Source organism: Phocoena sinus, chromosome 15 (genome assembly GCF_008692025.1).
Source record: "Phocoena sinus isolate mPhoSin1 chromosome 15, mPhoSin1.pri, whole genome shotgun sequence".
Lineage (NCBI taxonomy): Eukaryota > Metazoa > Chordata > Mammalia > Artiodactyla > Phocoenidae > Phocoena > Phocoena sinus.
This window is the reverse complement of record NC_045777.1, coordinates 71,577,051-71,646,007: the sequence shown is the minus strand read 5'-3', so window position 1 is coordinate 71,646,007 and position 68,957 is coordinate 71,577,051. Positions and strand designations below refer to the sequence as shown.

The following is a 68,957-nucleotide window of genomic DNA, read 5'->3' as shown; positions in this document are numbered from 1 at the left end:
GCAGGGCCCTAGGGGCCAGGCGGGTAGGCCTAAGTGTCCTCTTTTCTGCTTATGTCCCACCCACCCTCCCTGCAGTCAGGAGCTGCCGCCCCACTCCGTGGAGGAGATACGCCATCTCCACCAGGAGTCTCTGTGGTCATTGTCAGAAGGCCTCTCTGTCACCATCCTTCTTACCATGGCTCCCAGCTGCCCTTTTGACCCAGTCCATATTCTTGAGTGTGGCATTCCAGGACCTCCATCACCTACCTGCGCCTTAGTGTAAGTGCCCTCTGGTTCCCCTGCTTCAGAGCTGGTACCTGGCACTAAGTAGGCGCACAATAAATATTCACGAATCAATGCGTCAGAAATAGTCTCGTTTAGCACAGGGAACTACATTCAATATCTCGTAATAAACTATAATGGAAAAGAATCTGAAAAGGTGGGACCTCAGGGCTGGACCTCTTGCTGTCCCTCATTTCCGGGCCTGGTTTCTGTTTTCTGGTCCCTCTTCATTCCTTTGTTTATTCATTATAGGTCATATGCACTAGGGGTTAAGAGTATGGACTCTTGTGACTATAGTTGATTACACTGTATTGTATAATTGAAATTTGCTAAGAGAGTATAACTTAAATGTTCCCCTCCACACACACACAAAGATAAGTATGTGAGGCGATGGATGTGTTAATTAACTGGATGGGGGTAATCCTTTCACAATGCAAATGTATATCAGATCCTCATGTCGTATGCTTTGTTATCTTTTTTCTTCCAATTTTATTGAGATACAACTGCATACAACACTGTGTAAGTTTAAGGTGTACAGCGTCATGATGTGACTTCCATACATCGTGAAATGATCGCCACACTAAGTTTAGTGAGCATCCATCATCTTATATAGACACAAAATTAACGAAATAGGAACAATTCTTTGTTGTGGTGATTGTTGTACTCTTTAAATAACTTATAATTTTATTTGTCAATTATAACTCAGTAAAGCTGGAAGAACAAAAAAGAGTGTGTACTCTCAAGCCATACTGTTTTGGTTCAAATTTCAGTTCTGTTACTGTCATTTAACCTCAGTTTCATACTCTGTGAAATGGATTGTTTTGAGGATTACCTGATTTTATGCATGTTAAGCCATTAGAACAGTGTCTGACATAGAGAGAAGACTCAGTAAATGCTAACTGCTATACCAGGCAGTAGAGTATAGTGGTTAAGAAAGCCAGATAGGGGCCTCCCTGGTGGCACAGTTGTTAAGAATCCACCTGCCGATGCAGGGGACACAGGTTCAAGCCGTGGTCCAGGAAGATCCCACATGTCATGGAGCAACTGAGCCTGTGCTCTAGAGCTGGCGAGCTGCAACTACAGAGCCCATGAGCCACAACTACTGAAGCCCATGTGCCTAAAGCCCATGCTTTGCAACAAGAGAAGCCACCACAATGAGAAGCCCACACACAGCAATGAAGAGTAGCCCCCGCTCACCACAACTAGAGAAAGCCTACGTGCAGCAACGAAGACCCAGCGCAGCCAAAAATAAATTAATTAATTTTAAAAAAAAGAAAAGAAAAGGAAGCATGGGGAATTTCCTGGTGGTCCAGTGGTTAAGACTCTGCACTTTGGGCCTCCCTGATGGCACAGTGGTTGAGAGTCCGCCTGCCGATGCAGGGGACACGGGTTCGTGCCCCGGTCCGGGAAGATCCCACATGCCGTGGACCGGCTGGGCCCGTGAGCCATGGCCGCTGAACCTGCGCGTCCAGAGCCTGTGCTCCGCAAGGGGAGAGGCCGCAACAGTGAGAGGCCCGCGTATCGCAAAAAAAAAAAGATTCTGCGCTTTCACTGCACGGGGGGTGGGTTCAATCCCTGGTCAGGGAACTAAGATCCCCACATGCCCCACGGTGCGGCCAAAGAAAAAAAAAAAAGCCAGACATCCTGGGTTTAAATCCCAGAGCTGCCATTTACTAGCTCTGTAACCTTGGGCACAAAATCTTAACCTCTCTGGGCCTCAGTTTCCTCTTCTGCATGAAATGAACATGAATAATAATACCTACAACACAGGGTTATTGTGAGAATTAAATGAGCCAATAGCTGAAAAATGTCTGGCCTATATAAGCATTTGATTAAATTTTGATTACAGTTTTATTCCATTTAGTGTAAGCTCCATGAAGCCAGAACTTTCAGTCGGCTTCATTCACTGTGTATCTCTAATGCCTAGAACAATGCCTGGGATATGCTGAGCTGCTCAGTAAATATTGACCAAAAGCAGCTACACTGTTTTCACTCTGTTCTTTCTCCCTGAAGTGCTCTCCGCACTGGATCTGACACAGTGCTCTTTCTACTACATAATACTATTTGACTCTGTCATGATTTTTAAAATCTAGTCTGTGATTTTTGACATTGGAAATCAACAGTGAAGGTAGATCCAGGCAGGAGAGGGGACATATGCTACGAGTGGCAGAAACACAGTTCAAAATAGCTGAAGCAAAAAAGAGGATTGGCTCCTGAAACTGAACATTTCAGAATTAATTACTTCAGAAGTGTCTGGATCCAGGAGCTCAAAGTAAATCGCCATCAAGATTGTCAGCTCCTTCTCCAGCTCTCAGCTCTACTTTCCCATGCATTGACTCCAGTCTGAGGCAGCATCTTCCCTCATGGCAGATTCAGCTTGACAACCTTCCAGTTTAGTCATCTCCGCCAAGAGAAAGCCTCTTTCCCGACAGCAAGTCCAGCAAGTCCCTCTCAGTGTGTTGTGTACCCATCCTCGAATCCTTCATTGTAGTGAGAGGTGTGGGGGCACCCTGACTGGCTGGGCCTGGGTCATGTGCTCACCACGAGGGTCAGGGTTGTCAGCCTCAGGGAGAGAGGATGGATAATTCCCCAAAGGAAAATCCAGATACTTTATTATATTTTTTAATTTAAAAAGAAAGAATAAAAAATAATTAAATTTTTTTTAAAATAAAAGAATGGTGGGCAGGTGGAAATGACAGACGTCAACTGCATCCCGAGCGAGGCTTTTCTCTCCTTATCCTCATACCTACTCGCCAGTTGACAATCTTTGCTTTATGAGCTCTCTCTCTCTATATATATATAGCCGTGCAGCCTGTGTGACTTTAGTTCCCAGACCAGGGATTGAACCCATGTCCCGGCTGTGGAAGCGTGGAGTCCTAACCACTGGACCGCCAGGGAATTCCCAATGAGCTCTCAATATTAATAGCACTTTCCAGTTTCATGAGCACCGGAGCACATGTTCATGTGTCCTCTTTCTCTGGGAGAAAGGTATTGCTATGCCCACTCTCCAGGTGAAGAAATGAAGGCCAAAGAGTGGTTGCCGTGTCTCCCAGTAAGTTACAAAGTGCTCTGCTTTGTCGTGTCTTCTCTGGTTTCACATCGGGTCAGTCTGCTGGGCTAGGCAGCTGCCTCTGTGGGCAAGGACCAGGGTTCCCACACCTTAACATTCAACCCTAATTCTGTCTTCCCCTCTCCAACCTCAGAGCAGAAGTATGGAAGGAGTGGACGTTGTTCAGACCAACACTGCCAACAGGACCCAGATGGCTGATAAGGTGGGTGGATGCTCAAGGTCTGGAGAAGACTCTAGGAGTTCGGGAAGGGCCTGGAATATGTAGAAAAATTGAAAGGCTAAGAGACTAACATCTATATCTTCGGGTTGTAACAGGGTCTTAGTGTAGGTGGCAATGAGATTGGACAGTTCTCAGAGACAGAATGAAGAAGGCATTTATGAGATGTTGAGACCTGAAGGAGGGACAAGGAGCCAGTTATTTGAAGAGCTGAGGGAAAAGTATTCTAGGCAGAGGGAACAGCAGGTACAAAGGCCCTGAGGTAGACATGTGCCTGGTGTGTTTGTGGGACAGCCAGGAGAACAGAAGAGGTCAATGGGAGGGATCACGAGGACACTGTAAGCCGCTGGAAGGGATTTTGCTTTCACTCAGGGTGAAATGAGGAGCCATGGGAATCAGTGAATCAGTTGTGCAGTTAGCCTGTTGGGACCCAGGACCAAAACTGAGGTAGAAGGAAGAAAAGTGGGTGAGCAGAAACATATATGTTGCATACATTCTTTTGCTCAGATCAGATGGTACATAAAAATATAAGCTGTGAGTGTGTTCCATTCCTGGGGAGTGAACTGGGGGGCTCAAACGCAGGGTTCAGGATAAGCAAGGGACACAGCAGTCAGGGGTGGCTGAGACCCCAAGGAGGCTGCCAGGTGAGGGCCCCCGGATTGGGTGGGGCCCAGTGTCAGTCTCAGAGCTTAGGGCTGCTGGAGGACCTGGTGTCTGCCCGGGGCCTGCCTGCCTCTCTCAGACACCTGGCAGGGCCTGGCCTGGGGCTCAGCCCGGAGCCTGTCTCCATTCCAAGTCCTCTCCATAGGGAAGCTTGATGAAGCCCCACCCAACTTAGGAAATGAGTCCCAACCAATGGTCCTGAGAGCTGAGGCTGTGCACACTGTGGCCCAGGGCCTGATTGGCTGTTTCCCTGAGGCGTCTGCTTCTGGCCGGAACTCTGCTCTGATGCGTCTCTGGGTTACCAGATGCCTTCTGCCTGGGGTCCCCCACCTGCACCCTGTACCTATCCGAACTTCCTAAGCTCTAACTGTAGGCTCTTTACCCTCTTCCTCCAACTCTCCTTTGGCTTTTCTTTGCCCACTGATGACAACCATCTCAAGTATTTATTAATGACAACTAGCATTTCTTGAGAGCTTCCTTGTGGGTCAGGCCTTATACTAATACCAATAGCTAAAACCTACGGTCTTACCACGTGCCAGCCCCTGTTCCAAGCACTTTATAAACAATAGCTCATTGAATCCTCTAAACAGTCTTATGAGTTTGGATTATTTTTCTCATGTTATAGATGATGAACCTAGGCACAGAGAGGTTAGTTAACTTGTGTAAGATCACACAGCTACTCAGTGGCAGTGCCAGTCATTTATATGCATAATCATCACAGCTGTCCTATCTGGCTGGTAGGAGTAGCGTCCCCTGCCGGATAGAGGAGCCAAGCACAGGGAGGTTTCCTGCCTTGACCAAGGTCACCCTGGGAAATGCTGGAGCTGTGAAAGGTCTGCCTGACTCCCCAGTGGGGCCCTGACCCTTGAAGCCCTGTACCTTCCCAATTTTGCCTTCACATCTGGGCTGAGAGGTGGGCAGGGCTGGGATCGCAGGCCTCATTTTCCAGATGGGGAAACTGAAGCCCAGTGTGCTTAGGCAGAGCAGAGCCGGGACTTGCACCGGGACTTTTCCCCCCACAGGCTGGTGTTTTTTTTCTCTGCAGCCCTGCCTCAGGAACTGTCTTCCTGGCACTCAACAGACCTGGCTTCCCACCTTCTCCTCACACCCTGCATAGCTCAGTCTTCCTGCCCCTGCATTCCTGTGTCATTTACATAGAACACCCAGCGATGAACATCTAGTCCCTGGCAAGGTGCCCCCTGCACTCCCTTGCTCTCAGCCCTCCGCGCACCGCACGTGCCTGCCTGGCTTTGAGAGTGCGGTGGTGGTGGGGGGCGGGTAGGAAAAAAGAAGTGAGACCGAGTGTGAGAAACCCTTTTCCCCTTCCAGGCTCCTCCCGCCCTGCCCCTGCAACCCCAGGGTCAGTAGTCCCATAAGAGACGCTGTATTTAGAGGCAGCCCCCAAGGTGGGTGGAAGGGGGTGGGGCACCCAAGCTGCCTTGCTGCGGCCTTGAGTGCACGCTGCAGAATAAACCCTAGGTGTGGTGTGCAGCAGGGCGCATGCGTACAATGGGTCCAGGGATTAGGGCTGGGATGCGGGGCTTTATTCACCTCTACTCTCCTGGGAGCGGGTGGGAGCTGTGCCTAGCCTCAGGGACCTCATCACTCGTGTTTGGGAGACTCGGAGGTGTGGCCCCAGCTCCAGCCTGGCCTCACCTCCCCCCAGCCTTCCCACCTTCACTGAAGCCCATCTTAGTTTCACCGAGGGGTTAGATCTGGAAGCTGAGATCATTGGGGCCCAGGGATTCCCCTCGCCAGCCCAAGCTGAAAATGAGGGACTGGAGTTCCAGTCTTCATTCTGTCACTGATCTGCTGTGTGACCTTGAACAAGACTTCCCCTCCCTGATTCCATCCTGATGTCACATCTGAGGCTTCTAACTTCTGCTTCCTGAACTCAGGACTCCCATGCAACCCCATGGAGTGCCCCACACGGCCAGAGCTGTAACAGGGCTTGGAAAAGAATCAGAAAAATTGGTGGATGGTTCCTCTCTCTCTCTCTTTTTTTAATCATCTGGGTTTTAATTTCCCTATGTAATAATAGTGGCAGCATTTGAAAATTGTGATCACTTTCCAATGAGGAAACTGAGGTCCAGAGTAGGCTAGTGACTCACGTGAGGTCACCAGAAGGGTTAGCTGCACACCGGAGTCTACAGTCCTTTCCAGCAGTTCTCATCCCTCACCACATCCCTTCCATTTCCTGCTGGCCCCAACCCAAGCCTCAGCCTACTAGCAAAGATCCACTTGTGGAAACAGGCCCAGGGGGGCAGAGATGGGCCAGGCCCATCCTCTTAGGATATGGACAGAGGCTGGCACTGCCCTCACTGACCCTCTGGCTTTTTGCCAAGGATCTAAGATCGTCAACCCACAGCCATGCAAAGTAGCCCAGGTGCCTCCTTACCCCCCTCAGCACCTGACTGAAGCCTTGGACAGACTGGGAGAAAGCTGACTGTGAGACTTCAGGACTCTGGCTGCTCCCAGACCTGCTGTTCCATCCAGGCAATTTACAGCTCACCAGCCATGAGCAGAACCTGGATTAGACACTTGTGGCAGAATATAGATTTGTTCAATGATTTATTGAGAACCTGCTGTTGTTAGCTACTGGGGATACATCAGATCACAGAACAGGCAAAAATTCCCATCTTTGTGGAACGCATATTCTAGCGCATGGAGACAGACCAAAAAAAAAAAAAAGAGAGAGAGAGAGAGAAAGAAAATGTTCAATATCTAAAAATGTTTGATATCTAAAATGCTATGTAGAAAAATAATGCAGGGAAGGGGATAGAGAGTTCCAGGGGCAGGGCTGCCCTTTTTCAGGGTAGTCAGTGAAGACCCCATTTATAAAGGAGATATTTGAGCAGAGTAATAAGGAGAGAGTGAGCTTTGCAGATATGAAGAAGAGTGTCCTAGGCAGAAGAAACAGCAAGAGCAAAGGCCCTGAGGCAGGAGCATGGCTGGAAAGGTATGAGTGAGGATAGAGTAGGCAAGATAAAGAAATGTGAAATGTCCATTGGAGACAAGATTTATGGCAGGAAGGGATGAGCCACTCAGGGGAGAAAGCCCATGCCAAGGGGTCTGGGCACAGAGAAGGCTGGGGAAAGAGAACTCTGGAGAAAGCAGTGAGGGCATTCTAGGCAGGGAGACCAGCTTGTGCAAAGGCAAAGAAGCAGTTGGTGCAGCAGGGAGAGGGCTGAGGCACGAGGCTGGAGGAGTCAGCTGCAGCCAGACCGAGAAGGGCTGAGAAACAGCAAGGGCTGGAAGGTCTCTGAGAAGGTTGGGAAGGCCAGGAGGTTGTAGTCAGAGAGTGGGAGATGGGGTTCAAAGTTTGAAAGGTAAAGCAGTTCTGGATGATGGCAAAGAGTCAGGAGCGGCTGTGGTTGGAGGGGTGAGTGGGTGGCCGTGCCTCCTGGACAATGGCAGGACTTGGGGATGTGAGGAAGACCAGCCAGGGCCTCTGCCTGTCCTCACCATCAGTCTGAAGATGGATGGGACCCCCCAGTGAGGAGCACCAGCTGCATGGCATGTGGGGGAATGGGCTGCCACCACTGGGGGGCACTGTAACGGAAACTGGTCTGGGCTAGGCAGGTGCCAGCGGCTCTTCCTTTTCCTTCTCCTCCTGCAGCCCTCTGGGATTGCTCCCCCGCTGGTGCTGGTACTTCCCTGGCAGTTGCTCCCAGGCGGCCCTGCCCAGGCACAGCTGAGGAGGTAGGGTATAGGAAGGGGAAGCCCCCTTGGTTTCTGTCTCACAGCAGGGACCCAGCAGGGAAACCCCATGGGTCCTAAAAGGAAAGTGGCAGCAGTGGGCTTGGGGGAAGACCAAGAAACCCCCATCTTCTCCCTGAAGATGGGAAATCCAGGGTGGGGCTGAGGGCGGGGCTGTGCTGGAAGGAAGATCTGTAACCAGCCCTGACGGCCCCTGACAGCCGTCTACAGAGCAGAAACACCAGAACTATCCTGGGACCTGGCTGAGCCCTGATCCTGACCTCACAGAACCCCAACCTGGCCACAGACTGAGCCCTGACCCTGGTCATCAACTGAGCTCTCATCCCAGCCCAAGCCTGAGTCCTGACCTGAGTCACAGGCTCAGTCGGAACCTTGGCCGCAGACTGAGGTCTGTGCCCCATTTGGATTGAGCTCTAAGCCCAATCCTAACTGGCCCCTTGCAGAGGCCCCAGGTCATTGATAGCTCTGACCCCAAACACAGGCAGAGGCAGGATGTTGGTCCCAGACAAAGCTCTGAGTCCAGCCCTAGACCAAGTCCTGATCATAGTTATAGACTGAACGCTAATCCTAGGTCTGCCTCTGGCTGAAGTCTGAGCTTGGCCCTGAACGAACGTGTTCTCATCCAGCCCTGACCCTGACTATAGACTGAACTCTGACTCTGCCCAGACTGAGACCCCACGGCCTCACACAAAACCCCATCCCAGCTACCCACTGAGCCCTGACTTCCCTGGCACTCCCTCCCTCAGCCATCTGGTAAACCAGAAGAGAGTAAGGATGACTCAAAACCCCAAGTCCCCTCTAATGGGCAATCCCCTTACCTGGCCATCCGTCTTTTGAAGGACAGTGAGCTGGTGATGGCACTAGGATGATGATGACAAGGAAGACAAACAGGAGGGGGTTAGAGTCTCTGGGATCTAGCAGCAAGCAGAGCAGGGTGGCTCACCCAAGAGTGGGGAAGTGAGGGCAGGGCTGGACCTGGTAGAGCAGCAGGGAGTCAGGAGCTGCGATTGACCGAAACCCCAGCTTCCCACCACCCTCACTGCACCTCCCACCCCCTCTGGGAAGGGAAATTACATTTCCCCATTTTAGCAAGGGGTGGTGAGAGGGAAGACTGAGTGAACACAAAGCCGAAAGTACAAGCAGGACGGAAAGTGAAACCGGGCGCAGCCCCCAGTATAAGACTCCCCCTGCCCGGGAGATGGCTGTCCAAAGAGGCTGGCCCCACCATGGGCCAGACGGCAGGCGACCTTGGCTGGCGTGAGTTTGAGGCCAGGGCTGGGGCAGAGGGGTGGGGGGTTTGGCTGAGACTGGGCAGAGGACGGGTGAACTTGCCTGCTGTGGATGGGCGCCAAGGGCTGAGGTGCTACTATGTGGGCAAGACTAAGGATACAGGATACAGCTGACTGGAGGATGGGAGTGAGCCAGGCATAAACTGGGGAGAGGGGATGGGGCAGAGGGGTAGTGATCAAGCCAGGGCTGGGCAGAGGATGGGGCAGGGCAGGTTGGCTGGCATGAATGGGGGGACAGCGTTCTGCAGAAGAGTTGAAGTTTGGTGAGGGCTGGGCTGAGGATGGGAAGACGACTGGCATGAATGGGGAGAGTCGGGCGGGCGCTTTGACCAGGATCAGGACCAGGCGCATAGATGAAGCGTTTATTTGGGGTGAATGAGCAGGGGCCAGTCAGCTTGGCTGAGAACTGGGTCTGGCTAGAGGAAGAGCAGCCGGAGCAGGGGGCTGGGGCCAAGGAGTCAGCAGCCTAACTGGGTCAAGGGTCTGGAGTTTGAAGATTGGGAGGAGGTCCAAGCTACAGATGGTGGCTGAAGAGCTCAGAGGCTGGAAAGGGAGCTCTAGACAGAGGAGCCGATGGTAGGGTCAGGGTAGGGACCAAGGGCTGAAAGACGGGGACAGAACCTTCAAAGGCCGGGCGAAGGCCCCAGGATTGGCTGCAGAGGGGAAGGAGAAACCAAGGGAAGGGTCTGGGGGCTCCAGAGCTCAGGCAGAAAGCAGGGGGTCAGTAAGAGACGGCACAGCTCAGTTCTGGGTGGGCACTATCCACCAGGGCCTCGGGGTGCCCACCCATAGAGCTAGGAAGAACCCCAGTCTCCCTTAAGTCTCCAGGGTGCCAGAGCGGCCCCCAAGCCAGGGAGCCTGAATGCTACAGATTGCAGGCATGACCCACCACCTGTGTTAAGTCCATGGGGGTAGTGGAAGCGCCCAGAATCTCCCCTTAGTCTTCACTGAGAGTACATTTCGAGGAGCAGAGCCCAGGGCCTAGAGATCAAGGATGGATAGGAAAGAGGCATGGAGAGAAGGGGGGGCAGGAATAGACTTCAACTTAGTGACCAGTTTTGGTTTGGGTTTCGAGAAGAATTGTGTAACTCCCTAGTGATTGCTAGATTTCCTCTCCCTGAAGAAGAAACTGCCCTCTTCCCAGAGCTCCAGCCCCACTGCCCCTCTTCCTTCTTTCCAGGAAATGCAGGGCAGGAAGCACTTTCAGAAATCAGCCAGTCTGACTCCCCCATTTTACAGATGGGAGCCTGAGGCACAGAGATAAGACATGACTTGTTCAAGGGAAGAACCCAAGTGAGAAACAGAGGTTCAGCCTCCCATTCCAGACCCTCGTCCCTCTCCTGGCACCCCGTGCTCCTCCCACCCTGCAGAGTGATCTACCTGCCTTGGGGGAGGCTGGACCAATCTGTCCTTCCGACTCCCTGGGATAGAGCCTCAGCAACATCAGCCCACCCCTGGGGCCCTGGTTCAGGTCATCAGAGCCGCCTGGCTGAGCCTGGGGAATCCTTGGCAGAACAGACCGTGCCCACGCCAGGGGAGGTGGCGGTCTCCTCTGAGTTCCCTGGGGAAGCATGCAGGCTCTGCATTTGGGCAGATCTGGAATCCAGTCCTGGTCCCCTCACCCTCTGGCTATGTGCCCTTGGGCAAGTCAACCTTACTGAGCCTCACTTTCCCCATCTGCAAAATAGGGAGAATAATAGCACCCGGGCTGCCACATACCCTCGTGCAGTTTGTTCACTGAGAAAGACACTTGGCCAAGGGAGATAGTGGGGTTCGAGATGCAGCCCGAGATCTGCTCGCAAAGGCGGGCACTCTGTGCAAGACTGTGTCTGCCTGGGGGAAGGGGCACTTCCTTTCACTGTACAGAGAGGCCATACGGTGTCTCAACAGCTTGTTAGTGGTTTTGAGGGGTCAGTGAGATGACACACAGAGCGTGCCTGTAGCACAGGCTCAGAAAAGGCACGGTCCCTTCCCTTTCCTGAGTTCTTTTCCAGCTCTTCCCCTCACCTTGCCCGCCCCCTCCTTATTGCTCCAGGGCTCAGCCTTTTGCTACTCTCCTTGCTCCTGGCTCGAGCTGGTGTCTGGGGATTCCCGAGGCCCCCAGGGAGGCCCCTCCGGAGCCTGCAGGAGTTGCAGAGGGAGTTCAAGGTCAGCCTGCATCTCTCCAGGAAGCTGCTCTCCGAGGTTCGGGTCCAGGCCCGTGACTTTGTGAGTCTCCCTAATGCAGCTGGCTCTGGGGATGGGAAGATCCCCAATCCCCTCGGGCCCCCACTAAAAGACCTTGCCCCATAGGCTGAATCTCACCTGCCAGGAGTGAACCTGGACCTTCTGCCCCTGGGAGAGCAGCTCCGCAACGTTTCCCTGACCTTCCAGGCCTGGCGTGGCCTCTCTGTGAGTGGCGGACTGGCGGGGTGGGACAGGCAAACTGGCAATAAGGCTGGGTTGGGGGGATGGAGATAAAGTTGGGGATTGAATTGAAGATGGATTTGCGGATAAATTGAGGGAGAGAATCTGGATGAGGCTGGGTAGGTCACTGAATATAAAGATGAGGCTGGAATAAAGAAATGGCGTTAGGAAGAAGGTAAGAATGAAGCTGAGCAAGGAAAGATGTGGGGATGGGAACAGAATGGGGTTGGGGTTAGAGGTTAGTATGGAGGAGGCGTGGAGCTGGTGTTACGAGTGAGAATGGTAAGAGGTTAGGGATGGGAAGAAGGTTGGGGATGAGAGTGAAAATGAAGTGGGGGATAGAGAAAGAATGGGGATCACTGGTGAGGATGGGAATGGAATGGGGTTGGGTAGAGTTGGAGATGGGATGGAGAGATGGTAACATTGAGGCTGGACACAAGAAAGAGGGTTGGAATTGGGATAAGCATGGGAACAAGGATGGGAAAGAAGTTGAAGACAGAATGAAAACAAGTGAGGAGATGGAGATGGGGTGGGGCGGTAGAGAAGGGAATGGAATGGGGTCGTGGGTAGAGAGTGACAGAAGGATGGAGATGGGGTTGGGGGTTAGAGATGACCTCGGGTGTGACTGAAAATGAGGTTGGAAAAGGATATAGGATAGAGATCAGACACAGTGGAGATGGGAATGGTGATGAACATAGGAAGGGAGTAGGGATGGAGATGTGGTTAAGGATGAGAATAGATATGGGTACGGAATGGGGATTGGAGTTCATGCTGGGAATGGGACCCAAATACAGATGAGGCTGGGTTTGAAGTGGGTCATCCTTGGCCTGAAGGTCTTTCCTGATGCCTTCCCTCCCCTTCCACAGGACCCAGAAAGACTCCGCTTCCTCTCCATGACACTTCACCCCTTCCATACCCTGTTGGGAGGGCTGGGGAGCCAGGGGTTCTGGACCAGTTCAGAGAGGTTGCAGCTGTGGGCCATGAGGCTGGATCTCCGAGATTTGCAGCAGCATCTCCGCTTCCAGGTAGAGTGCCCACCCACCCTCCTCGACCCCCAGAGACGAACACTCAAAATTGAGGCTCATTGGTTCCCTTTGAAAACACCCCCTGCCCAGAGGTAGGATAAGTCTGGAAGGAGATGCTCCAGATCCTCTGAGTGTGTGTGTGTGTGTGTGTGTGTGTGTGTGAGTGTGTGTGTGTGTGTAGGTGTACCAGGTCCTACCTCTGCCCCCTGAACCTCTGCCTTCTCTTGGGGTCTTGGTCTTGAATGAGAGAAGCCAGGACAGCATCTGGCATCAGCAGGCCCTACAGCAAACAAAGTATGTTCCCTTCTCCCTCATCCTCTGACATCACCAGATTCTCCTGAACATTTCAAAGGGAAATAGGAATTTTACCCTTAATAAAAGAATAGAAAATGAAAGCATAAAAACTAACCATATCACCTTTCTGCCCATTTCTGATCTTAAGACGACGCTTAAGAGAGGAACTTCCAGTTCCCTGGTGGCCTAGTGGTTAGGACTCCAGGCTTTCACTGCCAGGGACCAGGTTCTATCCCTGGTAGGGGAACATCCTGAAAGCCCCATGGCACAGCAAAAAAAAAAAAAAAAAAAAAGAGAGAGAGAGAAAGAGAGGACCTTCCAGAGTCCCCAGTCCCCCAGGCAATCCTGGATGAGTGAGAGCCAGTTCCATGAGCACCATCTTGCTCTGTGACTTCCATTTATTTGAACCAAAAACAAAATCAGGCAGCTCACATGAAACGATGACATAATGAGGATGCGAAGTAGGGGTTGTCCAGGGAAACCATGCCCTTGTGGTCTCTGATGTCACTCTGCACCACTGGGCACATAAAGAAATAAGGATTCATTCGGGGTCTCAGGCGGGCCATTCTCTGACCCATGGGTCTCTCCCCACAGGTGCTGGCTGCAGGATTCAACCTCCCTGAGGAGGAGGAGGAGAATGAGGAGGGGGAGGGGCTGCTCCCAGGGGCTCTGGGCAGTCCCTTGCAGATGTCAGCCCAGGTGTCCTGGCCCTGGCTCCTCTACACCTACCAGTCGCTACACTCCTTGGAAATTGTCTTGTCTCGGGCGGTGAGGGACCTGCTGCTGCTTTCCCAGGCTGGGAACCCAGCCCAGGCCTTGGGGTTCCCCACACCCAGCTCCCAGCCCTGATGGACGGTGACTTCTTAGCCCCTTCCCTCCACCCATCAGGACTTGAGGACTGGAGTCTGGGCCAGCAGACAGGCTCCGGCTCATCTGCCTTAGACAAGGCACGACTCCACTGTTCTCCCGCCCCAGACCCTATCCAATAACTTAAGGCCCCTCCAGTCCTTGCCAGATATTTATTTCTTAGATATTTATTTATTGTTTAGAAAAATGATTTATTTATTGTTTCGGGGACCTGCTAGTCATCCTCAGACTAGGCTGCCACGCTGGGTGCCTAATAAAGCACTCTCACCCTCTCTCTGCCTCGGCTTCTTTTCAGAGAAGGGGTCCTGACATGCAAAGGAGCCCTGGAACAGAGTCTGCAGCTTCTGGTTACCCTGGACTCCTCTCTGATCTTACATTTTTGGGGTTCCTGGCCTACCTTCCCCCACTCTGGCTTGTTCAGCTGGTGGCTGCCGTAGTAACCAGCAGAGTTCTGAGACTGAGCTCCCACTTTGGAAGCTCAAGGCAGCTGGTCTGCTTCTCTTTGGTTGCAAATGGAGCGCCACCGGCCCTCCTGACCTCTTCCTCCAGGCCGGCTTCAACCCCAGAGGTTTGCATTAGTCCTACACAGCTCTCCAGGGCCTGGTGGGGGGTTGATAATGGGGGGGGGTCGAGGAGTGGGCGCAGTAGAGAGGGAAGGCTGTGGGGAGAACTGTCTCTGTCCTCGCTCAGTCCTCCAAGCAGCTGAGACAGGTTGGGGAGGTAGACAAGGCAGGCCATCAGAGAGAAATGACCCCAGCGGGGCAGTGGTCCACCAGCCCCACTGGAGAGTCAGACTCCTTAAGTTCATGGTTCTCACAGACATCTGGTTCTGTCTGCTCCGTGAATGACACACCAAGAAACTAAGGCCCAGAGGGTGGAAAGGATGCGTCCAAAGCGGCAGAGGGAGTCAGGCTGAGCAGCGTTCAACCCAGCCTTCTGAGCCTCACGTCCCAGTCACTGGGGCTTTGGCTGGCCCAGCCTGGCTCGCAGCTCCTGCATCATGCCAGGGTGTGCCAGGCCAAACCTGCAGACGGAAGACAGGCCGTGGGAGCTGGTGTCCAGATGCCATCAGCCTCCTCCCCATCCCAGGCCGGTCACCTCCCCCTGTGCTTACCTCTGTCCCAGGGGCCCTCTGGATGGCAATGGAGTCCCTTCAGGGCTGGAGGAGCTTGGCTCCGGGGCGTGCTCTGGCTCGAGAAGTCTCTGTTCGGGGGCTACCAGCTCTTCCTCCGGTGGGGGGCTGGGAGGCTCCTGCGGTTGCTCAGGGGCGGGGTGCCGTCGGAAAGAGGGCCGGGAGCGGCGCTGTGAGGAGCTGCGGGAGAGGAGGGCTCGGCTCCTCGGGACAGAGACGTCCAGGAGAGCCCCGGGGAGCAAGGCCTACGGGGAAGAGGGCACGGGGTACCACAGGGCCGGCTTCAGCTTCGAGATTCTGCTCTGTCCAGCCCAGGACCCTACCTGGAGCCCTCACCTCACTCCAGCTGCTGTGAGCATCCCTGCATTGTCCAGGCTCAGCCTCTGCGGGGTCCTGGTTGGTTGACTGGTCCTCTTGGCCCTGGACGTCCTCCAGGCCTTCTGGATCAATCTCCTCAGCCTCTGCCTTTTGGTCTCCAGTCACCTCGATATCCTCCACCACAAGGGGCCTTTGTGCCTCTTCCTCGGGGTGCTTGTCCCCGTGCTGCCCCTCACTGCTTTGCCCCTGCTCTGTCGCTTGCCATCCTCCAGCCTCTTCTTCCCACAGTGTGTGCCCTCCTGGGAGGCCCTCTACCCTCACCACCTGGGAGCCCGAGGTAACGCCATCCATCCCCCAGCTTCCTTCTGCTACTGCGGATTCCTCCACCTCAGCCTGCTGTCCCCCGGGCTCACCCTCCCGAGTGGCCTCAGAAGCCTCTGCTTGGCCACCTCTGCCAGGTGCCTCCTCCTCTGCTGAGCCCTCCAGGCCAAACTCCTGCCCACCTGTTTTCTCCCCCTCTGCAGCCACTACCAGGTCCTCACCTCTGCCGGCTTCCTCTCTCCCTTCTGAATCCCAGTCTCTCCCGAACGCTTCCTCAGCCTCTCTGCCGGGCCTGTCCCTAGTCCCAGGAGCCCTTCCATCCAGAGCTGCCTTATCCTCCACGATCTCGGTAGCTGAAGAATTTGTCTCCATGTCATTGCTGTCCTGGAGACTCAGAGGCTCTGCCTCCAGCCTCCAGCCTCGCCTGGATGTTCTGTCTGCCCCCCAGGGCACGGCGGCCTCCACCTCCTCCTCCTTGGTCTCTGTGGCGTCTGACTCTCCCAATGACTGGACGGTCCCTGCTTCTGCTCCCTGCCTTCCACCCAGCTCCTGGTTCTCTGCTCCAGGGGCCTCCCCCTCCTCTGCTCCACACCAGGCTTCCTTTACTTTCATCCACTCCCCGCCTGCCTCTGGGACCTCTGGTCGTGCAGACTCTCGGCCTCCTTCAGCCTCCGCCACCGGTGCCTGGCCTCCTGTAGCCTCCTCCTTCCCCTCTTCAGCATCTGCTTTTTCCTCCTGGGTGTTCCCTCTCTCCACATCCCTTCTTCTGTCTTCCCAGGCTTCCGCCACAGAGCTGTGAGGTTCTACATACCCCACGTTCCTGGGATATTCCTCCAGGCTCCTCTCTGTCTCCTCTCTGCTCAGGGCTGGAACGCTGCAGAGTTCTTCCTTACATGCCTGCCCTTCCTCAAGTTGCTCTGTGGGGGTCTGGGGGCCTCCCACCAGCTCAGGTTCTTGGCCTTCAGTGACCCTGTGCTCAAGGCCACCCCACCCCACCTCCAGTGCTTCTCCCCTGGCCTGAGCCTCTTCCTCACCCCTCTCTCCGCTGAACTCCTTCTTGGGCCTGGCCTCTGGCGTTGCCTCCAAGTCAACATCACCTTCAGCCTCATTTGCTGCTTTGTCCTGGAGGAGCTCAGCCACCGCAGCCCAGCAACTCTTCTGCTGTTGCTCGGCGTCCTCTGCCTGCACCCCCTCCTTGAGACTGGTTTGAGCAGCCCTGATCTCTGAGTCTTGCCTCTCCACAGCCTCTCCCTCAGCCTGATCTGCCTGGCCCTCAAAGCCCTCCCCTCCCTCCGCCTCTGACTCCTGACCTTCCTCAGCTTCCCTCTCTGCTGCCTGGTCCTCGGCCGCTTCTTCCACTCTCTCGGTTCCCAGGGCCTGGGTCTGTTTGGGGAAGAGGCTCACTTCAGCCTCTCTATTCTCATCTACCTCCTCCTCCTCCTGGCCTCCCTTGGAGGTCTCCTCTAGGGCCCAGACTCTCCCAGTACCCTCTGGGATCCTTTCTCCTGGGATTGCCCCATGTTCAGTCTCCCCAACCCCTGGGAGGTCAGCCTGCTCCCTGCCTGAGGTTTCCCTGTCCTCAGATTCTGCCCCTGGCTCCTGTGTCCCCTGTGCCCTTGTGCTTCGGCCACCCCTCACCACTACCACCTCTTCTTCCCTCCCAGCCCCTTTGGCCCCAGGCCCCTGGATCTCCTCTGCAGCTGTCTCATCAACCCCCTGCTCTGATTCCTTTCTGCCCTCTGCCACCTTTTGCCCGTCAACACTCGCCGTCCGCTCAAGCTCCTTGTGCCAGGTCCCCTCTGACTCCGCCCCTCCAGCCACCCCTGGCTCTGTTGCCCTGACCTCTTCCTCCTCCTCCTCCCGTTCCCAGGTTCTCAGTGTCTCCTCTCTCTTCACTTCCTGCTCATCGGGCTGCTGACTCTCCTGGGCTTGGCTACTCCTGTCTCGACCAGCCTCAGACCCTGCCTCAGATTTCCTTCTGGGCTCCAGGGGGATACTTGAATGCTGGCATCTAGTGTCCGTGGCTGCCTCCCAGGCCCCAGTGTCCTGCCTATCTGCTTGAGACCCATGGGAGCTGCCTTGTCCCCCACCCCAGGTCTGTTCTGTAGCTGAGCTTTCCTCCTGGCATCTTCCAGCCTCCCCAGGCCCTCTCAGCCCTCCATCCTCCTTGCTTTGGCTGCCTTCAAGGCCCTCCACGGCCTCCTGGGCTTCCTCCTCTACCTTCCCCCCAAGGCTTCTTGCAGCCACCTCCCGCAGTTCCTCAGCTGCACACGCCTCCCTCCTCTCTGCAGTGGGGACATCATCTCCCATAAGGTAGGAGACAAAGGTGCTGAAAGACTCCTAGAAGAAAAGACGGATGGGGACAAAGGTATTAAGAGGAAGCCCAGCCCTCTCCCTCGGGGCCCTGGGCCAGAGGGACTCGGGAGAAGGAAGAGGGGTTCTAGGATCTAGGAGGACGAGGGGGACAGAATCTGCAGAAGGAGCAGGAAACGGCCTAGATTAGAGGTGTGTGGATGTGTTTGTGGAGATGAGGGGATTGAAATCCAGAGAAGATCGGGCTAGCAGGCTGCCTGATTGTGGGGAAGGAATCTTGAGTCTGAGGAGAAGCTCAAAGGGAGAAGGGAAGGTGAGGCCCCAGGGAGCAGGGTGAAAATCTCTGGCCTCTCTTTGCCCCTCTCACCAGTGCCCCCCTCAAGGCCTGATGCAGCCCAGGGAGATGTAGCCGGAGGAAATCCATCCTGTCTGTCTCTGTCTGTGTGTCCAGAAAGCTGACAATGATTGTCCCCACCCACCAAGCCAGTCTTCCCCAGGACCCAAGACACTTCCTCTTCCCTTGTCTCTCCCTGACGCATCCCCACCCCGAGCCCTGCCCACCTTCTGCAATGCCCACAGCTGCTTCCAGCCCAGGCTGGGAAGTGGGTGTATATCACACAGGGGACTCAGGTGGTGTACATTCGGAGCTAAAGGGCAAGGGAGGAGGACCGAAAGGAAAAAGCGGGAGCAGGAGACCTCAGAATTGGGGAGGGGGGAGGGGGCATGTGGCAACTGCAGCTCAAGTGACTCAGGTCTTATATTTACACCTCAGCCGTTTCCGTCTCCCCCAAAAGCCACAACCTCTCTGTGAGAGGAAGCTGGGGTTTGTGGTTCCTGTTTTGCCTGGGGACAAGGAGTAGGAATGAGGAGGGAGCTGGTAAGAGCTCTGGCTTCTCATTTCAGGGTCATTAATGCTTCCCCAAGAGGAAGAAGGGGCTGGATTGGTGGTTCCAATGCCCATTCCCTCACCTGTAGTCATTCTTGCGAAACAAAACTTGGCTAAACTTTGTGCTGTGGTTATTCACATCTACCTCCCAGCCTCCTTTGAGTTCCTTGAAGGTGGAGGCCACGTATGACACGTTGCTGAATTTCTAGAGCCCTGCATGGGTAGTAGGATCCCATTTTTCATTGGTTGAGTGATCTGGGAAGCAGACCAAAGGGGGTACATTTCAAACAGCAGTCTGAGGGCCTGGTGGTGAGAAAGAGCTGGGAGAGGTGGGCACTGACTGTTGGAAGCCCACAAGAGAGATTACCAGGGGAAAGACGTGATGAAGAAAATTCAGGGTGTTGCTTTACCACCTAGAGGAAGGTAAGAGAATAATCGCTCCTTATCTGGGACTTTGTGAAGTGACCTTAATCGACACCTTTTCCTTGGGTCCCCTCCCTGAGCCTCACTTTCCAAATTTCCAATTAGAGGAACTAGATGAGATCACAGAATCTGAATCTTGGGCCTTAGAATCATCTGGTCTAAGCACCCTTAATGCAGGCAGGAATCCTGCAGCAGCCAGCACCCCTGCCTCTGGTGCGCTATTTCTTTTTTTGTTTGTTTGTTTTTTGCGTTACGCAGGCCTCTCACTGCTACGGCCTCTCCCGTTGCGGAGCACAGGCTCCGGACGCGCAGGCCCAGCGGCCATGGCCCACGGTCCCAGCCGCTCCGCGGCACGTGGGATCTTCCCGGACCGGGGCACGAACCCGCGTCCCCTGCATCGGCAGGCGGACTCCCAACCACTGCGCCACCAGGGAAGCCCTGGTGCTCTATTTCTTATTGCCGAGTCTCTAAGGTCACCTTTAGGTCTAACGTTGTATGTTCATCAGTAAATTTCCTTTTTTGTTTTCTCATCTGTAAAACCAGGGTTGAACTACTACTTTGGTTCTAAGATAATTTGAGAAAAGGGCTCTGTTAACCACCTTGGATACTGCCAACAGACAATTCATGAAATCTTTTTAGGTGGGTGTTATCTTTATGTGCAGTTTCTAAAGCAATCTAAAGGCAACAGATAGAAATAAGAATGACCTGAAGCTGGCTGCCTTTGTTGTCAGCCAGAAACAGTACCGGCTAGGCAGGTGGCCATATTTATTTCTGGCAGTTGTAGAGGAGCTGAAGCCATTCGCAGCCATGATTAGTGCTGGTACGGTAGATCACGGCCTTGGGCGTCCCCAACTAATGTCATGGTTCTTCTTGCTGCTCTTACCCATCCCAGTTTTAAACCGTTGGTTCCAGGGTTCTTCCAGCCTCTCTCAGTCCCCGCCCCGAAGCTGGGTAGGTCTAAAGAGAAGATCGAGAAAGGACCCGGAAGTGGTGAGGACCTTCAAGCACGTGATGAGGGACCGACAGGTGCTGTCACGTGATCCGTCATTCCTGGGTGCGGAATGTTTAGGTGCTCTTAAAGGTACAGGCTGCAGGGCCCCCTGCTTTAGAGGGGGCGGGGGCAGAGTCCGACGGGTGGGGCGTACGAGGGCGCAAGATGGAGCCTGGGGTTAGGGACGTGGCTCGTAGAGGCGCCAGTGCAGCGGAGAAGCCGGAGCTGGGACCGGCAATGGGGCGTTGATCCCTCTCACCTGTCGTAGACCCTCATCCGCCTCATCGGAGCCAACTCTGAACTCTCGCTGACTTTGGACCCCTCGGGGGACCTGAACTTGATGCCATGGGAGGCTGTGCGGGGCGGCGCCTTTCGGATTCGGAGGGTGAGTATTCCTGCCCACCCTCACGGGATTGACTTCCTCGGTCCCGGGAGAACGCCCGTTGGCCCATCGTGCACCTGAGAGTGGGGTGGGGGTCAGGCCCTCTTCTTTTCCCCCTTCCAGGAGAGGAGGCCAATCCGGCAGTTAGGCCCCCGCCGCAGGACCGTCAGGGGACCCATTGGAAGAACGCGGTGGGCTTCTGGTGAGTGGCCTGAAGAAATCAAAGTAGGGTGGGAAGAGGGAAGCAACGAGCGGGGTGAGAAAAGAGAGTTGAGCTTCCAAAAAGGAGCTGAATCCACAAAATATTTACTGAACCGCTTGGTTTGCCCTGAGGCCGTGTGTAAATTTCCCAAATTTCGCTCATTCCCTTATCACCTTCACCTTTGGGCCAGGTTCTCATATGACCTGCAGGGATATTTTCTTCATGTTTTTACTTCAACCAACTCAGCCTTTATTTTATTTTTTCATGAAAATAATATCTATTCAAATTCAGAATTCGTGTCTCTGAAATTTTCTGTGTGACCGTTTCTGAGATGAATATCAGTAACAAATCATTTAATTTCTAGACAAATCTCAATGTCATCGCTTATCTTCTTGATTTTAGTTTCTCTGAAATTTCGTTTCCTCAGCTGTAAAACGGGATAATAGCAGGCGCCTTGCCATGTTGTGAGGATTTTATTTTATTTTATTAATTTTTATTGGAGTATGGTTGCTTTACTATGTGGTGTTAGCCTCCACTGCACAACAAAGTGAATCAGACGTACACGTACAGATATCCCCTCCCTTTCGGACTTCCCTCCCATTTAGGTTACCACAGTGCATTAGGTAGAGTTCCCTGTGTTATACAGTATGTTCCCATCTGTTGTCTATTTATACATAGTATCAATAATGTATATGTGTCAATCCCAGTCTCCCAGTTCCTGCCTCCCCACCCCTTTCCCCCTTGGTATCCATACATCTGTTCTCTATGTCTATGTCTCCATTTCTGCTTTGCAGATAAGATCACCTATACCATTTTTCTAGATCCCATATACATGCGTTATTATATGATACTTGCTTTTCTCTTTCTGACTTAACTTCACTCTGTATGACACTTTCTAGGTCTATCCACATCTCTACAGATGACCCAATTTTGTTCCTTTTTATGGCTGAGTAATATTCCATTGTAATTATATACCACATTTTCTTTATCCATTCCTCCATTGATGGACATTTAGGTAGCTTCCATGTCCTGGCTATTGTAAATAGTGCTGCTATGAACATTGGGGTGCATGTGTTTTTTTGAATTATGGTCTTTTCTGGGTATATGCCCAGTAGAGGGATTGTTGGGTCATATGGTAGTTCCATTTTTAGTTTTTTAAGGAACCTCCATACTGTTTTACATAGTGGCTGTATCAATTTACACTCCCGCCAACAGGGTATGAGGGTTCCCTTTTCTCCACACCCTCTCCAGCATTTACTGTTTGTAGATTTTTTGATGATGGCCATTCTGACCGGTGTGAGGTTATACCTCACTGTAATTTTGATTTGCATTTCTCTAATAATTAGTGATGTTGAGCATCGTTTCATGTGTTTGTTGGCAGTCTGTATGTCTTCTTTGGAGAAATGTCTATTTAGGTCTTCTGCCCATTTTTTGACTGGGTTGTTTGTTTTTTTGTTGTTGAGCTGTATGAGCTGCTTGTATATTTTGGAGATCCAACTCAGCCTTTAAATTTGTAAATACGTGTACTTTTTAAAAGAAAACTGTAAATCACTACTCTGGACGGAAAGCCAGTATTTTCCTAATGCACATTTAAATAAATGGATCACTTACCTTTTAAAAGTCATCCATCTACCTCCTAAAATAATTCGGATACTGAGCTTTGGGAAATACTTCTAGCACTAACCTAAACATCAAGGACTTGGGTAACAGATTGGGTTGGAAGAGAGGCTCTCTCTCTGAGCCTCAGTTTCTCAGCAGTAAAATGGGAAGAGCAGCAGTACCACTTCAGAGCCTTGTGAAAAGGACACATGATATCCTGGGGCTGGGTCCTGTTCCCTTCCCATCACTGATGGCAGCTCTGGGAGATGAGAATAAGTGAACCAGATCCTTCATAGATCATGTAGGGTATTATCTTGTTTTGATCTCTAGAGCACTCTGTGAGATAGTCAGGAGAGAAGTTTGAATCCTCATTGTACACATGAGTAGACTGAGGCCACTCAAGTAGGAAGTGGCAGACTTGGGACCTGAGCATAGTCCTTTGGATTTCAAGCCCCCAGTATCTTTCTACCACACCACAGTCAGTGGATGAGAAATGCCCTGGGAACTGAATCATGGTGGGAGCTTGGAGGAGAGAGTCATCAAGGATAACTTCCTTCTCTTCCTGGGAGAGGTCTCAGAGATTAGATATGAACCTAAGTTTGTTGTCCCAAAGCCTGTATTTCTAACCTTCTCACTAAATGGGGATGGGGTCTGGCGATAGAGAAAAAAGAAGGCACAAGAAAGGGGGAGGTTTGGTGCTAGGACTGTGGATAGATTGTATATAATTATATGTCTATTCTAATATGTCAATTATATCTCAATAAAACTGGGGGGTGGGGGGGATCTGTCCTGCTCACTCCAGGTTCCTGGGCCTCTGCAACAACTTCTCTTACGTGGTGATGCTCAGCGCTGCCCACGACATCCTCAGTCACCAGAGAGCACCTGGGAACCAGAGTCATGTAAGTGACCCTCTCTACCACCACCACCATGTTTAGTCCTTATGGGAAGATGAGGGACTCACCCTTGGGCAGAAACCCGCTTGAAAAATTCATGGAATGAGGTGGCTAAGGGGTGGGGCAAGATGGCTAAAGTTCCCAGACCTGAGAACAGGAAGGGTCTTTAAGAATCAATTTGTTCTTGAAAAGCAATTGCAAACTCAAACGTTGGCCAGGTGGGACTATAGTCTAAGGCATGGTTTTCTGTTTTTTTTTTAAATTAATTAATTAATTTATTTATTTATTTATGGCTGCGTTGGGTCCTCGTTGCTGTGCACGGGCTTCTCATTGCAGCGGCCTCTGTTGTTGCGGAGCACAGGCTCTAGGTGCGTGGGCTTCAGCAGCTGTGGCTTGAAGGCTCCAGGGCACAGACTCAGTAGTTGTGGCGCACGGGCTCAGCTGCTCCGCGGCATGTGGGATCCTCCCGGACCAGGGCTCGCACCCATGTCCCCTGCACTGGCAGGCGGACTCTTAACCACTGCGCCACCAGGGAAGCCCTAAGGCATGGTTTTTTAACTCCAGCACTGTTGGTGTTTTGGGCTGGATAATTCTTTGTTGTGTGACTTTCCTGTGCATTGTAGGATGTTTAGCAGCATCTCTGGCCTCTGCCCACTGGATGACAATAGCATATCCCTCACCCTCCAGTTGTGACAACCAAGAATGTCTCCAGACATTGTCAAATGTTCCCTGAAGGGTATAATCATCTCTGGTTGAGAACCTCTTGTCTATGATGAGCTGGAGGATGCAGGCCCAAGGAGAACAGCTACCACCTTGCAGGTCCAACAGGGAATTTGGTCCAAGGATAGATTTTTCTGGAAACCCAAATTTTTTAAATGAAAGTTCCCGAGTGTGTTACCCAAATAAAGTCACTTACAAGGCCATCTTTGGCGTGTCGACCATTAGTTTGAGACTTCTATGGAAACCTCGCCTTCCCCCTTGTGCACATAGAGGAACTGAGGTCTTAAGAAGCCAGTGCTGACCCAAGGCCATCCTTCAAGTTAGAGCAAAGCTGGGAATGGAGCCTGGCCCTGTTTGTCTGCACTCCTGCCTCCCTGGGTGAAAGACTTTCTTGTCTCCCATCAGGTGGACCCAGACCCAACACCCACCTCCCATAATAGCTCATCTCGATTTGACTGCAATTCTGTCTCCACAGCTGTGAGTACCCATCTGGTCCTCCCTTTACCCTTACTCTGGGTCTTATAGACCCCACCCACACCCCCTCAGCACCCAGCTGGTACTATCATGACTCCACTAATTAAGACTGTCATTTACTGAGCCCTTTCTGTGTGCAGCATATATTAGCTTATTGAATCCATACAACAGTACTGTGAGTTAGGCTATGTAATCATCCCCGTTTTCCGAATAAGGAGACTGAAGCTCAGAGAATGTGAATACCTTGACCCACAGCTAAGGAGAGGCAGACCTGGGACTGGAACTCAGATCTGTGTGACTTCAGAGCCTGTGTTTGTAGCAGGTCTAATGGGCTGGTTTCTATCTTTCCTTGGCCACTTGGTTGGGAGGGTTGTCCCTGGGAAAGTCTGGGGTCTCACTCTGTTCTCCTGTCCCAGGCGGTGCTCCTGGCAGACATCCTTCCCACCCTTGTCATCAAATTGCTGGCTCCTCTTGGCCTTCATCTGCTGCCCTACAGGTCTGGGTGGAGGTGGCGGGAGGAGAGGCAGGTGGGATCTGAGAATGGGGAGGCTGGGAGGGCAGAGGAGGTGGCGGGAGGGCTGGGGAGCTGAGAATGGCAGCTGACCATCCCCACCGGCCCATATCTCCCTTCAGCCCCCGGGTGCTCACCAGTGGGGTTTGTGCTGCTGGAAGCTTCATCCTGGTTGCCTTTTCTCATTCGGTGGGAATCAGCCTGTGTGGTAAGTGTGAGGTTTTGTGTGTGGTGAGTGTGAGGTTTTGTGTCAGGTGGGGGGTTCAAAGGAACTACAACAGAGCATTGGTGGGGGTAATCTCCTCAGCTTCCCAGAGGAGAGGGATTATTTTTGTAACCCCTGAGAAGCATGCTAAGACTGTCACAATAGGGGACGGGAGATGAGGTCGATTTGGAGGGGTAGGCGGTGGGGAAGATGGGAAGAAATGGACAGATTAGATGGAGATCGAGATGAGCAGTCACCAAGCATCTGTGATGGAGGTGGAGGAGGCATCAAGGGTGAGTTCTTGGGAATTCCCCGGCGGCCCAGTGGTTAGGACTCGCTGCTTTCACTGCCGTGGCCTGGGGTCAACCTCTGGTTGAGGAACTAAGATCCCGCAAACCTTGCAGTGCGGCCAGAAAAAAGAATGAATTCTTACTCCTGATTTGATAATTGGGTGGATGGAGGTACCATTCCCTATGAGAGGACATGCAGAGGAAGGGGTTGGTTCTACTTCAGATCTGGAGCCCAGCCTACCCAAGGGATCTGTTTTTAGCCCCTCTGCGCAGATGCAGAGGAGGCTGTGGCCACACCCCTTAGGGAATTGAGGCTATTGGGGAAAGGCTAGGTAGGTATGGCCATGCTTGTCCTTCTCCAGGTGTGGTCTTGGCTAGCATCTCTTCAGGTCTGGGGGAGGTCACCTTCCTCTCACTCACCGCCTTCTACCCCAGGTAAGCAGGCAGAGCAGGGAGTGAGGGGAGGGGTTCCCACTGCTGGCTTTGGTCCTTCTTAGTGCTACTGTGTTCTCCTTCTCAGGGCTGTGATCTCCTGGTGGTCCTCAGGTACTGGCGGAGCAGGGCTGCTGGGGGCACTGTCCTACCTGGGCCTCACCCAGGCTGGCCTCTCTCCCCAGCACACCCTGCTGTCCATGCTGGGTATACCCGCACTGCTGCTGGCCAGGTAAGCGGCCTGGGCTGGGAGGAAGAGGGATTCGAGGAGAGAGAACTTGATCACCATCCCAATCTTCAGATCCCTACAGCCATGTGGGGGGATGTGGGTTCTCGACTCCAATAGGCCCGAGTCTGAGTTCTGGGCTGCCACTTGTTAACTGTGTTGTATGGGACGAGTTACTTTACGTCTCTGACCCTCAGTTTTCCCATATTTCAAATGATGGTGGCTTTCCTTGCTTCCCCGTGCGGTGACATGCGTGAAGCATTCATTACAGTGTGGTTCCCACAATGAGGGGGCAAGGATAGACTCTGTTCATTTTGTGTGTATTTTCGTGTGAATTAGGAAAAGTTTCAATTGGTCGACCAAACCTGTGATTTCACAGATTATCGCTTAGGATAAGGCCGTGTAGAAAAAGTGAATCAATTGAAAGGGAAATATTAAATAAAAAATATTATACACAGAGGGAATGTGGATATGGCAAATGTCACGAAGGCAAAACATAAGTGACCAAACTTTGGAAACTTCTGGCCTAGCACAAAATGAACACGTGATAAATGGTAGCTAGAGCGATTATTAGAAAAACAACAACAAGAAAACAGGGCTGACACGCTTGGCGTGAGCCAGGAATCAAAACGAGGGCCCATGAATTAGAAACAACAAGGAGATACATTTCAGTTCCAGAGAAAGAAGCATTTTTGCGCAGTTGGAGTTCTCTGACCAAGGATGGAGGGCCTTGGCGGAGAGGAGGAATGAGGGGGGCTGCCCTGGGAAGAAGTGGCCTTTCCAGCCTGACAGAGGCTCTTCAATCTTCTTTTCATTCTTCCCACTTCCAGCTATTTCTTGTTGCTCACGTCTCCTGGGCCCCAGGACCCTGGAGGGGAAGGGGAGGCAGACACGGCAGCCCGGCAACCCCTGATAAACAGCGAGGCCCCAGAGTGGAAGCCAGGTAGGAGACACAGTGACCGTCAGAGCGGTCACTTTCTCTGAGTTTCAGCCTTTTCCTCTCTACTGTGGGCAGTCAGAAGAGGGAGTGGATAGGCATGCTGGTTATGGTGAGAGCCGATCACATTCATCTACTCAGGAAATACTCACTGAGTACTGACTATGTGTTGTACCATTCATAAACAAATAACAGAATCGGAAGCACGTTGTTTTCACATGTTGATAAGTACTAGAAGAACATAACAGAGTGATGTGCTTAGAAATGACAGATGGGGGGGACTTCCCTGGTGGTCCAGTGGTTAGGACTCTGCGCTTCCACTGCAGGGGGCACGGGTTTGATCCCTGGTTGGGGAACTAAGATCCCATGTGCCGTGCAGTGCGGCCAAAAAAAAAGCAAGAAATGACAGATGGGGGGAGGAAAGGGGTTCTATTTATGAATGACAAGGAGTCAGCCCTGTGCACATCCAGGTGAACAGGTTTCAGGTAGAGGGAACAGCAAGTGCTAAGGCCCTGTGGTGGGAATGAGCTTGGGTGTTCAAAACCAGAAAGAACGGCCCACTGTGGCTGGGTAGGGGTGTACCGCCATCAGGCTGTACAAGAACCATGAAGAAGTCTCATCTAGTTACTTTTTTTTTAACCATGGTAAAGTACCCATACCATGAAGTTTACCAATTTAACCATTTTTAATTGTACAGTCCAGTGGCGTATGTGCATTCACACTCGTGTGTTGGCTGGCTGATTCTTGCACACCAGCACCCCTTTTCTGAGTCAGTGTGCCGACCTCACCTGCCCTTCTCTCCCTGCCCCCCTGCAGGCTCCAGCTCACACCTGTCCCTTCAGGAAAGGTGGACCGTGTTTAAGGTACGGACGGTAGCTCTGGCATGTCCCCTGCGGCCAGTGTTCATCTCCCAGCCTCCCGCTTATGTCTCCTGACCCTTCCAGGGCCTGCTGTGCTACATCGTCCCCTTGGTGCTGGTTTACTTTGCTGAGTATTTCATCAACCAGGGACTTGTGAGTGAGGGCTGCCGGGAGGGGTGTGGAAATAGTGATGAGGGTGGGGACCCACACATCCCCGTCCATCTCCCCCGTCTGGTCCTTGCTGCAGTTTGAACTCCTCTTCTTCCGGAACACGTTCCTGAGTCACGCTCAGCAGTACCGCTGGTGAGAAGACTGAGGGTGGGTGGCAGCACGGCAGTGGGCTGGGGGGCGGGTCTTTGATGGTAAGGACTGGGGTTGGGAGGGGCTGCCCTGCCGAGGAGGCACCAGAGGGGCTTCCTCTTACTCCCTGCCCCCTTGAAGGTACCAGATGCTGTACCAGGCCGGCGTCTTTGCCTCCCGCTCTTCTCTCCGCTGCTGTCACATCCGCCACACGTGGGCCCTGGCCTTGCTACAGGTACTGAGCCCCTGGCCCTCACTCTCCACCTGCCTTGGCTCCCAGCTTCCCTAGGCCCCGATGCTTCCCTCCCTCAGCAGGGGTTATTGATTGCATACCGTCATGTTCTAAGCACGGGGAACAGAAGCCAGCAGGGATCTGTGTAAAATGAGTGGCCTCAGGAGCCAGGCAAACCTGGATGCAGATCCCAGCCTCTGTACTCAGTAGCTGTGTGATTTAGGGCAGGTCCCGGAACTCATCTGAGCCTCAGTTTCCTCATGTATAAATCAGGCATGGTTGTAAGAAATAGAAATGTGAAGAATGAAAGAACAGGAATCTGTATTGTGTCTTAATCAGCTAGAAGCACTTATTTAATGATTATTTGCCCAAGCCTCATGCAGAGAGGCAGGCTTTTAAATAATGTTTCCAACGATAAGAAAATGTTCAGTTCTTTTATTCTGGATGGTTAATTACAACAGAATCAGTGACATTGGAGCCAACAGGTTACTTATCTCAAGGCTGGTGAGCAAATTCATGGCGAAGGTCATGTAAGTGATTAAGCTTTAAATGAACGAAAATACCTACAACAGTCTAACAAAAGGAGTTTTACTTAACCAGCATTCATGTTTCATTGTCACATGTCTACGGCCACTGAAGGTAACTATTAAAAAAACTTCAACTCTTTTTTTTTTGGAAAGAGAACATGATTTTAAACATTCACGTCTTCTTACTTGTTTCTAAATGTCAGAGTTCTCGGTGGTCAGACTTGAAAACACTTTAAAACAAGTCATTGGCAACCTCCAAATTATTCTTGGTGACTCTAATATCCCTCTGGGCCATAATCTTGGGACCAGACGGGCATATAAAACATCGCCTTTAAAATAAATCTTCAACTCTTACAGGAAAGTTCTTTGCCCTTTTTAATAATTCAATTCTGTGATAACAATATAGAGAATTAGGGTAGATGACACTCTAATGTTATGTCAACAGCAGGCAGATATCCTCTAACTTTCTTCCTTATTTGCCTGAGCAGGACTGCCACCCCAGGGCTTTGTACCCGCCAAGTCCCAGATTGTATCAACAATTCTTTTTTTTTTTTGACCGCACCACATGGCATTTGGGTTCTTAGTCCCCCGACCAGGGATCGAACCCATGCCCCCTGCAGTGGAAGCACGAGTCTTAACCACTAGACCGCCAGGGAAGTCCCTGTATCAACAATTCTTAACTCAGGGTTCTACATTAGATGCCACTGAAATGTGTAGCTTATGATTTTAGCTATAATTTTAACCAAGGTTGCTTCATAGAATTAGCAGCTTATAATCATTTAATTCCATTACAGAAAGTGTCTGGCCTAATGCTCCAGATGAAAGCATCTGCAGTGTTTCTAGGGTCATGTTAGTATTACCAGAGTGTGTTCTTTTAAATGCAGATCTCTGAGCCCACCTCACTCTTCCTGAATTAGAACCTCTGAGGGCAAGGCCTGTGTAGGTAACAAGATCCACAAGTGATCTGTGTGTACATTAAGCATGTGAACCACTGGGGTGGCCTACACACTGGGGAGGCAACCCTGTGCACTGAGGACTGGGACAGTGGGATCCCCTGAAGGACTGGGGCACAGAGAAAGGGACCTACACCCTTGGGTGGGGTCAGCGAGCCTTCTTAGAAGGCGTGGGAACATCTAAGCCACGGTTTCTCAACCTTGGTGTTATTGCATTTCGGGCTGGATCCTTCTTTGTTGTGAAGCTGTCCTGTGAGCTGTAAGATGTTGAGCAGCATCCCTGGCCTCTGCCCACTGCATGCCTGTAACACCCTCCCTTCCCAGTTGTAACAACCAGGAACATCTCCAGATGTTGCCAAATGTCCCCTAGGCAGCAAAGTCACGTCTAGTTGAGAACCTCTGGTCTCACCATAGCCTCAGTTTGATAAAATAGAGGGGAACCTCTCCATTCAGGAAGACTCTGGGAGGAGGAATGAGATCATAGGAGTGAGAGTGACCCTGATCCAAGCTGAGCTGTGAACGGTGGTGACTAGGGGAGCCCAAGTGGGGGAAGGTGGGATAGCATCACAGGCGGTAGGAGTGACACGGGCAAAGGGAGAAGGGGAGGAGACCCCCAAGGTCTAGGATGCTGGGATGTGGTAGGGAGAAGGCCTACCCCAGATCCCAGGATCTGGTAGGCCAGCTGGGTGTTGGGATTTGATCCAGGCATGTCAGCCCTCACCCTCATCAGCATCTCTCAGAACCGGGGCCCGCTGGACGGGATGGCACCTCCCTTCCTGCCCACCTCTGGTCCCAGGCTCAGCCCTCCTCTCCACCTGCACCCACAGTGCCTCAACCTGGCCTTCCTGCTGGTGGACGTGTGGCTGAGCTTCCTGCCGAGCATCTACCTCGTCTTCCTGATCATTCTGTATGAGGGATTTCTGGGGGGCGCGGCCTACGTGAACACCTTTCACAACATTGCCCTGGAGGTCAGCACCAGTCGGTCGAGGGCCGTGGGTGGGTGGCCTCTCTGGGAAAGTGCCAGGCAGAGGTAGCTAGGACTGAAGCCTCACCCCTGCTCCCCGCCCTCCCCAGACCAGCAGTGAGCACCGGGAGTTTGCCATGGCAACCACCTGTATCTCGGACACCTTGGGGATCTCGCTGTCAGGGCTCCTGGCCCTGCCTCTGCACGACTTCCTCTGCCAGCTCTCCTGACACTCTGACTCCTTGGAACATAGGACACAGTGACCTGGGCCCACACTGACAGGCGGGCAAGTCGGACCGACCCCAGGCCCACGGCCCAGAGCCCACCCGTGAGCTCTGCCCCCAGCCATCCCTACACGGCTGGGATGTAGAAAAGTGCTGAGGTCCTGTTCCCCTTTGATGGAGGGGCAGTGGTTTTCTTCCACTCCCAAGCTGCTTTCGGGGAATTTCTTTGCATTATGCCTTCAGAATAAATGCCTATTTTATCAATTGACTCTTGTGCCATTTTTCTCTCTGAAAAAACATTTTCTTCTATTATAAAAGCAGGAAGTTCACTTTGGAATATATACAGGAGTGTGTAAAGAAAGTCTTTCAGCAAATTGTCTAGTCTTTGAGGCTTTGCTTATTTGTTAATTCCTTTATTCACACCTGGGTTCTACAACGAATGTTTAGTTCAACTTTTTTTTTTTTTTTTTTGCGGTACGCGGGCCTCTAACTGCTGTGGCCTCTTCCGCTGCGGAGCACAGGCTCTGGACGTGCAGGCTCAGCCGCCACGGCTCATGGGCCCAGCCGCTCCACGGCACGTGGGATCCTCCCAGACTGAGGCACGAACCCGTGTCCCGTGCATCGGCAGGCAGACTCCCAACCACTGCGCCACTAGGGAAGCCCAGTTCAACTTATTTTTGTGATGCATTTCAAAGTAGGAGGTTGACTGCAATACACCTCCCTCTACATGCTTCAGCATGCACATTTTTACCTAGAATCTAGTCTATTTTACAAGTCCCTTTTTTTAAAAATTTATTTTTGGCTGCGTTGGGTCTTCATTGCTGCACGCGCAGGCTTTCTCTAATTGTGGCGAGCGGGGGCTACTCTTCGTTGTGGTGCGAGGGCTTCTCATTGTGGCTTCTCTTGTTGCGGAGCATGGGCTGTAGGCGCTCGGGCTTCAGTAGTTGCAGCACACGGGCTCAGCAGTAGTTGCGGCTTGTGGGCTCTAGGGCGCGCAGGCTTCAGTAGTTGTGACGCACAAGCTTAGCTGCTCCATGGCATGTGGGAAGTCCCAACAGTACCTTAAAAAAGGACTTGTAGGGGGACTTCCCTGGTGGCACAGTGGTTAAGAATCCACCTGCCAATGCAGGGGACACGGGTTCGAGCCCTGATCCAGAAAGATCCCACGTGCCGCAGAGCAACTACACCCGTGCGCCACAACTACTGAGCCTGCGCTCTAGTGCCCGTGAGCCACAACTACTGAGCCCACATGCCACAACTACTGAAGCCCACGCACCTAGAGCCTGTGCTCTGCAACAAGAGAAGCCACCGCAATGAGAAGCCCACGCACTGCAGCAAAGAGTAGCCCTTGTTCTCCACAACTAGAGAAAGCCCGCATGCAGCAACGAAGACCCAACACAGCCAAAAATAAATAAATTAATTAATTAAAAAAATAAGGTACTATTTATATACAGTAAAATATACAAATCGTTATATATTTTTAAAGTAACTGAGGTTGGCTTGGCAGTATTTCCCATACTTCACTGTTAACCGTCTCTACCATATTTGCAGTATCTGCATAACAGTACATTTATTAAGATTTTTGGGGAATTCCCTTGGCGGTCCAGTGGTTAGGACTCTGTGCTTCCATGGCAGAGGGCACGGGTTCCGTTGGGGAATTAAGATCCCATGTGGTGCAGCTAAAAAAAAATTTTTTTTTCATTAAAGGGAATTTCCTGGTGGTCCAGTGGTTAGGACTTAGCACTCTCACTGCTGAGGGCCTGGGTTTAATCCCTGGTCAGGGAACTAAGTTCCCACAAGCCTCACAGCATGGCCAAAAAAATACTTTTCATTAAAGCAACTAATTTTTAATAAAATTCACTCATTTTAAAGGGAAACGATGTTACTATTGAAATCATGAGTTTGGAATGCTAGTTATATATATTTTTTCTATGACACATTAAAATAAATACATAGGACTTCCCTGGTGGTCCAGTGGTTAACACTCTGAGCTCCCAACGCAGGGGGTCCGGGCTAGATCCCTGATCAGGCAACTAGATCCTGCGGGCCACAACTAAGACCTGGCGCAGCCAAATAAATATTTTTTAAAAATACTTAGCTGTTGGAGTGTAAAACGAACATTCAGGTACTACCACCTGAGGCCACCTCATCTCTACCAGTAATGCTTGTGGCCCACACTCAGGGGAAGTGCCGACACAGTGCTTGATAGCATGGGCTTTGGCAGTGGAGAAACCTGGTTTTGGGGTCCCAACTCTGCTATTCAGTAGCTCTATGATCTTAGGCAAGTCTCTCCATCTCTCTGCACCTTAATTTCTTGACGTGTCAAATGGGAATAATAATAGTATCAACACAGCATAAGGTGGTTGTGGAAATTACATGAGCTCCTGGGAAACCATAGCACTCAGTATATGTTAGCTTAGATCATGCTATGGTTTGAATCCTGCCTTTACATTTTACATTGCCTTATGCCAGTGGTTCTCAAACTTTAGTGTGCACCAGAGGGCTTGTTAAAGCACAGATTGCTGGGACTTCCCTGGTGGTGCAGTGGTTGAGAATCCGCCTGTCAATGCAGGGGACACGGGTTCGATCCCTGGTCCAGGAAGATCCCACATGCTGCGGAGCAACTAAACCCATGCGCCACAACTGCTGAGGCTGCACGCCACAAATACTGAGCCCGTGCACCTAGAGCCCGTGCTCTGCAAGAAGAGAAGCAACCGCAATGAGAAGGCCGTGCACCCCAATGAAGAGTAGCCCCTACTCACTGCAACTAGAGAAAGCCCGCACGCAGCAATGAAGACCCAGTGCAGCCAAAAATAAACTAATAAAATAAATAAATAAAAAAGTACAGATTGCTGGGTTCATATCCAAAATATATAAAGAAATCATACAATCCAATTGCAAAAAAAGGAAATAATCCAATTTAAAAATGGGCAAAGGAACTGCATAGATGTTTCTCCAAAGAAATACGAAAGGCCAACAGGCCAACAGGTACTTGAAAAGATGCTCAACAGCACTAGTCATGGGAGTTCCTTGGTGGCCTAGTGGTTAGGATTCGGAGCTTTCACTGCCATGCCTGGGTTCAATCCCTGGTGGGGGAACTGATATCCCGCAAGCTGAGTGGCACGGCCAACTAGTCATTAGGGAAATGCAAATCAAAACCACAATGAGATGTCATCTCACACCTCTTAGATTAGCCATCATCAAAAAGACCAGAGGTAACAAATGCTGGCATGGTTGTATAGAAAAGGGAACACTTGGGCACTGTTGGTGGGATTGTAAATTTGCACAGCCACTATGGAAAACAGTATAGAAGATTCTCAAAAAATTAAAAGAACTACCATATGATGCAGACATTCCACTTCTGCGAATATATCCAAAGGAAACAAAAACACTAATTTGAAAAGATATCTGCACCCCTACGTACATAGCGGCATTATTTACAATAGCCAAGACATGGAAACAACCTAAGTGTCCGTTGATGGATGAATGATGAAGAAGTTGTGGAATATATATATATATATATATATATATATATATATATATATACACAATGGAATATTATTCAGCTGTTAAAAATGAGGAAATTCTACCATTTGCAACTACATGGATGAAGCTTAAAGGCATTATAGTAAGTGAAATAAGTCAGATAGATAAGGACAAATACTGTATGATTTCACTTACATGTGGAATAAAAAAAGAAAAAAACTTTTTTTTTTGGCTACACCACTCAGCTTGTGGGATCTTAGTTCCCCATCCAGGGCTTGAACATAGGCCACAGCAGTGAATGCACTAATTTATGATCCATGAACATAGGATGTCTTTCTGCTTATTTAGATCTTTATTTTCTTTCAACAATGCTTTGTAGTTTTCGTCGTATATATTTGCACCTCTTTTGTTAAATTTATGCCTAAGTATTTTATTCTTTTTGGTGCTTTTGTACATGGAATTACTTTCCTAATTTCCTTTTTGGATTCTTCATTACAAGTGTCTAGAAATACAATTGATCTTTGTCTACTGATCTTTTTTTTTTTTTTTTTTTGCGGTACGCGGGCCTCTCACCGCTGTGGTCTCTTTCGTTGCGCAGCACAGGCTTCAGACGCGCAGGCCCAGCGGCCATGGCCCACGGGCCCAGCTACTCCACAGCATGCGGGATCCTCCCAGACCGGGGCACGAACCCGTGTCCCCTGCATCGGCAGGCAGACTCTCAACCACTGCACCACCAGGTAAGCCCTGTCTATTGATCTTTTATGCTCCAACTCTGCTGAACTTGTTATTAGTTCAAATAGGTTTTTGTAGATTCCTTAGGATTTTCTATATACAAGATTATGTCCCCTGCAACCCTTTCTAATCTGGATGCTTTTTATTTCACTTTCTGGCCTAATTGCCTTGACTAGAGCCTCCATTACAACATTACATAGAAGTGGCAACATTCTTCAACATTCAAATAGAAGTAGACATTCTTGTCTTGTTCCTGATATTAGGGAAAAAGCTTTTAGTCTTTCATCATTAAGTATGATATTAGCTGTGGATTTTTTGTGGATGCCCTTTATCATATTGAGGAAGTTCCCTTCTATTCCTAGTTTGTTAGGTGTTTTGATCATGAAGGGGTTTTCAATATTGTCAACTGCTTTTTTTTTCATCTATTGAGATGATCGTGTGTTTTTTGTCCTTTATTCTGTTGATATGGTGTATTAGCGAATTAATATTCATTTTCATATGTAAAGCTGACTTTGCATTTCTGATAAATACGACTTGGTCATGGTCTATGTATTAGATTTTCTAGTATTTTGCTGAGGATTTTTTTTTTTTTTTTTTTTAAGAAGATGTTGGGGGTAGGAGTTTACTAATTTATTTATTTATTTTTGCTGTGTTGGGTCTTCGTTTCTGTGCGAGGGCTTTCTCTAGTTGTGGCAAGCGGGGGCCACTCTTCATCGCGGTGCGCAGGCCTCTCACTATCGCGGCCTCTCTTGTTGCAGAGCACAGGCTCCAGACGCTCAGGCTCAGTAGTTGTGGCTCACGGGCCTAGTTGCTCTGCGGCATGTGGGATCCTCCCACACCAGGGCTCGAACCCGTGTCCTCTGCATTAGCAGGCAGATTCTCAACCACTGCGCCACCAAGGAAGCCCTTGCTGAGGATTTTTATGCCTCTATTCGTAAGAGAAATTGGTCTGAAATTTTCTTTTCTCGTGTCATTTTTGTCTGGTTTTGATATCCAGGCAATGCAGGCCTCAGAGAATGAGTTGGGAAGTGTTCCCTCTACTATTTTTTGGGATGAGTTTGTGAAGAACTGGTGTTAATTCTTTAAATATTTGAGGAATTAACTAGTGAAACGATCTGGATCTGGGCTTTTCTCTGTGGGTACTTTTTGCTACATGTGGTTTTTAAGCAGTTGAAATGTGGTTAGTATGACTGAGAAACTGAACTTTTAATTTCATTTAATATTAATTAATTAGGTTAAATATAATAAGCCACAGATGGTTGTTTTTACAGAACAGGTCTTGAACAGTGGTGCTCAATGGGGTGGTATTGCCCTCTATCGTCATTCTGGAAGTTTGTGGGATTTTGAATCTCACTGTAAATGGAGCAGAGCCCTTTAGAGGGTGAGGGCCTAGCCATCCTGCCGTGCACAACACGGTCCTGTGTGAAGAGTAATTTTCCTATGCCTGAGTGCTTTTCACTGTCTCCCCGCAACCCAGGCATCTAATTCCATTTTACATGTGAACCCAAAGTATATCTTGCTTGGTTTTAATATATGTGAATTTTCCAGGATTTCAACTATCATGTTCATTGAAGGAAGACTGTACTTCATTTTGTTTGAACATTTACCAAGAGCTTTTTGCTGTATTTGGAAAATCCCCTCACTAAAGGCAACACCCAGTGTCTCATTCACTGTGATTCTAAGTACACATAAAAATGCTAAGTATATATACACATACTTATTTCAAAATATCCAATATGAAGAAAAAATTCAACGTTTGTTCATATGATAATCATCATTTCATAAATCCAAACTATGTCATTGCAAATAGGTGCAAATCTCTATTTCTTTATATCTTCTACGGAAATCATGTCTCAACATTTACATATTTAAATGCATATTTTCAATAAAAAAATTTTTCCTATTTTTCCTTTATAAATATACTTAGAGCACAGCAGTATTTCCTGAAGCTCAATATACACTTACTCAATGACTCAGCTATCCCACCCAAGAGGATAAGTATTTATGTCCACAAAAAGACTTGTATCAAGATGTTGATAAAAGCTTTATTCACAATAGCCCAAGCCTGGAAAAAGCCCAGATCAACAGGAGAATTAATACATTGTGACATAGTCATGCAATTGAAGACTATCCAGCAATCAAAAAAGAAGGAACTCTCAGTTCATGTAACAACATGGATGAATCTCATAGGCTTCTGAAAGTAGCCAAACACTAAAGAGGACATACCTTATAATTCTACTTTTTACATGAAACTCAAGAAAAGGCAAAACTAATAGATTACGGTAGAAGTCAAAACAGTTGGTGCACTCAGCTGTATATGTCTTCAATATTTATTATTATTATTGTCTTTCAATAATAATAATGAAAAGAACACATTATTGAACACATACCATGGGAAATGCACTGAAGGGGCTACTAAGACATACAAGATACTATCCTTGTCTTCAAGGCGCTTGGTGGCTATTTGGGAAAATAAAACACACACAAAGTAAAATAAAATAGTGTGTGTCAGAAAGTTTATATTATCTATTAATTTCATAAAATGTTTCAAGATATTTGTTTTAAAAGTGGGGCAGGGCTTCCCTGGTGGCGCAGTGGTTGAGAGTCTGCCTGCCGATGCAGGGGTCACAGGTTCGTGCCCCGGTCCGGGAAGATCCCACATGCCGCAGAGTGGCTAGGCCCGTGAGCCGTGGCCACTGAGCCTGAGCGTCTGGAGCCTGTGCTCCACAACGGGAGAGGCCACAACAGTGAGAGGCCCGTGTACCGCAAAAAAAAAAAAAAAAAAAAAAAAAAAAGTGGGGCATTGGGTCTGCCCGAGCTGAAGCCTCAGTGGCTGGAGTTGAGTAAGAGAGCATGATACCCAGGATTTAGTCCCAACGAGGAGTCAACACCACCTCCTTCCCTTCCCCGTGCTCTGTTCTCTGCCTCCTCTCAGTCCACTCCCTTTCCAAATTATGATTTATTCCACTGTGGTCAGTATTAGAAAATAAAATTATACATTCAGAAGAGTCTTTCTGTGGCTTCTAAATCAGAGGACCTCACTGTCACTAGCTTAACCATTTCCTGCTCTTTCAGAGTTTTAGTTTTCTCATTTGTAAAATGAGGTTAGTAATAGCTGCTTTTCCTGCCTACCTACAAGTTTGTTATGAGTTTGACATGCCTTTATGCATTTGGAATTGCTATTCAATTGCCAGTAATGATTATCACCTTTCTGCTTGCTGGTTACATTATTACAGGCACTGGAGAGAAGCAATTTGCTTAGGGTCATGTGACACCCACAATGAACCGGAGATGCCAGACTGATCAAAACTTCCTCCAGGCTGTGCTTCTTGCTCTGGAATCATTAAGGACCTCATTAAAATCTAGGCATTAACAAAATGCATCCATTAAAAACACCCACGTTCTGCTTGGCTCCAGTTACAGAACCTAGTTATACTCACAAAGGAAGACATCCTCGGGGTTTTTTTACTTTGCTATCCTCACTCCCATCCATCTTCTTCATAAGACCAAGTTGTGGCAACTCAAACATTGTTAGCGTCTAGCTCTAAAGCAGCAAATCTCCCAATAATTCAGATGGCTGTGAAATAATATTTGGGTTAAAATACAGGCTAGCAGTGTGATCCTGGGCAAGTCACTTGACCTCTTAGGAGGGCCAAGGAATTCCCTGGCAGTCCAGTGGTTAAGGCTCCGTGCTTCCACTGCAGGGGGCCTGGGTTCCATACCTGGTCAGGGAACTAAGATCCCACAAGCCGTGACATATGGCAAAAAAAAAAAAAAAAAAAAAAAAAAAGGGTTGGGACAATAATACCCGCCTTACAGGGTTGTTGTGAAGATTTAAAAGAGGTATTCATCAATAGGAACACATTTTATATTTCATGATATATAATGATATGATAGTCTGCCATTAAAAAGAATGAGCAGGGAAGAGGGATAACTTTGGAATTTGGAATTAATAGATACACACTACTGTGTATAAAATAAATAATCAACAAGGACCTAGTGTATAGCACAGGGGACTATATTCAATGTCTTGTAATAACCTATAGTGGAAAGGAATCTGAAAAAGAATACCTATTTAGATATACATGTATAACTAAATCACTTTGCTGTATACCTGAAACATTGTAAATCAACTATACTTCAATTAAAGATAAAATTTAAAAAAAGAATGAGAGGGCTTCCCTGGTGGCGCAGTGGTTAAGAATCCGCCTGCCAATGCAGGGGACACGGGTTTGAGCCCTGGTCCAGGAAGATTCCACATGCCACGGAGCAACTAAGACTGTGAGGCACAACTACTGAGCCTGTGCTCTAGAGCCCATGAGCCACAACTACTGAGCCTGAGTGCCACAACTACTGAAGCCCACGCGCCTAGAGCCCGTGCTAAGCAACAAGAGAAGCCACCCAATGAGAAGCCTGCGCACCGCAACGAAGACCCAATGCAGCCAAAAATAAAAATAAATAAATAAATATATTAAAATAAAGAATGAGAGATCCATAAGCATTAAAAAATGAGCTGCAAGATATATGAATAATGAAGTAAGACGTAGAAGAGCACATAAAATATGACATGATTTGTGTAAGAAATCATGCCATCCCATCTCTCTCTCTAGGTAGACAGAAAGATGGTTATAGATAGACAGATAAATAGTTATCAATAGATCTGTCGACCTGTCTTTCTGTATACATAAATATAGGTACATAAAAGGATATAGATATATGTATGTATGTTCATGTATAAGGATTATATAGATAAGGATATATAGACAGAGAATGATATCCAATATCACATGTAGACATCCAAGAGATAGATAGATCTTTATACAATTCTTACACGTATACATACACCCATATATCTATATCCTTTTATGTATCCATATCTAAATACAGAGAGAGACATCTGGAAAATTATGCTATAAACTGATCATTATATTTGCCCCTAGGGAGAGAAGCTAAGGAACTGGAGACTGGGGTGGAAAGGAGATTTTTTCCCCCTGTATATTTTTTTGTATCATTTGTATTTTTAATCATGTACAAGTATTATTTTCAAATAAAGAGAGATGATCACATGAAAGGGCCTGGAACATGGTAGGTGCTTTAAAGCTATTTGTGGATGTCCAGTGAACCTTGTTCATTTAACTAGGATGTCCCAAATGTATTTAAGTTTTTTCTTTAAAAAAAAAATTGAGGGCTTCCCTGGTGGCCCAGTGGTTGAGAATCCGCCTGCCGATGCAGGGGACGCAGGTTCGTGCCCCGGTCCGGGAAGATCCCACATGCCGTGGAGCAGCTGGGCCCGTGAGCCATGGCCGCTGAGCCTGCGTGTCCGGAGCCTGTGCTCTGCAATGGGAGAGGCCACAACAGTGAAAGGCCCGCGTACCGAAAAAAAAAAAAGAACCACAGCAGAAAGTGGTATGTGGTATCACATGAAGTTTTGACAATGCTTCGCGGATTGTCGGTACACAGGTGTTCATTAAAATAGTGTTTATTCTTGTCTCTATGTTTGAAATATTTCACGATAAAAAAATTTAAGAAGCCTGCTGAGTAGTGACAGGAGGGGGATACAAGAGGGGAGTTTGGGTGGGGTTCTGGTCATGTTGTGTTTCTTGATATGGGCATACTTGATGTGCTCACTTCGTGGAAACTCATCAAGCTGTGCACTTATGATCTGTCACTTACCTGAATCTATGTTACAGTTCAATAAAAATTTTACTAAAAAAGCCCCCTCCCTGTTAAATCGAAAGATTTCATAATGACTTAGTAAAGGATTAGTAAAAAATAAACAGTTTGGATATGATTTTTCCTTTGCAAATGATCAGGGTCTTGGGAGTAACTAGAAACCACTCTAAAATCAGTAGCTTTACTTTAGTCTGAATTTGCATTTCTTCATCTTCAGTGACAATGATCTTCAAATCACTCAACCTCCCTTACCCTTTACGCAAGCTTCCTTGGCCATTTCAGTGCATTCCCTTTCTGTTTTGGGAAGTGAAGAGGTTGACTTCAGCATCAGGTGGATCTGTGGGGAGAGAGGGAGGAAGAGAGAAAAGGAGAGAAAGAGAAACAGAGAGGAAGAGGGAGGAAAGTGGAGAAAGAGGGGTGACAGGCCAGGATGTGTGGAAAGGCCCTGCCACATTCTAACCCCAATATAACAGCTGTTGAACTTGCCCTGAACTTTCCTGTCTCTAGGATTTTGTTCAGACTGTTTCCTCTACCTAAAGCGGCCTCCTTCTTTCCCATGATCTGCTAAGTCCCAGTTTTCTTTCAGGGGAGCATTGTACCCCCAGTGCTAAACAGTACCAGACATGCAGCAAGTGCTGAATGAATGAAACCACCTTAAAAAATGTAAAACAGTCACATAAGCATTTGTGGAATAGTGAATGAATACTAGCTAATATTTATTATATGCTTATGTTGTGCAAGGCATTGTCCTAAATGCTTCACATATACTAAGCCACTTAGTTCTCATAACACCCTATGAAGTAGGTCCTATTATGGTCCTAACCTGGGGAGACTGAATCACAGAGAGGTTAGGAAATCTGACTAGGTTCACACACTAGTAAGTGATGGAGCTGGTATTCGAATACAAAGTCCGATCCGAAGTTTGCTCTAAGCCTGGCTCCAAAACCTTGCAGCTCATCAGCATCGCGTGGGCGCTTTAAGAAAGTAAACTCCTGGCCCTGAAATTCTGATTCCACAGGTGAGGTGTGTGGTTGGTTGGCTGGCTGTGAGCAATAACACCCGAGGGCAAAGCGCGGTGGAATCCAGGAATCTCGAGACCGCCTCCTCCCAGCCAAGTTTACCGCAGGCCCGACCCTGCCCCCTGCGAGGCGCGAGGGCCACTGGGAGTTGTAGTCGCACGGTACAGTTCGTCAGCGTCTCCCGGAAGTGACGCAAGGTCCCGCCTTCTCGCCGCGTTTCCGCTGCTTCGGCTAAGCGGTGTGATTCTCCCGGAAGTGACGCAAAAGTCCCGCCTTCTCCTCGCCGAATTTCCGCTGTTTCGGCTAGGCGGTGTGATTCCGGCGGTCACCTGGTAAGTACTTCTTTGGCCTTTTGCTTCGGGGAGGGGGACCCGGTTTGGGATACGTGCGGAGACTGTGAGGATGGGAGTCAGGAGGTGGCGGCCCGGGCCCCTTCTCGTGGCCCGTGACTTTCGGGCTTTACCGTAGGTCTGGCCGCGCCCGCCGCAGCCGCTCCGCGCCGTCGCCATGTCGCGGTTTTTTACCACCGGTTCGGACAGCGAGTCCGAGTCGTCCCTGTCCGGGGAGGAGCTCGTCACCAAACCTGTCGGGGGTAACTACGGCAAACAGTGAGTGAGGGCCTGGGCCATGGGGACGACTCGATGGGGTGAGGGGTTCGGCAGGCTGTGGAAGGCCGCGTATATGGGAGGGGAATGGAAATGGGGGCGGTGAGAGCGGGTTCTAAGGATGTTGAGAGTTTAAGGGACCGGAGCAGTGTTGGAGGGACAACCGTAACGCTAAGGGTGCTGTGAATTGTGGGAATCCACCCACCAGGCAAAGGATAGAGTCACAGAGAAAAGGTTTCCCACTGGCTGGGTGTGTTGCAGCAGCAAGAAACCCCCAATACTCGCTTGATACCTGGGAGTTCCTTGATCTGGCTCTGAGGTTCTTAAACATCTATTAGTATTTTTCTGTTGTTTATCTCCATTTAAATACTCTTCACCCATCTCTGCAAATTAAAATTCTTTTCTCCCTTTGGAACATTGGAATGTTTCTCAAACTTCTGTCATACACATGCCACCTTCATTATTTTTGTCACATACCTGTACTTAAGAATATATATACATACCACTTCAAAGTCTTGTTTCAGCATAAAACTCTTTTTTTGTTTGTTTGTTTGCGGTACGCGGGCCTCTCACTGTTGTGGCCTATCCCGTTGTGGAGCGCAGGCTCAGCGGCCATGGCTCACGGGCCCAGCCGCTCCGCAGCATGTGGGATCTTCCCGGACCGGGGCACGAACCCGTGTCCCCTGCATCGGCAGGCGGACTCTCAACCACTGCACCACCAGGGAAGCCCTAAAACTCATTTTTAAAAGTGAAAAATAGAATCTGTGTATACCCACATGAATATGATTTCATATCTGTGTTACAAGTGGAAAATCAACATCCCTTGCTATAAAATAGGAAATAATTGGAAAAGCTAATAAGATGGAAAGAAAAGAGATATTGTTGCCAGCTGAATGCTGTCTGTGGTCTGGTTTTTAATTATTAAGTAAAAATATCTAGTAATGGAGGTGTCAAAGCCGTTGAGACTCTTTCCTTGCCCTCGGCCTGTCACACTCTGGGAAATACTGCTTTCTAGGACCTAGTTCAAGTACCACCTTTTCCATTCATTCTAGGTAAAGTACCTCTTTTCTCAACTTCTTTTAGTAATTCTTAGTGACTTGTGTCTTCACATAATTAATTTTTTTTTTTTTTATGCGTTACGCGGGCCTCTCACTGTTGTGGCCTCTCCCGTTGCGGAGGACAGGCTCCGGACGCGCAGGCTCAGCGGCCATGGCTCACGGGCCCAGCCGCTCTGCGGCATGTGGGATCCTCCCAGACCGGGGCACGAACCCGTGTCCCCTGCATCGGCAGGCGGACTCTCAACCACTGCGCCACCAGGGAAGCCCCACATAATTAATTTTTTGACACAGTAAATAAGCACTTCCGTTTGTTTATGTTTGAGAGGCTGGAGACGGTCATTTTTTTTAATGTGTTACAACATTTGATAAAAGGCTTTACTTTGAAGTAAGCTTAAAAGATTGAGTTCTATATGATGAGGCCATGAAGAGGAAGAATAAAACAAGATGAGTGTGGTAGGAATGGGCTACCTGCCCCATCGGAGAAGAAAAAGAGAGATCATTTGGAAAGACTGGAGCTAGGAACAGAGGTTAATGGTCTCTGTTCCTTCCAAATAGGCCATTGTTGCTGAGTGAGGATGAAGAAGATACCAAGAGAGTTGTCAGAAGTGCCAAGGATAAGAGGTGAGGCCATGGGGAGGCGGGGTGATGGGGAGTTTCTGGAGCAGTGGTGGGTTTTCTGGTTGGTGATGGTGGGCATGTGCAATGTGGTATTGGGCTCTCAAACCAGGTTTGAGGAACTGACCAACCTTATCCGGACCATCCGTAATGCCATGAAGATTCGGGATGTCACCAAGTGCCTGGAAGAGTTTGAGCTCCTAGGAAAAGCATATGGGAAGGCTAAGAGCATTGTGGACAAGGAAGGTGTCCCCCGGTTCTATATCCGAATCCTGGCTGACCTGGAGGACTATCTTAATGAGGTGTGATTCCTGTGGATGAAGGGGGATCTAGAAGGGGATTGTGGACCTGGAGCTTTCTCCTGACCCACACCCAGGGATCATGTCTCCTCTGAGTTGTTTGCCAGATACTCAGTATTTCCCAGAACATAAGAAATACGTTCTTATAAACATAAGGAGAGGGACTTTTTTATGTTAAGAATTTTAATTGTATGTATCTTTATATTACCTCTTATTTGTGGTTTTGTACTTTTGATACATAAATAAAGCATTGGTAAACAATAAGAGGTATAGTTTTTAAGTAGTATAGATGTTTGTAGATAGCAAGACCCAAAAGTTGTGAAGCCTGAAGTTTAGGGAATACTACTTAATCTCAGATCCCTGTTCTCCCTTTCTTCCCTATTCTTTCCTTCAGCTGTGGGAAGATAAGGAAGGGAAGAAGAAGATGAACAAGAATAATGCCAAGGCCCTGAGCACCCTGCGCCAGAAGATCCGAAAATACAACCGAGATTTTGAGTCCCATATTACAAATTACAAGCAGGTGAGGGTGCTAGAGGGAGACTTTCTGAACTTTGGGGACAGTGACCCCATGACTGAGACAACAAAGTATTTGCAAATGGGAAGTGTGTGACTGGAGAGGGAATCATGAGAAAGCTCTGTGGGGTGGAGGAGGTGGGATGGGTCGTTGGCAGGCATCCTCCATTATTCTCTCGTTTCCTTCCGTCAAGAACCCTGAGCAGTCTGCAGATGAAGATGCCGAGAAGAATGAGGAGGATTCAGAAGGTGAGTGAGGAAAAGCCTTAATTGCAAATGGTTAGGAGCTCTAAAATTAAGGGTTTCCTTGGCTTGTTTTCTTGGTTGCCATTCATCTCTTCACTATTCTAACTCTTTTTCTCTCCCCTTTCCCACCAGGCTCTTCAGATGAGGATGAGGATGATGAAGGAGTCAGTGCTTCCACTTTCCTAAAGAAGAAATCAGAAGCTCCTTCTAGCGAGAGTCGGAAGTTCCTCAAAAAGATGGAGGTAAGAGCCAGGGTTACACTGAGGGGTGGTTTGTCTGCTGTGGACCATTCTTGGGTCTGTGGGGAGAAGAAAAGACTCACAGAGCCTTAGGGTTGGGAGGGGTGGGGTTTAGCAGAGTCTGATCTGGGGACAGATTTCCTCTTCGATTAGAGCACTGAGTGACTTGGAATCTGGAGAACTAGATTCTGGGCCCAGCTCTGCCCCAGGGGAGCTGTGTGTCCCTGGAGTAAGTTAGCACTTCTCTCTGGGTCTTGGTGGTCCAGTCCAGCTCTTAATATCCTGATTCAACCACTCTGCTGCTCCGGAGAGTCTCTGAAACATGTGTCAGCAGGGAGAGCAGAGACGCGAGTCAGTCTTCCCATCTTGTTTCTTCTGATCATCTATTTTTCCTCTCAGGATGAAGATGAGGACTCAGAAGATTCAGAAGATGATGAAGATTGGGACACAGGTTCCACATCTTCTGATTCAGATTCAGAGGAGGAAGAAGGGAAACAGACAGTGCTGGCGTCGAGATTCCTTAAAAAGTAAGAAAAGTAATGGTACTTTGGGCTACAGTGGGAGGGGTAGGAAGCTTTTAATCATCTTGAAAGTTGTTGCTCCTGTGGAGTCCTTTTATTTATTTATTTTTCCCATTTCAGTTTTAATTTCATTTGCCTTTTATTTTTATTTATTTTTACATTAAAAAGTTTTTTTTATTGAAATATAGTTGCTTTATAATACTATGTAAATTAGGGGTGTACAGTATAGTGATCCATAACTTTTTTAACTTATTTTTTATATTATTTTATTTATTTGGCTGTGTCGGGTCTTAGTTGTGGCATGTGGGATCTTCTCTGCAGCATGCGGGATCTTTTGTTGCAGCGCAGAGGCTATTCATTGAGGCATGGGCTTCTCTCTAGTTGTGGCTTGCGGGCTCAGTAGTTGCGGCACACGGGCTTAGTTGCCCCACAGCATGTGGGATCTTAGTTCCCCGACCAGGGGTTGAACCCATGTCCCCTGCATTGGAAGGTGTATTCTTAACCACTGGACCACCAGGGAAGTCCCTAGTGATCCATAATTTTTAAAAGTTATACTCCATTTATAGATTAGTTCCTGGTGTTGTACAGTATATCCTTGTAGCTCATTTTATTCCTAGTGGTTTGTACCTCTTAATCCCCTACTCCTATATTGCTCCTCCCCCAATGGAGTCCTTTTAGGTTGTAGAGGCCAACAGAGGGATCTCAGAGTCAGGTATGTTAGTTGGCTAAGATCATAAAGCTAATGTGTCCTGCAGATGAGATTTGAAGTTTCCAGTGTCCAAATATTTAGCCATGACATTACTTGCTGCATGTGGACTGAGTGTTTATCTCTCTCTGATGCTGATTAGCTGTGTGATATTGGATAAGCTCCTTAACCTTTCCAGTCTTCAGTTTTATCTTTTGTAAAATGGAGTGGTACTTGACCCTGTCTCAAGGATACCTGCAAAAACATAGGGAGGTGATACGCCTGGCTCAGCCCGGGACTGGCATGTGGTGTGCCCTCAGAGACAGTAGCTTCTCTTCTCACTCTTCCTGAGAACCTAGCATATAGCATATAGACTGCAGCAAGCCTTCCTGAACTTTACTAGTATCGTCATGGTATGGGGGAGGATTCTGATTTGGATTCTGGTCACAGCCCTTACTACTTGAGTATCTGTCAACTTGGGTGAGTTACTTAGCCTTCTTAGGTCCTAGTTTCCTCCTTTGAAGTCAAGGTGACACCTATCCCTTTGTGTTCTACAGAAGTTGAGTATCAAGCTCAGTGATAACTGGCAGAAATACTGATGCTCTAAGGGTTGCTTTCCTGCTTTCAAAAGTTGGGGTTATGCAGCTTCAGGAGTTAGTGAGTTCCCTCACACTAGAGGGGTCAGACACAGCCATTTTATTGAGAAGCATTTTTCATTGTGTGCTCCAGGGAACACTGGTCAAATGCAGGGGGAGTATTGTGTATCTGATGTCTTTTTACTCACAACACTTGTGACACCATGTGTGTTTTTTTCTCATACCAGCTAGTTCTCCAACTCTCTGGACACCAACTGGGTGTTCAACATTAAGTCAGTTCTGACACTACCCAAAGTTAGCATAGACCCCTTGAGACTGCCACCACCTTAGAGGCCAGTTGTAAGTTCCAAGTGTGGCTCCCGTACTTCTGACCAACCGGCTCTAAATTCAGAGAGTTCCTACAGTCCCCTCCTCAGATTCGATAATTTGCTAGATCAACCCACAGAACTCAGGAAAGCTCTTTACTTACTATTACCAGCGTATTATAAAGGATACAACTCAGGAACCGCCAAATGGAAGAGATGCATAGGGCAGGGTATGGGAGAAGGGGCATGGAGCTTCAGTGTACTCTCTGAGTTCACCATCCTCCTAGCACTTCAGTGGTTCATCAACCAGGAAGCTCTCCAAATTATCATTTAAGGATTTTTATGGAGGATTCATTACGTAGCCATGATTGGTTAAATCGTTGGCTGTTGATGATGGGCTCCATTTCCAGTCCCTCTTATCCTCCCCGGTGATCAGAGGGTGGAGCTATCAGTTCCACCCCTCTAATCATGCTTTGGTCTTTCTGGCAACCAGCCCCCATCCTGAAAGCTTTCTAGAGGCCTGTGAAGGCCTCATCAGAATGAAAGATGCTCCTATTGCTCAGGAAATTCCGAGGGATTTAGGAGCTCTGTGTCAGGAACTGAGGACAAAGGCCACACAGTATCATATTCCCTTCTTGGAGAGTTTACAACCATGTATCAGTTAAGCAAAATAGATCTGTTTCACTTTGTTTCATTAGCTATTTCTTAAATTTGCTTTACTGTGAAACTCATATTTTAAGCCTACTGACATCCTATAGAACTATCAACCTTATTATTGGTTCATATTTTTTATATCTTTGTGTTTTTGTCTTTTCAATAATTGTGTATTGAAGTCTCCATTATTTGGACCAGTGTGTGTAGTGTGCACTGCACATGTGCATTGCACAAAGGCTTCTATCTGAGGGAACAAGTGGGGACTAAGGTTAAACTTAGGACATGATGAGAAAAGAAAACAACAGACCAATATCTTTTATGAATTTAGATTCAAAAATCCTCAGCAAAAACCAGTCCAGCAGGGCTTCCCTGCTGGCGCAGTGGTTGAGAGTCTGCCTGCCGATGCAGGGGACACGGGTTTGTGCCCCGGTCCAGGAAGATCCCACATGCCGTAGAGTGGCTGGGCCTGTGAGCCATGGCCGCTGAGCCTGCGCGTCCGGAGCCTGTGCTCCGCAGCGGGAGAGGCCACAACAGTGAGAGGCCCTCATACTGCAAAAAAAAAAAGCACTCAACGAAGTAGGAATAGAAGGGGGCTTCCTCTGCTTGATAATAGGGCATCTTTGAGAACACACATACAGTTGACCCTGGAACAGCATTGGTTTGAACTGCACAGGTCCACTTATACGCAGACGTTTTTCAGTAAATGCATGCTGTAGTACCACACGGTCCATGGTTGGTTGAATCTTCAGATGCAGAGGACCAACTGTAGAGTCACATGCGGATTTTTGATGGGGGATTGCCACCCCATCCCCATGTCGTATCCCATGTCGATCATGGGTCAACTGTATATCTTCTCCTGTCCTTTTATTTTGTACTTTACCATGGTTTATGTTTAGGGATGTCTCTTACAAACCCAGCTCGGTTTTTTTTTCTTTTTCATCTTATGATCATTGCTGTTTTTTTTTCTGTTTTCAATTGTGCCACTCATCAAATTTACTGTTAATCATTTTTTAAGTGTCTAATTCAGTGTCATTGAGTGCATTCACTCGGTTGTGCAACCACCACCACTGTCTCCAAAACTTGATCTCTGCTTTTTAATCTATACAGGTTAATTTACATTTATTGTGATTATAAATGTATTTTGTCTTGTTCTTGCTCTCTTATTAATGTGCTTTCTATTTATTCTCTTCGTATTTTTAACTTCCTTTTTTTAACATAAATTTATTTATTTATTTTTGCGTTGGGTCTTCGTTGCTGCACGTGGGCTATCTCTAGTAGCAGCAAGCGGGGGCTGTTCGTTGCAGTGCATGGGCTCTCATTATGGTGCCTTCTCTTTTTTTTTTTTTGTGGTACGCGGGCCTCCCACCGCTGCGGCCTCTCCCGCTGTGGAGCACAGGCTCCAAATGCTCAGGCTCAGCGGCCATGGCTCACGGGCCCAGCCGCGCTCTGCGGCAAGTGGGATCTTCCCGGACCGGGGCACGAACCCTCATACCCTGCATTGGCAGGCGGACTCCCAACCGCTGCGCCACCAGGGAAGCCCCTGGTGCCTTCTCTTTTTAATTTAATTTTTTTTTATATAGCAGGTTCTTATTAGTTATCTGTTTTACACATATTGCTGTATATATTGTCAATTCCAGTCTTCCATGTTGGCGTCTCTAGTTTCAGAGCATGGGCTCTAGGCATATGGGCTGCAGTAGTTGTGGCACGTGGGCTCAGTAGTTGTGGCTTGCGGGCTCTAGAGTGCAGGCTCAGTAGTTGTGGCCCACGGGCTCAGTTGTTCCGCGGCACATGGGATCTTCCCAGACAAGGGCTCAAACCCGTATCCTTTGCATTGGTAGGCGGGTTCTTAACCAGTGCGCCACCAGGGAAGCCCACCACACATATTTAAAGTTAGCAATTTGATAAGTTGTTACATGTTTATACTCATGAAACCATCACTACAATCAGAGTAAATAAAATCCATCACTCCTAAAAATTGCTTTATGCCCCTTTGTAAACCTTCTCTCCTGCCCCACTTCTCTTTGCCCTTTCTGTGGTCAACTGCTGATTTGCTTTCTATCACTAGATAAGTTGGCAGTTTTTAGAGTTTTATATAAATGGATTCATACAGTATATAATTTGGTTGGGAGAGATTTGGCTTTCAGAATAATTATTTTAAGATTAATCCTATCTTTGTTATTTTTACTATAGAGATTACCCTTGATAATCTAAAATTAGATTTAGTTAAAATGTCAAGTGTCAGAGGTTGGGTTAACCATGGGATCCTCAAAGGCCTTATTGACATTAAGCGTTTGTGGCTTTGTAGTGTCAAAGAATAATTCAGAGACACTATTTTACTTGTATAACAAGGTAGACCAACTTTTAAGATCGATTTCCAACCAAGACAAAAAAGAATTTGATAAGAGAAAGAGGAATAAAGAGAGAGGGAAAAACCAGAGACAGTGGTGGGAACGTTGAATTTTGTTTGCACATTTGTGTGTGTGTAAACTCATTAGCTATCTAAGCTAGCCAAGGTTAGTTTCAGTTGTTAATGGATTATCTAGAAACATGACAGGCTGTCCCTATAATGTCTGCCAGCATCCTTTTTCAGCATCTCCATATTAAACCAGTCTATACCCTTCCTCTTGTCAGAATTTCTCAGCTTTCATCTTTTGGTCAAAACAAGCACGTAACGGAACACATTTAATCTCAAGAGCTTCAATTTCTTTGATGTGGGATAATAAGGTTGTCTAGCAACATTTAAGCACCTGGATATTAGATAGTGGGTTTGGGCAGAAAATATGAGGATAGTCACAGATACAGTAAAGAAACATTTAGGACCTTTATTTAATTTTCTAATCAGGCTAAGCCTATGTAGGGGAATGTCTTTAAGAATCACTTTAGTGAACTTTTAATCAAGTGGCTTTTTTCTTAATTGATTTGTTTTTTCCAAAGTATTCATCCAGGTTCAATAAGATGTTATTTATTGCACATCTTTATTTATTAGCCTTGACTGACCAGTATTTGAGATCAGTTTTATTTAGGGTTAATTCTTTTTTTAATTTTTAGCTGAGCCACGTGGCTTATGGAATCTTTGTTCCCTGATCAGGGATTAAACCCGTGCCCTTGGCAGTGAAAGCTTAGAGTCTTAACCACTGGACTGTCAGGGAATTCCCTATTTAAGGTTAATTCTTAGCTAAGGAATTTGTTAGCTTGGGGCTAAAATGTTTAAATTATTTGTTATTTTGGACCATACTAGAGGTAAATTACAGATCACATATTCGTGTTTCTGAATATGTAGTTGGGGTAGGAATTCTTAAGTACAAACTGATGAAATCTAGTATCTTGGACCCCTTCTCATAAGTTACCATGTTGGAGTCTTAATCAAATGTGGATATTGGTTTGCAACCGTGGGAGCTCCCTGGTAAAATCTGAAACTATCCCCATGCACAGAGGACAAGGAAAGACCGAAGAAAGAGGCAGACCACTCCAGATTGGTAGGTGGCAGGTGTAATAAGCAAGGGAACTTAAATACAGGGTTTATCTTTGGCGGCCTCAAGATGAGTAGATCTCTGCACCTGTCTTCCAGAATCTTAAGAGTTTATGTAGAGGCTCTAATAGAGCTCAGTCACATATTCAGATCAGATGGTCTCAACACATTGCTCTCAAGGCTGCATCCTAAGCGTCTCAAGGCTCCTAAGGTGGGAACCGTGAGCAGAACGTACATTCCAAGGACAGAGGAGGGGAGTAAGGAGCCTCCAATACCCTGGGTCCAGTTCTTGGGTCAACCCATGGTCACATCCTGTCAATGACCTCTTCCGATAGTGAGCAACCAAGATTTTTACTGTGAAACTTGGATAATGATGAACTGATACAGAAGGAGTTAAAAGAGGAGGAATACACAGAAAACGTTTGTTGTCTCAATTATGAATCCTAATCTGAAGGGTTTTGGAGGACGTTGTCTACATCTGATATGGTTGCCCTGTGGAATCTCTCCGAGATGCTGTCTGCTTCTAAGAGCTACCTGCTTCTGGAGGCCTTTTTAAAAGTGAACCTCAGGATAGATCTCTGGTGGGACTGGATCTCCAAGTTGTTAGGATCCTAAGGAAGAGTGTATGTCTAGGACGTCTAGATCATAGTTGTGGTTAAGAGGGTGTGGAATGGTCCTTTTCAGTGTAGTTTTAGGACTAACTTCTATTGGTGTCTCTTAATGTCTTCAGCTTCTTAGCTGTGTATTTAGGTGGAGGTGTATTTGGTGATGTCCCTCTAGCTGAGAGCATAAATGTCAGTTTTCTGATCGATTCTAACAAGATGTGAATATACCAAGGTATAATCTGTCATAGGGGAGAGATCAAGTCAAGTTTTAGGTCTTTCGGTTAGAATTTCATAGGGTGAGAGTTTGTGTTTTTGAGGTGTGAATCACAATATCCTGAGGGCTTCGAGTAAAACTTTAGGCCAAGGATAATTAAGTTCTTTTGAAGTTTAGACAGCATTGATTTTTAAATAGCATGAAGTCCTGTGATCTCAGAGCTTTGGGGCTGGATGATGCAGACCAAGCAGTTTCAGCTTAATGAACATAGTTCACGTATTTGCAAAGGATTTTACCTATGAAATGAGTTTTTATCATTACAGAGTATTGCATTAGTACAGGAGGAAAAACCATTAAGCTTCTATTGAGTTATGGCATAGGGAGTTAGTTCCCTGGTGGTCTAGTGGTTGCGATTCGGCGCTGTCACTGCCATCGCCCGGGTTCCATCCCTGGTTGGAGAACTGAGATCCCACAAGTATCCCACAAGACACGTGGCATGGCCCCGCCCCCAAAAAAATTATGGCATAAATCTTTTGGCAAGGGCAAGTTTTAATCCAACTGGCAAATTTATAAACTATTACTAAAGGCATATTCAAACCTTTTAAGCAGTTAAAATGAAGTTTATTTATAAACGTTTAAATGATGTTTTAATTATAGATAACTTGAATGTTTGTTCAAGTCTTTCTGGAGAGACTTTCCTATCTTTATAAAGTTTGAAATAATTTTTCCCTGTCATTTGGTTTATATTTCGTTATATAAATATTAAAGTCTGGAAATGGTTTCAGACATCAAATAGCTTAAGTCCACTTTGAGGTAGCCAGTGATCTTTTTCTTTTTTGTTGGGGACATTTTGTTGTATTGAACAGTTTTTTTTAAATTCAGAATTTATATTAATAATTGTCATAAGAGGGGAAAGAAAGGCAGGGAAAAGCAGCCAGTCTGGGAACCGCAAAAATTTTTTTGCTCTTTTTTTTTTTCTAAGCACTGATTTTAAACTGATAAATCAGTTGGTGATAAAAAGATTAGTCTGGGGACTTCCCTGGTGGTACAGTGGTCAAGAACCTCCCTGCCAATGCAGGGACACGGGTTCAAGCCCTGGTCCAGGAAGATCCCACATGCCGTGGAGCAACTAAGCGTGTGCACCACAACTACTGAGCCTGCGCTCTAGAGCCTGGAGCCACAACGCCTGGAGCCCGTGCTCCTCAACAAGAGAAGCCACCGCAGTGAGAAGATGGCGCACTGCAACAAAGAGTAGCCCCCACTAGCCGCAGCTAGAGAGGACCCATGCACAACAACAAAGACCCAACGCAGCCCTAACTAACTAACTAACTAACTAAATAGATTTATTTATTAAAAAAAAAAAATTAGTCTGGACAGAGCAGCTAGTACCAAAGGACAACTGTGTTGCTTATGGATTCTTTGGAAAACCTTAGAGCTTAGTTGTGGAGCAACATGACAGGCTGATTTCCGTGTCTGTAGCGGCCTGGTTAGCACCCCCGTCTTATTAAACTAGGCCATACTCTTTCCTTCATATGAGTTGCTTAGTGTAATATGGTAACAGACCTTGGTAAGTGGTCTGGCAGATTCAAATGCTTAGTGGTCCTTGCTTTGGTTATGGTTACAGTTATCCATAGGTCATTTTTGAAGAGTGTAACTAGGACCCAGGAATAGAAAAAGAGGAATTTTGTTGGGCGAAGAAGCCTCAAGGTGGAGAGGGGGCTGATCCTTCATCTTCTCCTGTGTCTCTTGGCAGGGCCCCCACCACAGAGGAGGACAAGAAGGCAGCTGAGAAGAAACGGGAGGACAAAGCCAAGAAGAAGCACGATAGGAAATCCAAGCGCCTGGATGAGGAGGAGGAAGACAATGAAGGCGGGGAGTGGGAAAGGGTCCGGGGTGGAGTGCCCCTGGTTAAGGTGAGGATTTTAGAACAAAAAGGAATTGGGAAACAGTTTGGGAGAGCATACAGGTACCCTCCTGGTCGGATTCGGGAGAACAATTAAGGCAAGAATAGGTTTCTGTCAGCCTGCACATAACTTGTGTGATATCCTAGGAGAAGCCAAAAATGTTTGCCAAGGGAACTGAGATCACCCACGCTGTTGTCATCAAGAAACTGAATGAGATCCTACAGGCACGAGGCAAGAAGGGAACTGATCGGTAAGATTCGTGGGCCTGGGCTGTGTCATTACAGGGTGAAAGCTCATTTTCTCTTTAGACACGGGGTGGAGGTTGGTGGGGAAGGTGCTCTTTTGGGAAGATCTGTGTGTGGCTACAGTAGAAGGAATGATGTACTTGGACTACACCAGTCTATTTTCTGCTGTTTACATTCTGTTTGACCTTAGATCAATCACTTAACCTTTGGGAGCTGTTTTCCCATCTGTAAAATGGGAATAATACTCTTCTTTAGTTATTCAGTGACTAAAGAGGATGTTAGATTGTTAGCATTATTGCTATTTCTGTTTGGAATTTATGAGAGAGAAGCAAGTATACAGGTGGTGAGGCTAGGGGTGGGTATTGAGAATGAGGCTGCCTTTCTTGTCTGAAGAGGGTGTGCTGTATGACAGGATAAGACTTTTTTATTTGTTTCCTGTGCCTCACCCAATTCTATACCCCTCCAGTGCAGCCCAGATTGAGCTGCTACAGCTGCTGGTTCAGATTGCTTCTGAAAACAACCTGGGAGAGGGTGTCATCGTCAAGATCAAGTTCAATATCATCGCCTCTCTTTATGACTACAACCCCAACCTGGCCACATACATGAAGGTGAGAGCAATAGCGAGCATCCCACGGCGGAGCTGGTGGGTCATGGGAAGGTGGCTAGTGACTCAAGACTCAAGGACTGTTGGAGCAGTCTTGGTGGTTGAAGGCCCATGGATTCCTGGTGTAGGGCTCTTGGGAGGCATCTCCTTGTTCCACCTTCACACCTCTGACTGCTGTCTGATCTCTTGGCAGCCTGAGATGTGGCAGAAGTGTCTGGACTGCATCAATGAGCTGATGGATATCCTGTTTGCAAACCCCAACATCTTTGTTGGAGAGAACATTCTGGAAGAGAGTGAGAACCTGCAAAACGCTGACCAGGTAAAGAGGGGATTTGGCAGGCTATTTGGAAGTGTGTGTTGTCTGCTTTGGGAAGGCTTGTTGGAGACAGAAGGGTTGAAGTCTAGGACTGGAATCTGGGCTAATTTATTTCCTCCTTTGCCTTCTCTTCAGCCGCTGCGTGTCCGTGGCTGTATCCTAACTCTGGTGGAACGAATGGATGAAGAATTTACCAAGATAATGCAAAACACTGATCCTCACTCCCAAGGTGAGCCTGAGCAAGCATGGGCATCAGTGAGAGGAAGAGTGCAGGGATTAAAATGAAGGATTATACTAAGTGAGAATGTTGGGAAAGCCAGCCCTTCCTCACCCCAGCATTCATACCACAGGGCCTCTTTAAGATATTGGACCCCACTCCCGTAGCTCCTGATTCAATAGGTCTCGGTGAGATCTCACACTTTGCATTTCTAACATGTTCCTAAGTGATGGTGCTGTCTGCTGCTTTGAGAACTGTTGGGGTATGATGATCTCTGTCCACTTGGCTTGTTTAGCTTGTACGCCTTAAGCATTAGAATGGGGAAATGCAGGACATTTACACAGTAACATGTGAGTGTCCACATGTGTCCACCAAGTCAAAGGTATATTGATGAAGGCTTGGGGCCTTCATGCTCATGGAGATTACATTTCAGTGCTGAAGCAAGGCAGTTCTACAAAGAAATGAACGAGTCAGTTGTAGATAACGTAAAGTGTGAATTAGAAATTCAGATCGGGACATGTGACAGGATGTCTGGAGTGGTGGCTGCTTTAGATAATGGTTGAAGAAGCATCTGTAGGTAGGGCACATTTGAGGTGAGAGCCGAATGAGAAGGAGGAGGAGGAGTTAATCGGGAGGAATTAGCAGAAGAGATTGCCTGACAGCAATGGAGAGTGAGCTTGACATGTCCCAGGAGAGGATGGTATTTTTAGGGCACAGTGGGTTAGACTTTCCTGATGGGTACAGAACACACATGCAGAGGTAATTGGATTGATGAGGGACATACGATTGGGAAAGCCTGGGTGCCTGGCTAAGCTGAGGGTGGGTGCTCTCCCTGCCAGAGTACGTGGAGCACCTGAAGGACGAGGCACAGGTGTGCACCATCATTGAGCGTGTGCAGCGCTACCTGGAGGAGAAGGGCACCACTGACGAGATCTGTCGCATCTACTTGAGGCGCATCCTCCACACCTACTACAAGTTTGATTACAAGGCCCATCAGCGGCAGCTTACCCCCCCTGAGGGCTCCTCAAAGGTAAGTGCTTGGCCACCATGTCAGAGGGGAGAGGGGTGTGTCCATTGGTTCTGCGTGTCTTTCAGGACTTCATGGCAGATCTTCTATTCCCTGGGGACTGTCTCTGGTGGAGCAGAGGGACTAGGAAGAGGCTGGATGGCGTCTCGTCTTTGGTTGCTGAAGGCTGAGCCATTTACAACCATTGTCCTTGACGTATTTCCTCCTCCAACAATATCTCCCCCTACCCCTCCAGTCAGAGCAAGACCAGGCTGAAAATGAGGGCGAGGACTCAGCTGTGCTCATGGAGAGACTGTGCAAGTACATCTATGCCAAGGACCGCACAGACCGAATCCGCACATGCGCCATCCTCTGCCATATCTACCATCATGCTCTGCACTCCCGCTGGTACCAGGCCCGTGACCTCATGCTCATGAGCCACCTACAAGACAACATTCAGCACGCGGACCCACCAGTACAGGTAGGATGGGAAGGAGGCGCTATGGCCCTGGTGGCAAAGGGAAGACCAGGCCAGGCCCCCCATCCACTCTGTTCAGGCAAAGTGGCTCAGGCAGATTAGCCACCTGTCTGGCTAATGCAGATACAGGGAGACACTTGGTCCTTCCCGAGTGCTAGCATTCTTTGATTCTCCTACATGTTAACATAGAGTTCTCCGGGATAGGATTTGGGTTCAACTAACATTTATTATAACTACTGTGTGTCTGGTGTGGGACAAACATTAGGAGATCATCTTACTTAAAAAGATGAAAAAGCATTTAAGCAGTTAAACTGAGAAGGACAAGGACCCAAATACAGTGTGATGTGTGAAACATAAAATTTTGTGTGTGGCAGCATTGTGAGGACATTTTCATGTAGGAGTATTACAGTTGTGTCTAGGTATAGATCCTACAAATGTGTGTTTAGAACAATTGTGAGGTATTTATGTGTAAAACATGTGGTGAGCCTGTCTGGTGGTGCTTTTTGAATAGCACACCTATTTTTTATTCCATTGTATGAATTTATCACAGGTTCTTGATTTTTCTCTTGATACCTGATCAACCAGTTTGGGGTATTATAAATGAAGCTCTTGTGATTTATGTATAAGTTTGTGTGGATGTATGGTTTCTCTCGGGTAAATACTTAAGAGTGGAATTGCTGCATCATAGTGTAGGTGTATGTCCAGTTTTATAAGAAGCTCAAAAATGGGACTTCGCTGGTTGTTCAGTGGTTAAGAATCTGCCTGCCAATGCAGGGGACACGGGTTCGAGCCCTGGTCCGGGAAGATCCCACATGCCGCAGAGCAACTAGCCCACAACTACTGAGCCTGTGCTCTAGAGCCTGCAAGCCACAGCTACTGAACCCCCACTCAGTACTGAGTACTCTGCTCAACGAAGAGTAGCCCCAGCTCGCTGCAACTAGAGAAAGCTCGTGCGCATCAGTGAAGACCCAAGGCAGCCAAAAGTAAATAAATTTATTTTAAAAAAAAAGAAAGAAACTCAGAAATGGTTGTACCATTTTTCACTTCTACTTTGTCAATATTTAGTGTTGTTGGTCTTCTTAATTTTGGCCATCATGGTTGTTGTCTAATGGTATCTCAATGTGGTGTTAGTTTGTATTTCCCTGATAACTATTGAAATTGACTACTTTTTAAATGTTTATTGGCCCTTTATATACCTTCTTTTGTGAGATGTCTGGTCAGCTTTTGCCCCTCCCCTTTTTTTAAAGATTGGATTATTCATTTTTTATTATTGAGTTGTAGGAAATCTTTATATATCCTGGATACCAGTCCTTTGTCAGATAAATGCTTTACAATTTTTTTCCAGTGTGTGGTTTGCCTATTCATTTTCTTAACCATGTGTTTTGATGTATATTCTAATATATCAGTTTTATCTCTTTTGGTTATTTTCTGGGTCCTATCTAAAGAAACTTTTTCCTACTTGCAATTCATAAAGATATTCTTTTTGTATTTTTAGTTTTTGGAAGTTCTTGTGGTTTTAGCTTTCACATTTAGGTCTATGTTTTCTGCATATGGTGTGAAGTCAGGGTCAGAGACGTTCTTTCCCCATTATATTGCTTTGGTGCCTTTGTGGAAAACCACATGAAAAACCAACCACATGACCCTGTAAATATATTTCTGGGCTCTCTATTCTATTCCATTCATTCATCTTTTTGTCCTTCCTTACGCCAGTTCCACACTGTCTCGATAGCTGTGCCTTTAGGGTTAAGTCTTTAATTAATTTATTTATGGCTGCGTTGGGTCTTCGTTGCTTCGCCCAGGTTTTCTCTAGTTGCGGCGAGCAGGGGCTGCTCTTCGTTGCAGTGCGTGGGTTTCTCATTGCAGTGGCTTCTCTTGTTGTGGAGCGTGGGCTCTAGGCACACAGGCTTCAGTACTTGTGGTACTCGGGCTCAGTAGTTGTGGCTTGCAGGCTCTAGAGCGCAGGCTCAGTAGTTGTAGCGTATGGGCTTAGTTGCTCCATGGCATGTGGGATCTTCCCGGACCAGGGCTCGAACCCATGTCTCTTGCATTGGCAGGCGGATTCTTAACCACTGCGCCACAAGGGAAGTCCCTAGAGTAAGTCTTGAAGTCAGGTAGTATGACTCCTCCACCTTTGTTGTTTTTTAAGAATAGTTGGAATGTTCTGTGACATTTGCATTTCCACATAAATTTCAAAATCAGCTTGTCAATTTGTGCAAAAATGCCTGCTGGGATTATATTGAATCTGTAAATCAATTTTGGGAGAACTGACACCTTAACAACTTTGAACCTGTTGATCTTACGTGTTATTCTTTGTTTAATTTCTTCAGTTTCTTTCTGCAGAGGTAATATACATCTTTTAAAAAATTATTCCTGAGAATTATACTATTTTTGATGCTATCGTAAATGCAATTTTTAAATTTAATTTTTTATTTTGTCCACATGGCTGGCAGAATCTCAATTCCTCAACCAAGGGTTGAACCTGGGCCACAGCAGAGAAAGCACTGAATCCTAACCACTAGACCACCAGGGAACTCCTGTTAATTTCATTTTTAAATTGTTAACTACCAGTATCTAAAAATAAGAGTTAATTTTCTTACATTGGCCTTGGATCCTGCCATTTTGCTAAATTCAGTTTTAGTCTGCCTTCTGTCCTGGGTATTTGCAGATTCAACCAAGTGCAGATTGAAGATATTTGGGGGGAGGGGGAGGGATTGCAGAAAGTTCCCCCAAAAAACCAAAATTTGCCTTGTTTGGTAACTATTTACATAGCACTTACATTGTATAGATGTTACATGTAATCTACAGATGATATAAATTACATGGGAGGATGTACCGTAAGTTATATTCAAATACTATTCCATTTCATGTAAGAGACTTGAGCATCTGCAGATTTTGGTATCCATGGAGGGTCCAGGAACCAATCCCCCATGGATACTGAGGGACAGCTGTATTGGGTCTCTGAAACTTTTCTTTCTTTTTTGTTTCTTTTTTGCCATATTGTAATGACTCAAATCTCTAATACTTAGTGCTGAATAGAAGTGAGAGCAGACATCTTGCCTCCTTCCCAGTATCAGCAGGGAAGCAGTGAACATTTCACCATTAAGAAGAATGTTACCTATTTTTATAGATAGTATTTTTGTAGATAGACTTTCTCAGATTGATGGAGTTCTCTTCTGATCCTAGTTGGCTGGGAATTTTTGTCCTTAATAGGTGTTGAATTTTGTCAAAATCTTTTTCTGCATCTATTGAAATAATGCACAGTTATTTCTCCATTATTCTGTTTATATGGTGAATAACTGTGATTTTAGATTTTTATATCAGACTTTCATTCCTGTGATATATCCTACTTGGTCATGGTATATTATCTCTTTTATGTATTGCTGGATTTTGCTCACTGGTATTTTTTTAAGGCTCTTTGTATCTAAGTTCATGACCGGTATTGACCTCTATATTTTTGTTGTCAGTAAAGACTTGGTCTTTCCCCCCCACGAAAATCCGTACTACCTACAATCTTCCCTGTCTTAATTATTGACAAGTCCATCTTTTCAGTTGCCTAGGCCCACAAGCCTTGAATTCATCTTTGATTCTTGTTTTTCTCTCACATTTGATTCCCCACCCATTTGTGTTGAAAATCCCTATCTGACCACTTATTATCACTTCCACTGCCACCCTCTGGTCTAAGCCACCATCATGTTCCCGGTCTCTCTCTCTGCTTCTGCTCTTATATCCCTTCAGGCTGTTCTTTCTTTTTCTTTTTTTTTTTAATGTTTATTCCTTTTACTTTTTTAATTAATTTATTTTTGGCCACATTGGGTCTTCATTGCTGCGTGTGGGCTTTCTCTAGTTGCGGCGAGTGGGGGCTGCTCTTCATTGCAGTGCGCGGGCTTCTCATTGCAGTGGCTTCTCTTTGTTACGGAGCACGGGCTCTAGGGCGCATGGGCTTCAGTAGTTGTGGCGCGTGTGCTTAGTTGCTCCGTGGCATGTGGGATCTTCCCGGACCAGGGATCGAACCCATGTCCCCTGCTTTGGCAGGCAGATTCTTTTTTTTTTTTTTTTTTTTTTTTAATTTTAAATAAACTTATTTATTTTTGGCTGCATTGGGTCTTTGTTGCTGTGCGTGGGCTTTCTCTTGTTGCAGTGTGCTGGCTTCTTGCGGTGGTTCTCTTGTTACAGAGCACGGGCTCTAGGCACGCAGGCTTCAGTAGCTGTGGCATGTGGTCTCAATAGTTGTGGCACACAAGCTTAGTTGCTCCACAGCATGTGGGATCTTCCCGGACCAGGGATCGAACCCATGTCCTCTGCATTGGCAGATGGATTCTTAACCACTGCGCCACCAGGGAAGCCCCTTCAGGCTGTTCTTAATGCAGCAGCCAGAATAACCCTGTTAATGAAGTCAAATTATGTCACTTATTTGCTCAAAAGCTTCCTGTGGTTTCCCATCTTAAAATCTTTTTTTTTTTTTTTTTTTGCGGTACGCGGGCCTCTCACTGTTTTGGCCTCTCCTGTTGCGGAGCACAGGCTCCGACGCGCAGGCTCAGCGGCCATGGCTCACGGGCCTTGCCGCTCCGTAGCATGTGGGCTCTTCCCGGACCGGGGCACGAACCCGTGTCCCCTGCATTGGCAGGTGGACTCTCAACCACTGCGCCACCAGGGAAGGCCCATCTTAAAATCTTTAACATGGTTTACAACGCCCTGTGCTTGCCCAGCCTCCAGTTTCTGATCACATCTTTTACCAGCTCTAGCCATAGTGCATTCCTTGTCCTTGAATACATCTGGCATAAGGGCCTTTGCACTTACTTTTCATTTTTCCTAGAATATTGTTCTTCTTCCAGAGATCTGCATGACTTGCTCTTTCTTTTTCTGTTAGGTCTTTATTTATTAATTTTTTAAAAAATTTAATTTATTTATTTTTGGCTGCATTGGGTTTTCGTTGTGGTGCACGGGCTTCTCACTGCAGTGGCTTCTCTTGTTGCAGAGCCCAGGCTCTAAGCCCATGGGCTTCAGTAGTTGTGGCCCGCGGGGTCTAGAGTACAGGCTCAGTAGTTGTGGTGCACAGGCTTAGTTGCCCCACGGCATGTGGGATCTCCCCGGACCAGGGCTCGAACCCGTGTCCCCTGCATTGGCAGGCGGATTCTTAACCAGTGCGCCACCAGGGAAGCCCAGGTCTTTATGTTTTAAGCATCCTCTTCAAGATGAGGCCTTCCCTAGTTATCCTACATAAAATTGCGAGTTCCCACCACTTCTGCCACCACTCAGACTCCCTTCTTAACTCCCTCGTCTGCTTTATTTTTCTCCTTAGCTTGGGTCACCACCTGCATATTATGCTTATTTTGTCCTCCACACCCCTGTCCCTAGAGTGTAAGCTCCATGGAAGGGGAGGAACTGGTCTATTTTGTTCTCTGTCCTAACCCTGTGAAAGACTTGCCTTGTGGCTGTCACCTCTGAGTTCATTGCCCTTCGTTCTTAGATCCTGTACAACCGCACCATGGTGCAGCTGGGCATCTGTGCCTTCCGCCAAGGCCTGACCAAGGATGCTCACAATGCCCTGCTGGACATCCAGTCAAGCGGCCGGGCCAAGGAGCTTCTGGGCCAGGGCCTGCTGCTGCGCAGCCTGCAAGAGCGCAACCAGGAGCAGGAGAAGGTGGAGCGGCGCCGGCAGGTGCCCTTCCACCTGCACATAAATCTGGAGCTGCTGGAGTGTGTTTACCTGGTGTCGGCCATGCTCCTGGAGATCCCCTACATGGCCGCCCATGAGAGTGACGCCCGCCGACGCATGATCAGCAAGCAGTTCCATCACCAGCTGCGGGTGGGCGAGCGACAGCCCTTGCTGGGTGAGTGTGGGGCTCTGCAGTGCAGCAGGCTTTGCTCGTTTCTTCCTTGACTACTTGTAATCAAAGGATTAAGAGAAGATAAAGGGAGTAAAGTTTCCCACAAGATGATTCCATTTGACTTAATGGCATCTCCATGTATGGCCTAAAAGCATCATTTTTACTAAGTAGTCTCCATGGTCTCTTACCATAGGACACGTTGTCTTAGCTTACAAATTAAGCTCCCTGCTTTCTGTCATTTTCCCCTTCAGTCTGTATTTGTCAGTAGTATCTTTCTACGAAGTGTATGATGTTATACACCCCCAGCACCTTCAGAAGTTCTTCATTGCCTGTAGAATAAAGTCCAGCCGCCTCAGTCACTAAGTTAAAAGTCTCCATGACCTGATTCCAACAATATTTTTAATTTAGTATAAACTTACATAGTACTTTTTTCTGCCTGGCACGAAGTGTTTTATAAATAATAATAATTCATTTATTTTTCATTAGTCATAACCCTATGAAGATACTATTATGACCCCCTTTTTCCTGATTAAGAAACTGAGGCACAAAAGTTAAGTGACTTTACCCAGGGTTAACACAGCTGGTATGTGTCTCTCTGACCTTTTTCTCTTTTTCCCTTTCATCCGTATTATTTTTTAGCTAACTAACTGGACCCTTGGCATTCAAGAATCTAACATTGGCTTCTTTGAGCACTTTTAGAGATCTGATCATTCAATCCAGAGGTTGAGTGAGTTGTGATTTCACTGGGAAAGGAATTTGAATTGCGTCCTTCCTGTAAGGCTGGTGCATGGAAGGACTTGGCAACTGAGCCAAGCTTACTGTCCACAGCCACGTCCCTCTACAGATTTGTCCTCTACTGGTTGTGTGTATGGTCATATTAAGTGCAGGCGCACTTCAGGCAAATTATGTTTGGGCTATGTAGTGATGCTTTACTTTGTTTTGTTTTAATTGGAAAATTGCCAGTGAAAATCTGTATGTCCAGCATCTCTTAGGGCTTCTTGGTTCACATTCCCCGCCTCTCTACTACTGCCTGCAGTGGATGTTAGACATTTTTTTTAGGTCAGTGAACCTTGTAAGAATCTGATAAAAGCTGTGGACCCTTTCCTAAGAAAATGTGCATAAGGGTACACACAGCAATTTGTCAGCATTTTCAAGGAACTCACCAATCCCCTGAGGCACATCATAGACTAAGTCTAAATGTAAATACAGTTATTCTGATATTAAGTGACTTATACAGTCACATGGCTACTTAATGGAGAGCTGGGAGAGTCTCGGTCCAGTTATTTGCTCTCCTAGCCTGGGTTCCTCCTTAAATAGTGCTTGTGGGGGAAGGAGTCCTCATCCCAAGTTTCCCTAGGCCCTCCCTCATTCCCAACCTTTCAGGTCCCCCCGAGTCAATGAGGGAACACGTGGTCGCTGCCTCCAAGGCCATGAAGATGGGTGACTGGAAGACCTGCCACAGTTTTATCATCAACGAGAAGATGAATGGCAAAGTGTGGGACCTTTTCCCGGAGGCTGACAAAGTCCGAAGCATGCTGGTTAGGTGAGCAGAGAACAAGACCCTAGTGGGTGGGGAAGAAAAGACTTGGTCTCCTTCACTGAAGATCTCCTCCTTTTCTCCCTTCTCCCCACAGGAAGATCCAGGAAGAGTCACTGCGGACCTACCTCTTCACCTACAGCAGTGTCTATGACTCCATCAGGTAGGATGGGCCCTGAGGAGGCACAGGAGCCCCAGCTTTGTGGTCGAGGGTCCTAATTGCTCCCTGCTCTTGGCCGCCTTTGTCCCCAGCATGGAGACACTGTCTGACATGTTTGAACTGGACCTGCCCACTGTGCACTCCATCATCAGCAAGATGATCATTAACGAGGAGTTGATGGTAAGGGCCATCAGCATGGGCACATGGGCAGGTGGAGTCATGAAGAGATTGGAGTACAGGAGACTGATCTGTCCCTTCCTCCGCCTCACTTGTGTCAGGCCTCCCTGGACCAGCCGACACAGACAGTGGTGATGCACCGCACTGAGCCCACCGCCCAGCAGAACCTGGCACTGCAGCTGGCTGAGAAGCTGGGCAGCCTGGTGGAAAACAACGAGCGGGTGTTTGACCACAAGCAGGGTACCTATGGTGGCTACTTCCGAGGTGAGTGCTTCCATCCCCTCTGCGCTCCCAGGGTCCTGGCCCCCTTACTGCCTCTCCCTTGGCATTCACCCCTCCCCTCCCCATCTCTCTCCTGCAGACCAGAAGGATGGCTACCGCAAAAATGAGGGCTACATGCGCCGGGGTGGCTACCGCCAGCAGCAGTCTCAGACGGCCTACTGATTGCTTGACTTCAGTCCCCAGTGCCCTAAACCATTCAGCGTTTAGGTCCAGCCACACCCCAGTCATTAAAGGTCTGTTTAGAGTTGCTGCAGTTCTGCCTGTCTGTGTGTCGCCAGAGGTGTGTTGGACACATTTATTTCCTAATTATATTTCTAAGCTTCTATCCCGTGACAGGCACAAGGCTCAGGATGCAGGGATGACTTGCACATATCCCTGACTTCAAAGAGCTTGCTGCTCTTTGACATTTGACCGGAAAATTGTAATAACATGTGATAAGTTATAACAGGCATTTTTTTAAAACGTGGTGGGTATATTGAATAGGATGTGATTATGGGGTATAAATGTCAGGGAAAGCATTATGGAGGCAGTGGTGATGGACATTGTGAGTGGATGGGTGGTGGTTCACCAGGCAGGGAAAAGGGAGAGTTAGTCTAGACTCGTGTGAAGTGTAGTCCTCAGACCAGTGTGGATGCACAGTTAGCCTGTCCATGACAAAACAGGCATCATAATTAAGAGTAAGCACTGAGAAGCTTTGCCATTGCTGTGATATCTAAGCATGTGATCGATTTTCTAATTTGTGTGTATAGTGTTTTCAAAAGTATTTACCCACAATAGGCTGGAAATTTTTTTAATGGCCCTTCACCACGTTTGAAAAGCATTGATGTAGGCAAAGGAAAAATAGCACTTAAACAGGATGAGAGGAGCAAAAGAATAGTGTGATTGGTATAAAGTGTTTGTGGAGTATGTGCAGAAGATCAACTAGAGGCTTAATCCGGGGGCCATCTCATGAAGGCTAAGTGCTTTGGACTTGTGGAAACAAAATAGAATGGATCCATTTTTAAGAAGGGTAATGGAGAAGTACTGTGGAGTATAGAGTTGGAAGCAGAGAGCCTACCAGAGTAAAAAGCATCTAAAGCCAGGGTGGGGCTTCCCTGGTGGCACGGTGGTTGGGAATCCGCCTGCCAATGCAGGGGACACAGGTTCGAGCCCTGGTCCAGGAGGATACCATATGCTGCGGAGCGGCTAGGCCCGTGCGCCACAACTACTGAGCCTGTGCTCTAGAGCCATGCTCCGCAACGAGAAGCCACCGCAATGAGAAGCCCGTGCACTGCAACTAGAGAAAGCCTGCGCGAAGCAGTGAAACCCAACACAGTCTAAATAAATAAGTAAATAAATTTTAAAAATAAATAAATAAAGCCGGGATTGGGTTGGGGTTAGAGGTGAGGGAATGATAGAAGAGGGATGTATGTGTCAAGCTGTGGGGTTCTGTGACAGGTTGAATCTGAGAGTGGTAAGAGCGACAGATTCTCGTGTCTGGGGATAAATTGACAATAGGGATGTTATCAGGAAATCGTTGGGCTAGTCTTTGTGTACAGAAATACAAGAAGAGCAGGGGTGCAGAGTGGGTTTGATAATGAGGTTGGTTTTACGAATGTTGAGTTTGAGGTTCCTCTGGAACATAAGCAAGGCAGTTGGAGGTTAAGGTTTGGGATGCATATTAATTAGACTCTTAAGCTGCTCTAACAAACGGACTCCAAAGCAGTGATTCACACAGAATAGTTCAGTTCTCATGTGACTGTCTAGAGGTAGGTGAGTGGCCCTGGCTTGGAGTCAAACAACTATATTACAGGATCATCTGGGGACTCAGGGTCCTACTGTCTTTTTTTTTTTTTTTTTTTTTTTTATAAATTTATTTATTTTATTTTTGGCTGCCATTGGGTCTTTGTTGCTGTGCCCGGGCTTTCTCTAGTTGCAGTACTACTCTTTGTTGCGGTGCACGGGCCTCTCACCGCAGTGGCTTCTCTTGTTGTGGAGCACAGGCTCTAGGCACGCAGGCTTCAGCAGTTGTGGCACGTGGGCTCCAGAGAGAAGGCTCAGTAGTTGTGGCGCACGGGCTTAGTTACTCCACGGCATGTGGGATCTTCCTGGACCAGGGCTCGAACCCGTGTCCCCTGCATTGGCAGGCGGATTCTTAACCACTGCGCCACCAGGGAAGCCCTCCTACTGTCTTAATGCTTCACCATCCCCTAGGTGGTGGTTCTCATCTGTATGGTTGAAGCTAGCGCACCAGCCCCACATCATTGTTCAGGCCCATAGGAAGGGGAAGAGAAAATAGAGGACCTGGAAATTACCCTGATCCCATGGGCTAGAACCTAGTCTCATATTCTTACCATCCTGTGGAGAAGGCGAAAATGCCTCTATCTGGATGGTTGTGTGTTCATTTAAACTTGGGGGTTATATTATTAAAAGAAGAGAGTGGACCATGGGGGCACAATTACTAGTCTGTCGCAGAAGGAAAAGAACAAAAGATTTCAGATTGAGTGGCTTCTAAATGGTTGTCAAAAGTACAGTAGTGGGTAACATTTATCAGAGCCAGATTACTGACTGCTCACATGCTGGGTGCTTTACATGCCATACTTCATTTAATCCTTCTAGAATAACCCTGTTATCTCCATTTTGTAGTTGGGAAAACTGACGTTAAGTGATTTGCCTGAGATCACATAACTAGGAAGTGCGGTAGATAGATGGCACAATAAGGCAGCCTGACTCTGTGATCCTAGCTCTTAACCGTTGTACTTAGTGATAATTATAGTTCAGGAATGGTCAGCATAGAGGAGGAGGCAGCTAATGACTGAACTCTCAACATGTGAGTGGTAGGTGAAAGGGAAGCCAAAGAAAGGAGCGGCCACAGAGGCAGTAGAACCAGGCAGGAAAGGTGATGGAAAGGCTGAAGAATCTGCATCTCTAGGCTTCCCCGTACTAAATTTGGCCAGTTTAGCATCCTTTGGCAGAAGGTAGAGTCATTGTGTTGCCCACTTCCAAGAAGTCCCTTTCCATTTTCCAGTCTGGAACTGGTAACCACTGAACAGTGTTGTCAAAGCCTTTTCTGTCTGGGGCGAGATATTAAATATTTTAAGCTTTGTAGGCCACATGTGATCTGTCACATATACCTTTTTTCTTTCGAACAACTCTTTAAACATGTAAAATCCAGTCTTGGCTAACTGATTGTACAGAAACAATCCACGGACCAGATTTGCCCCAATCCCTGCCCTAGATACAGTGTGATTGGTGCCACCTGGAATTGTACCGCATGGCATTATTTTTTATTTTATTTTTTTTTGCAGTACGCGGGCCTCACTGTTGTGGCCTCTCCCGTTGCGGAGCACAGGCTCCGGACGCGCAGGCTCAGCGGCCATGGCTCACGGGACCAGCCGCTCGGCGGCATGTGGGATCTTCCCGGACCGGGGCACGAACCCATGTGCCCTGCATCGGCAGGCGGACTCTCAACCACTGCACCACCAGGGAAGCCCCACATGGCATTATTGACGGAGGCCTAGAATACGTTCAACATGATTTTGCCTCACCCTGGCCTTATGGAG

General features: G+C 47.9%; 4 protein-coding genes across 7 annotated transcripts; 3 read left to right on the top strand and 1 right to left on the bottom strand.

The window, feature by feature from the left end:
* The first annotated feature begins 9,053 nt into the window (after positions 1–9,053).
* Positions 9,054–13,828, top strand: IL27 (interleukin 27). Its single transcript, XM_032604512.1, has 5 exons — positions 9,054–9,188; positions 11,256–11,428; positions 11,513–11,611; positions 12,493–12,651; positions 13,540–13,828. The coding sequence occupies exons 1-5, from the start codon at positions 9,158–9,160 to the stop codon at positions 13,792–13,794; spliced, it is 717 nt and encodes a 238-aa protein (XP_032460403.1). The 5' UTR covers positions 9,054–9,157; the 3' UTR covers positions 13,795–13,828.
* APOBR (apolipoprotein B receptor) lies at positions 13,310–18,477 on the bottom strand. Its single transcript, XM_032604506.1, has 4 exons — positions 18,264–18,477; positions 15,281–17,923; positions 14,927–15,189; positions 13,310–14,836 (listed from the first exon to the last, which is right to left on the bottom strand). The coding sequence occupies exons 1-4, from the start codon at positions 18,318–18,320 to the stop codon at positions 14,767–14,769; spliced, it is 3,033 nt and encodes a 1,010-aa protein (XP_032460397.1). The 5' UTR covers positions 18,321–18,477; the 3' UTR covers positions 13,310–14,766.
* Positions 18,478–19,536: 1,059 nt separating this feature from the next.
* On the top strand, positions 19,537–31,395 carry CLN3 (CLN3 lysosomal/endosomal transmembrane protein, battenin). Of its 4 annotated transcripts, none has more exons than XM_032604510.1 (16): positions 19,537–20,259; positions 20,465–20,581; positions 20,702–20,780; positions 23,182–23,278; positions 24,398–24,469; positions 24,883–24,962; positions 25,100–25,185; positions 25,835–25,907; positions 25,993–26,136; positions 26,961–27,073; positions 27,884–27,930; positions 28,012–28,080; positions 28,175–28,230; positions 28,369–28,462; positions 30,767–30,907; positions 31,014–31,395. In XM_032604510.1, exons 2-16 carry the CDS (start codon positions 20,542–20,544, stop codon positions 31,131–31,133), a joined length of 1,311 nt encoding a protein of 436 aa, XP_032460401.1. In that variant the 5' UTR covers positions 19,537–20,259; positions 20,465–20,541; the 3' UTR covers positions 31,134–31,395. The 4 variants fall into 4 exon arrangements, with proteins under 4 accessions (XP_032460401.1, XP_032460398.1, XP_032460399.1 ...); XM_032604507.1 differs by having other exon boundaries at positions 19,537–20,286; XM_032604508.1 differs by having other exon boundaries at positions 19,537–20,581.
* Positions 31,396–42,291: 10,896 nt separating this feature from the next.
* On the top strand, positions 42,292–65,668 carry LOC116740094 (eukaryotic translation initiation factor 3 subunit C). Its single transcript, XM_032605314.1, has 21 exons — positions 42,292–42,369; positions 42,506–42,645; positions 44,256–44,321; positions 44,428–44,617; positions 45,009–45,134; positions 45,322–45,376; positions 45,506–45,615; positions 46,012–46,139; positions 54,415–54,574; positions 54,712–54,815; positions 55,277–55,418; positions 55,608–55,733; positions 55,866–55,959; positions 56,787–56,977; positions 57,210–57,434; positions 62,899–63,262; positions 64,643–64,802; positions 64,894–64,959; positions 65,049–65,136; positions 65,235–65,397; positions 65,495–65,668. The coding sequence occupies exons 2-21, from the start codon at positions 42,545–42,547 to the stop codon at positions 65,575–65,577; spliced, it is 2,742 nt and encodes a 913-aa protein (XP_032461205.1). The 5' UTR covers positions 42,292–42,369; positions 42,506–42,544; the 3' UTR covers positions 65,578–65,668.
* The last annotated feature ends 3,289 nt before the right edge of the window (positions 65,669–68,957 follow it).

Bases quoted from the DNA above. Each gene is read 5' to 3' on its own strand.
- IL27 (XM_032604512.1), top strand. From the start codon at position 9,158: ATGGGCCAGACGGCAGGCGACCTTGGCTGGC. The intron at 11,612-12,492 runs GTGAGTGGCGGA...CCCCTTCCACAG, and splicing joins AGGCCTGGCGTGGCCTCTCT to GACCCAGAAAGACTCCGCTT. The intron at 12,652-13,539 runs GTAGAGTGCCCA...CTCTCCCCACAG, and splicing joins AGCAGCATCTCCGCTTCCAG to GTGCTGGCTGCAGGATTCAA.
- APOBR (XM_032604506.1), bottom strand. From the start codon at position 18,320: ATGGATTTCCTCCGGCTACATCTCCCTGGGCTGCATCAGGCCTTGAGG. The intron at 15,190-15,280 runs GTGAGGGCTCCA...TCTTCCCCGTAG, and splicing joins CTCACAGCAGCTGGAGTGAG to GCCTTGCTCCCCGGGGCTCT. The intron at 14,837-14,926 runs GTAAGCACAGGG...TTCCGTCTGCAG, and splicing joins AGAGGGCCCCTGGGACAGAG to GTTTGGCCTGGCACACCCTG.
- CLN3 (XM_032604510.1), top strand. From the start codon at position 20,542: ATGGGAGGCTGTGCGGGGCGGCGCCTTTCGGATTCGGAGG. The intron at 20,781-23,181 runs GTGAGTGGCCTG...TGCTCACTCCAG, and splicing joins AAGAACGCGGTGGGCTTCTG to GTTCCTGGGCCTCTGCAACA. The intron at 27,931-28,011 runs GTACGGACGGTA...TGACCCTTCCAG, and splicing joins AAAGGTGGACCGTGTTTAAG to GGCCTGCTGTGCTACATCGT.
- LOC116740094 (XM_032605314.1), top strand. From the start codon at position 42,545: ATGTCGCGGTTTTTTACCACCGGTTCGGACAGCGAGTCCGAGTCGTCC. The intron at 45,135-45,321 runs GTGAGGGTGCTA...CCTTCCGTCAAG, and splicing joins ATATTACAAATTACAAGCAG to AACCCTGAGCAGTCTGCAGA. The intron at 55,734-55,865 runs GTAAAGAGGGGA...CCTTCTCTTCAG, and splicing joins ACCTGCAAAACGCTGACCAG to CCGCTGCGTGTCCGTGGCTG.